This window comes from Arctopsyche grandis, chromosome 9, assembly GCF_051622035.1.
Source record: "Arctopsyche grandis isolate Sample6627 chromosome 9, ASM5162203v2, whole genome shotgun sequence".
NCBI classification, from domain to species: Eukaryota; Metazoa; Arthropoda; class Insecta; order Trichoptera; family Hydropsychidae; genus Arctopsyche; species Arctopsyche grandis.
In genome coordinates, this window is record NC_135363.1 from 23021148 (window position 1) to 23093236 (window position 72089).

General features: G+C 33.3%; 4 protein-coding genes across 6 annotated transcripts; 2 read left to right on the forward strand and 2 right to left on the reverse strand.

The window, feature by feature from the left end:
- Positions 1-219: 219 nt before the first annotated feature.
- Positions 220-44131, forward strand: stac (C2 and C2B_Munc13-like domain-containing protein staccato). Of its 3 annotated transcripts, XM_077437790.1 has the most exons (17): positions 220-542; positions 4695-5602; positions 29456-29762; positions 38092-38435; positions 38815-38862; positions 38937-39096; positions 39823-40002; positions 40089-40720; positions 40791-41045; positions 41116-41407; positions 41506-41738; positions 41827-41917; positions 41992-42201; positions 42282-42588; positions 42672-42795; positions 42878-43071; positions 43160-44131. In XM_077437790.1, the coding sequence occupies exons 2-17, from the start codon at positions 4881-4883 to the stop codon at positions 43255-43257; spliced, it is 4197 nt and encodes a 1398-aa protein (XP_077293916.1). In that variant the 5' UTR covers positions 220-542; positions 4695-4880; the 3' UTR covers positions 43258-44131. The 3 variants fall into 3 exon arrangements, with proteins under 3 accessions (XP_077293916.1, XP_077293917.1, XP_077293918.1); XM_077437791.1 differs by lacking the exons at positions 220-542; positions 4695-5602 and adding an exon at positions 14985-15229; XM_077437792.1 differs by lacking the exons at positions 220-542; positions 4695-5602 and adding an exon at positions 24547-24680.
- On the reverse strand, positions 22918-24588 carry Lamtor5 (Late endosomal/lysosomal adaptor, MAPK and MTOR activator 5). Its single transcript, XM_077437795.1, has 2 exons — positions 24461-24588; positions 22918-24290 (listed from the first exon to the last, which is right to left on the reverse strand). The coding sequence occupies exon 2, from the start codon at positions 24287-24289 to the stop codon at positions 24020-24022; it is 270 nt and encodes an 89-aa protein (XP_077293921.1). The 5' UTR covers position 24290; positions 24461-24588; the 3' UTR covers positions 22918-24019.
- Positions 26698-29194, forward strand: Ssadh (succinic semialdehyde dehydrogenase). The gene has a single exon (XM_077437793.1). It carries the CDS (start codon positions 26856-26858, stop codon positions 28365-28367), a length of 1512 nt encoding a protein of 503 aa, XP_077293919.1. The 5' UTR covers positions 26698-26855; the 3' UTR covers positions 28368-29194.
- Positions 44127-54403, reverse strand: LOC143916612 (uncharacterized). Its single transcript, XM_077437794.1, has 4 exons — positions 54315-54403; positions 45580-45634; positions 44565-45194; positions 44127-44479 (listed from the first exon to the last, which is right to left on the reverse strand). Exons 2-4 carry the CDS (start codon positions 45611-45613, stop codon positions 44427-44429), a joined length of 717 nt encoding a protein of 238 aa, XP_077293920.1. The 5' UTR covers positions 45614-45634; positions 54315-54403; the 3' UTR covers positions 44127-44426.
- Between the last annotated feature and the right edge of the window lie 17686 nt (positions 54404-72089).

Sequence of the window (72089 nt, forward strand, 5' to 3'; positions counted from 1 at the left end):
CCAACGCCAGCAATTCTCAAGACAAAACATTTGATAAAAATACTAAAACAAAAACAGATCGATTCAAGCCGATGAGTTCGCAGAGAGAGAGCATTTGTTAAGCAAGTTCCGGTAATGTTCCCCGTCTGTTCGTCCAACCATGTACTCAATATTGAATTAGCCATCACCCTGTAGTTACATACAAATTACAATTTTACCTCGCGGGTACAATGGTCTCGCAGTTTAGTAGCGACTAGCTGTCCTAACGACTCGGTTCAATCCCCAAGCAGGGGTTGTCAACAAAGCTCTATTTGTGCGAGAGCTTTGCACGTGAACATTGCATAATATGTGTATATCGTGATATAATAACCAGGAAGTGATTGTGTATACATGTCGAAAATAAACACAGTTCCTGTATAGTTTTACGTTTATACTAGTTTTGATGTGATCGTAATATTTGGAGTGGTCAGCTGTTCTTGGATTTAAATCGATGTGATATTTCTTGAAATAGAATATTTATTGTTTTCTATTTCTAATGAAGAACTTTGCTACATCTCGAAAAGGTGAATTTTTAAATATTCTGACATTTAAAAAATACTTTGGTATGTAGTTTTGAACAAAAGACATTTGTGCATATGTATGTCACAGTGAAATTATATTTCAAGTGAAAATATATAATATGGTTCACTGACGTTTCAATGAAATCATAACCAGTTACATGTTGAGGGTTGGTTTTATTAATTTAATATTAAATTGTTAGGGTTGGTATTATTTAAGGGTTAGGATAGGTTAGGTTAAGTAAGGGTTGGCCCTATTCATTTAAGATTGGGTTGTTTGGGTTAAATGTATAGAGTTAAACGTTGTAAATTCATTGTTTGATACATTTTCAATGCTTGAATTGGTAAAAATATATTTTTGTTCACTAGAGAAAATATATTTTCACTTGAAATATGCTTTCACTGTAACACGTACATTTGTATGTATGTACAGAGGAGGGTGATTAGGGAAATGTAGTTTTTTGGCGCTATGACTAGTCTTCGGCGTTGTCTGAGTGCTTTTCAAATAACAATAGACCGCTCCATTAGTGAACAAAGCAAGAGAGCAAAAAATAATGGTTGAAAATATGTAGAAATTGACAAACCATTTTTTTTTGGGAAAAGCATCGATCCGTTTGCCGATCTTTGAACTTTGTAGGAAAGCCTTTTTTTGCTCTCAATCTTTCAGCACTGTTGGAACGTGTATTGTTATCTGCCATTGCCCTAATGAGTATCCGTCTTTTAGTTTGTTTAGAAAAATCAATAACTTCCAGGATTCATTATTTAATCAGTTATAGATTTCATCTTCAAATGTACATATTTTTCATATTCAAATGTACAAATTTTCATAGTTATAAGTACACATGGTACTTTTAAACCTGATTTACTTCAAGTTGGGTCATATAAAATGTGACAGTTGACATGTTGACAATGTGTCATTTTTTCACGAATTCGATAATCTTCTACTTGTCAAAGCTTAAACAAAGTCGAATTTTATCAACATAACAAAACTTAATATATTGATTTTATGAATGTTTATAGATTTGACTTACATTACAAAAGTTTATAATATAATAATACGTCTTGAAAATGGACTAAATTGAAATGTCTTCTTTTACTTCTAAATTCTTATCCCTACGAAAAGTATCAAATAGTCAGTATCAAATAGTAAGTCGAGAATTACCTATATATTTTTGGTTAGATAAGTTTGGCCTATTTTTATTTATGACGTCATACTATAAAGATCTATAGAAATTTGAAGCAACACTATACATATGTACATAGGTGGTCTACAATGTTTTTCAAATCAGAAAAGAATAATATTATATGTAAAATGGCAATCATTATATTTCATGTATTCCAAATCAATTATCTCTAGACAGGTTGAATGAAATAGCTTACATTTATGAAATATAATATAAAAATATGCCCATTAATAATGCTATTGGCTCGAGTTGAAATTGAGAATTGACGTGTCGCGTCGACAAGTTACAATTGGCGGCAATCAAACCAATTTATAACAATATTTTTGCACAAAACCTTATTCTTCGACCGTACTTTGAACTGTGAACAACATGATTCTCAAACCTATCTTTTTTTGGGTCGTTAACCCTTTCTTCGACGGTAGATAGTGATAATTCAGCGGTGCGTGGAAAAGGAGTGATGATATGAGTCACAATGCGCGTTCTGTCAGAACGCACTCTTCTGGAACGGTTGGCCGATGGTGGAAAACGTGAACTTTTTCTGGTATGAATCATCAGGAATCATGTGGAAAGTGATGAGGGGAACTGTATATTCATATCACTGTGATACCTGTTCATTGTCAGACGCGTGGTATACAATCGTTTGTAAACAAATGGGGTTAAAGTGACCCCCTATCGGAGTTCATCGCTTGAAGTATAAAATCGATACGAGGATATCTAAATATTTCATCGAAGTTTATATTGATCGCATGCAAGTAAGATATTTTTATTATAACTGTCGTTGTGAAGCTCGTGTTATATTTGTGAATGCTTGAAATTCATAGTTCGTTTTTAAGGTTTTTGATGATGAATTCAGTATTGAATTGTTTACAAATCGACTGAAAATCATTCCAGATGAATTTCATCTTAACTAACTTCTAATAATAGTCAATTAAATAGGTGCCAAATTATAATTAGAATGAAGTTCGCTTGAAAGTTCAGTGATATTTCAGTATTTGGCATATGAATGATTTTGTAATCTGATGAATGTATGTATGTATCTATTTCTTTGAAAGGTCTTAGGAACTGAAATTCAATTTTTTTCTAGACATTTAACTCTTCTTTCGATTAAAAAATAAATAAATAGTTCTACTTGATTAGGAAAATATTTCTTTCGGCGAATATCCTAATAGAAACATATTTTATTATAATATATAGCCAGCAGTATGGCTCGGAGGTTGCGTTTATGTTTAGCACCGAGAGGTTACCGGGTTCGATCCCGAGCTCATCTTAATTGCTGCTGGTCAGACTTACATATTTGTGGCTCCAAGTCGATTGTTTCCTATCAGAGTCTGCCAATTTATCTGATTACAATGCTGAAACTGTTCCTCCATCAAATTGGACAAAAACCATCCTACCAGATATGTCACAAATATCTGAATTTGGTTTATTTATAATATGTAAAACTTTTTGTACAAATATAAATCCATAAATGTCTCAATGGATGTCTTAATGAATTAAATAATTAATTGTTAATTTAAATCGAAATACAGCGATTTATGTAATAAAAAATGCTGCAAATATTTGTAATTAATTGTCTATGAAGGCGCATTGGGGTTTACCTGTTAGGATTCCTGGTATACATACATATATCTATGTAAAAATAAAAATAAATAAATAAAGCATGTATATATGTATTTAATATTAACATGGTTCAAACAAAAGATAATATTTAAGTAAATGTTCCCGCTAGATACATATTATACATACGTGTAAATATTAATTGAATTGAATAGCATAAGGAATAAAGTGCATTTTTAACTATTCCTGCATTGGAATTTTATCACTATTTTTATTACATGATATTTGTGTTTTAATCGATAAATATGAAATTCCACGAAGCCAGAAATTTATAAAAAAATAATCGATACATCGTCGTTTGCTATAAAAAAAAACTACATATAACTATAACTGAGGGGTCACGAGTTTGAGCCCTGGCCCGGTGTTGTTGGCCAAACGTTGGATATGTGTATGTATGTATGTGACTCCAGATCAATCGTTTCCTATTAGAGTTTACCATAGTACATACATATGTACAACTTTGGTCGTAGGTGTCGTAGGTGTAACCTATTGTTACGGGGACGAGTAGGAGATGGTGTACAAATATTATAGTCACAGTTTTTTATTAAGATCTTCTTTAATAGTAGTAAGTATACACGAGATTAATGTACAAGTTTGTATTACACGTTACTAGTTAGTAGTTTACTAGTTAGGCAGTTTAATCACAAGTGCCTTGTAAGACTGCTTGATCGCAAGTAACTCGTTACACTGTTGAATCGCAAGTTATTAGTAAGAGTGTTTGATCACAAGTGATCTTCCATATGTTTAACATCAGTATATATTCAATAGGGGTAACAATTTGAACCAATCATAGCTCGTGAGAAAATAATATTTTAGGGGAGAACTCGAGTCGTTAATTAAAAACAACATTTTAAGACTTTAGTTACGCAGATTTAAAAGGGAGTCGAGTCGTGTGAAAAATGCTGGTAAAACAATAAAATCAATTAAAGATAATATTTTAGTGTTTGCATATGTATCCCTTGAGGGTAGATATACACAATTCGTCTCGCAGACTTGAGAAGGGTTTTGATTTTTTGTGAGAAACACAATTTGCAAAACGCAGATAGCATTGAGTCGTGAGAAAAATGCAACTAAAACAATAAAGATTTTGGAAGTCTCATAAATAACATTAAAGGAAAATATCAATTAAGCGTGCGTTCAAAGAATCAAAATAAGAAGCGGGAATAAAGAGTAATATAAGTAAATACATAGGTTGTAAGATATTCACAACATAACACTATAATGGCATCATGGTTCACCATTTCTTAGGAAGTTGTCTTCCGTCTTATGTATATTGTGATTTAATTAAGATCAAATGTATAGAAATTGTTGAAAATCCGAATATTATTAATAACATGTTTCTTTGTTTATAATATAGAGCAAGACAGATCCTGTCCATCTGTGAATCACGCATCGGGAAACAAAGGACAAGCATATCAGTTTTCACGGCGACACATTGGACCCAAGTCGTCACAGTCATGAAGCTTTTGTTTATGTGTCAGCATCCACTCTGATGATAGACACAGCACAGAATAATATGCAAAAGTAATAATCAAAAGTCAAGATGCAAGAGTTCACGGCAATGTTGAGGTCAATCGAGCTGCACAAGATAGTGTGGGACAGCAAGAATTCCAAAACCAAGAGCTCTAGAGACCAAAAACGACACTCGACCCCACCGATGATGCCAAAAACTAGCAACACCGACTTCAGTTACTTCAAACGAAGTTTCCAAAAACGAAGAAGAAACTCGGAAGTCGAAAAAATATTAGGAAAATATTCCCATTTGCGGGGGAAACGCTCGTCCCAGACGCACGCGAGCGATAACAATACCACATATCGGCGAAATTCTTATCAAGGCAAAACTACAAATCTTAATACCGCAGGAACTTCTGGTGGTGTCAGATGCAGTTGGCCTTCCAACAACGATAGACTTACAGAATCTGGAGCACAGGAGCTCACTGCTAAGTTTGCTGGTTGTGGGAGATTTACCAGACACACCATGGAAGTGAGTCACTCGGGAGATCCAAATAATAGAAGAGTACTCAGTTCTAACTTTGGGGAGGAGAGCATATTTGCTACAACGTCTATGGACTGTGCTCCGTCTGTGGAACGTTTTCAGACTTTTATAAGACGAACTTCGAATAATATAAGTGAAACACCCGTGACGGAAATTTTGCGTCCGGATGAAAGTGCAAAAAAATGGTGGAAGCCGAAGTTATACACAAAGGACATGTTCGCTTGTTGGGTGCATTGGAAGAAGAAGAGAGAACATCGTCAAAGTAAAAAGTGAGTATTTTGATTAATTTAATTGTATAAAGGTTTTATTCAAGTATATTTACTTTTATTTTCAACCAAAAAGGAAGATTTCTTCTCAAAAAGTCTCAACTTTTTGTGTTCCTTGCAATCGGAACAGTATATTTTTCAGGTCTATATATAATGGTACCCAGGAAATACATCTAATATATAATTTCGAAATAGACTTTGCATATATGTAACATTCATTGGTTGGGAACGACACATTCAATTTATTCTTTTTTCGATTCACAGTCCCCGGGGGCGAAGCCTCCGGGGGCAAATTCTCCGGTAGCAAACCCCTAGGGGGCGAAGGCTGCGGGGGCGCAGGCGGCGGGTTCTGGTATACATATAATTTCGAAAGAGACAGCATATATGTTTGTTTGTTCGTGATAGTCAATTTAATAAAAAAAAAACAAATAAAATTATTCAAATAAATTTAGATTAGTCATGTTAACGCGGTTTATATTACAAATACAGTGCGAAGCCGGGTAAAACCACTAGTATTCAATAATTAAAGTCTCCAAGTACTAACAATATGTCAATAAGTGAGTCTTTGTCATGTTATTAAATAATGTAATAGATAAATTGGAAAACTGAATGCCTCTATGCATAGTATATAAATAATTGATATGTCCGGCAGTAATGATGAAGAGATAAAGAGACGTATGAAATTAGGATGGAGTGCATTTGGACGAATGAATGTGGTTTTTAAACCAAAAATTCCCCTCTGTCTGAAGAAAAAGATCTTCGATCAATGCATTTTGCCAGTGATGGCGTATGGATGTGAAACTTGAACACTGAACGCCAATATGGAACGCTTTATGCTCGGCATAAGGAGGAAAGACAGGAAGCGGAACATGTGGGTGAGAAGTATGACAAGGGTAGTGGACATTTGTAGTAGATCTCTAGAGTAATGAGATTGAAATGGCATAATACATGAATTATTGAATTACAATTCATTTGTAAAATCATAAGAGCTGTAAAAACTCAACTGTTATATTACAACTGGCGCACATTGTTGAAAGTGTATTTGCGCTTGTAGATATATAATTTACTAGTAGTATTGTATTCGAATATGAATGACCTAAAACGCCAGTTGGGATATAAATATATTACAACTGAAAATACACTTCGACTATAGCTTATACATATACTAAAATGTATGTGATGAATATTCCGTTTTATTCAAGCTATTGAACAAAACTATTACGGTTAATTAGCTAAGGATTTTATTTAAAATAGGAAAATGTTGACAGATTAATGTTTACGATTAGAAAATTTGACTTTTAATACGATATTTAAAAAAACGAAAAATATTAGAATAATTTTATAAATATTCGGAGTTATGAATATTGAAAAAGGGGGGAATATTTTAGAATATTAGTTGTCATGTTAGCTTCATTTTTTAAAAACTACAGCATTTACTCAGTTTATAAAATCGATCCAAACCAGACCCCTTTTGCTAGCGAAAACGAGCTTCTGTATGAAACAGCAAGCGATCAATTTCTTTATCATTTTCAATGCAAATTTGTCCAAATAATCTCTCATTCGATTGATTATGATTTGGTTAATTTTTTCGAAAAATATATCGTAACGACCTACGTAGTCATTCACCGAGATTATTGGCAACTAAGTATTGGTGACGAATGACACAGTGTACATACAGCTAATTCGATTGATGGAGTTTTTGGGTGACAGATGTTCCGTGATCGAGCTTTTAGTGACGTGCGCGAGATTGCTTTTTGCGGAATAATCACCGTACCACAGCTAATACATTCGGCTCAGCTTCTATTAAATATGCCAGAAGCAACCCCTTGTAGCACCCTATCATTGCTGGAGCATGATCAATAGCAATTAGCAACTGACAAGATATTGTTGGGAATAAATTAAATCACTATGACTTTACATTATACAACAGATGAAATGGTGAAACAAGAACAAATAATATTTCATAATATTTTTTTCTTTCTTTTTCATGTTTCCACCAGTGGTGTAGTGGGGACGTTCCGGCACTTATTTTTTAGCACTACATCCTTGGTATTTAGCATCCACCCCCCACCTCACATTTGGGGGACATTAAAGTGTCCCCCAAATTCAACTCTGGGGGGCGGTAGCACCCATTTTGGAAATAACTATCAGATAAATAAAATCTCGCATATAAAGGCTAGGAATCAATGAAAAAATTATCGTTTATTTATATTTGATAAAAAAAGTAGATATATGTGCGTAGCTGAATATATAACTCCAAACATGCTTTCTATCTATGTACTTCTAAGAACTCTTTGACGTATGTACATAGATATATAGTTTTTTTATTGATTGCAGATTGTAGAACAAACTGAATACTTTATGTTGTATGTAGCAATTAAAGGTCTGTTGTAGTATTCGTATGCTCGTTCGAATTTAGAAAGCTTTCAATACATATTTAATTATTTGAATTTGATGTTTCATTCATCGTTAGCTGTTTCCTTTGCGATGCAAGTTTAAATTAGAACTCAATTCGCCTACTAAGAATAACTTTCATGTTGACCTGAAGAATTCGGCAACTTCCTTTCTAGCCTCGTCTGCTCAAATATATAGTTTTTAATATACATATGTGTAATGTTTTAAATATACTTGCATAAGAAATTGCAAGTGCACACAATATTCAATTTGTGCTTTGACCCGAAACAATGCAATGGTAAAGAAAGGACACGTTTGGTGACCACGACAAGTACAGGAAATTGCATTCGAAAACAAGTAACTTCAATTACGGAAATTACACATGTTTAAGCGTCGTCAATCCAGAGCTATTCAATGATAAAATTGTAGTATTAAATAATATAGATCACAAATTACATCTAATATATAATTTCGAAAGAGACTTTGTTTGTTTGGTTCGTAAAATCCGTGACGTCATCGAACAAATGAATATTAAAATAAAATAAAATATAATATAAAATTTCGAAAGAGACTTTGTATGTGCGTTTGTTTGTTTGGGTCGTAGATTCCGTGACGTTCAATTTAATAAAAAAAAACAAATAATTATTCAAATGAATTTAAATAAAATAAAACAAAATAAATTAATTTAATTAAATGTTTATTATTAGATTCGTCATGTTTAAGCTGTTTATATTATAAATACCGAGCGAAGCCGGGTAAAAACACTAGTATAATATATATGTAAAATAAAATATGTATCATTACGGATGTGGTGTATTAAAGATTAAAATTATTCATTTTTTATTTGTAGCTTGGTGCTTATTAATTATTTTATTATAAGTGTTTGATATTTAAAATTGAAAGCTAGTCATCATTGCATTATCTTACATTGATAAACTTTGTAAATATCAAAATGTTAGGACACATGAAATCCGCACAGAAATTACAATTAATTAAGCGGAATTAATATTTTCAATATACATACATATGTATTTGAATTTACATTTTCATTGCACTATCAAAGTTGCACACCGTAGTAGGAATAAATATAGCGAATAATAGTTTAATTTGTTGCACAAAGATGTCTACGTAATTATTATTTTATTTTTAAATGTTATCAGAAGATCTAAAATTTAAAAGAAAAGCCAATTTATTTACATAATACTGTACAATATATAGTTCTGATAGGGGATTCTAAAAATACCGAAATTTGTCACTAATGGTACTACCGAAAATAAAACTGTGATGCTGATAATACCGGTACTGTTTTATTTAATCAATAAGGGTAGTGAAATTTGATTAATTACCAATAACATATTAATTAATTAATTGTAGGCTAGTCAATAATTATTTTAACCAATTAAATACTTTAATTAATTACAAAATAATGTGGTGAGTCCTTTTATAAGAATTGACAATCAGCGAGTTTCAAAAAATTTAAAATTTTTGTTTTAGGTTTTTAATTTATTCAAGTATTCAAACAATTTTCAAGAGGATTCTCATTGTTAACAGTCTACATATTCGGAAATTGTCTCAGATAAAGTAATATAAGTACGATCTTTTCGACATATCTTAATCTTTGATTCTATATATATTCGGAAATTATACTATATTATGATTCTATATATATTCGGAAACAATATACCTATATATATATATATTTCGGAAATTGTCTCAGATAAAGTAATAAGTACCATCTTTTCGACATATCTTAATCTTTCATTCTAAATATATGATATACTTAGCGGCTCCTTTCCATAGCAACTCAAAAAGGATGTTGAATTTTGACTCATTTTTCAACCAATCTTTAGGTATTCAAACCAGCAGTTTTCTTCTAAATTTATAACATAGGAAGTAACATTAAATCGAAATTATTATATGTATATCGGTACTATCGGTAGTACAAAAGAGTAGGTCAAATTTTGACCAAAAACCACTCGAACCGGTGTCGGTAATACCGGTACTGGATTCTCAGATACCTTTCTTTAAGATTTACTTCATTTTAAGGAAGTTTTCATAAGATTGTAATATATCATTTAACCTTTTTAAAATGTTTTTGCTGGCATTAAGTTCGGTGTATACAAAGACTCAGGTGAATAAACTGTTATGCAATAGTTTGCCAAACATTGCCAATATACGTATGTATGTACATATGTATACTCCGACAGACTGACAGACGAGACTAGATCCTGTCTAGCACAAACAAACAATGAAAAGTAAAATACGCAGAATCGAAAACAGGATATTATTTTAAATAAATAAAACTTTCCATTCAAATAAATTCAATACCAAAAGTTTGATTCGAATGTAAATACGACACGAATTCAAAAACTGGTATTCCTATAAATACATACTTAATGATGTATAAATAATGTATGGGCATTATATGAATTTTCATTTTCAAATCTAATGAATATTTCATAGATATGTATTTAAAAATGGTTTTTTTCAATACCAGATTGTTTTTTCCGAGATAACATGTTTTTCCCGAGACACAAAATTACAAAAGACAAGTTATGCAATTTATATAATAAAGTTAAATCAACTACGCCGATGGATAATTCATTTTTTGCGTGATCGTCTGACCTTCAGCCTCGTTCGTTTTAATAACGTATGTACTGCATAATTCATATGAAGGAAAATAATACCACTTGGAAGAAGGAAAATGTCTGAATTTTCTAGAAACGATACTCTTTTTCCCGGTAATCATAATGTGATCCCTATTGTCAAACTTAATTATGAAGAGATGAATCAAATCTTTGCATTAAAGTTCAATCATAATTGCAATGCACTTATAAAGTTATAACTATGTATATAGCTAATGCGATTATGTACATACATATACACAATGTGAATTTACATAATACGATGGTGTAACATTTCCGCAAATGTTGTTAGATATACGTCGGTTAACTGCTGGATGTAATTTGCAATAAAATATATAAAATGTTTCAATATTTTTCATACAAAAAGATCACACAACGATCGTCGCATGCAATTTTCTGTGAAGACGTGGTCTCAATATAGAAATTCTGTTTCTTCATCTACATACATACAATGTATGGTCGTATGTATGTACATAACGCATACATATTTGCAGATCTCAAATATATGCGAGTACAAGCAAGGCTGTACTGAATGCAATATGGCTCATTTTTGCCGGTGTTTGAATTATTCAAATAATAAACTCACGCGTTATAAGAAAATGAGTCAGTAAATTTGTGACGTAAAAATAATGACGTATGTAGATTTCCATATCCAGTTTAGCGGATATTACTCGGTTTTTTATTTATTTATTTAATTTTGTTAGTAATTTAATTCCATATGAGTTTTCTACGCAATCAGCATGATTTCGAGGTGTGTGGATATACTACATATTTTAAAGTTTCCAGTTTTACAACGTCATCAGACACCGCTATGTGACCTTCTTGTGGGCGATCGTATGGATTTTAGTTTTCGTTGTTTGGTTTTGTAATAGTCGAAATATTTACTACAGCTTGAATAATTGAGGATGTCATTAAGTGTATGAACCGTAATTCAAGTTTTTATTGATTTATTATTTATATAAATCGAGCCTTTGAAGTTGATGAATTTTCAGCACGATTTTTATGTCAAAAGTAATGTATTTAGGTTTTTGATTTATAAAATTCTGTCAACTATTTTGATACAGATGTGTAAACTTAATGTGTGTAAAAAAATAAACAAATGATTTCATTAAAATTTTGCAAATAATCATCATATATGTATGTATGTAATATCGCTATTCCGTCTGTGTGTCTGTCCGTCTGAGATAACGCATGCTGCACTATAATAGTCGTTTTGATTCGACATACATACATATGTACGTCACAGCTAAACCACTGCCAAAACGTATGTACGAATACAATAACAAAAGGAAAAACACTTCTATATATACTGATCGCTCCTAATGTTTCCGCTTTGCAGAGAATGTACCGCCATATATTGAAAATTTATTGAATTAATTAATTAATTATTCTATTTGTGTTTTATTTTTTATTTTATTATTTTATTACACATCATCAATTATTCAAGCACATTCGTCTAACAGATTGCTCCAAAGCGACGAGTGTGCTAAAAAGATTAAGAAAGGACAAAAGGAAAAAAGTACATGAAATTTTACAGTTAAAAATACTTAAATATAGAAAAGACAAATAAATAAACATGACATAAAACAATTCTAAAAAAATTCTTAACAATTCTTAAAAAATAAAAAACTAAACAAACTAACTCAACCTTCCTAAATGGTCGCGACTTCCGTAACTTAGGAAGTGGTGCAGAGAATGACGAGAGATGTGACAAATGTCAATGGTTTATATTGTTTACGTGTAGGTAGGTAGGTGGGGATCGAACACATGACCGACTACACATTTCTTTTATTTATTTGATAACTTAATATGACCACCCATGCGATGATATGTCGTCGGGTACAACACTAGTAATAATATATATATATATATATATATATATATATATATATATATATATATATATATATATATATATATATATATATATATATATATATATATATATATATATATATATATATATATATATAAAAAGGACACGATGTATGTGGGTATGTGCCAGACCGTGGACACACAGCCAATCAGAGTCAAGTGGTTCAGGAGACGCGGGAGAGTGAGTTAGTCGGGAAGTGGGGGGGGGGGAGCGTCAGGTGACGTCAGTCTAAGCGACGACGGAGATGTGAGACGTCAGGCCGAGCGACGGGTGACACATAATTTGGAATGGGTTGGATTGGTGAGCGTGTAATGCGCGCACTTTTTATTACGATTAATATTACGTGCGCACGCGCGCTTATAAATTACCTTGTATTAATTAACATATAACTTCATTTTAATTCGAGTATTAATTCCTTTTCGAAATCAACGGGCACAGCTCTAGTATATGATATTTACCTACATATGTACATACTTCGTTGGAATTTATCTATTGAGCAGTATGGTAAATGTTTTTATCAATCGTATATGTACAATTATAAAAATAAAATTAATTATTTTGTATTAAAATGCCAACACCGAAAGCGCATGAACCCATTTCGGTCACGCCTCAATTTTAGATATATTGATTGTTTCAACTATGTATTTTTATAACACAGAAACATATTATTGAGCTAAAAAACTAGTTTTTCGGAAACAAAAATGAAAAATTATACCTAAAATTGGCAATTCATTTGAAATGAATGCACTTGAACTAAATGGAATACGCATTAGACTTTTTGAAATGTTCTGTTTCGGCAGACAATGAAGTCCATGGCCTTGTTGGAATTGCTCATGCTTGAAGTTACAACAATTAAATGATGTACAACTGGCGAAAATTTTGCCATTGATCATATTTTAAAACGATACTTGATCGATAGAATTTCTTAAATCTAAATCGGCATGGCCAATTTTAATATGCCCACACATGTGCTATTTTTAATTTGGAAGTAATATAAAACCATTAATAATTTTGCATTATGCTAATGAGTGAATTGGTAAATCATGGTGGTTTAGTGAAAGTTTTCTATGAGAACATAAAATAGAGTAGCATAAGTAGATAAAATGTAATAGTGAACTGAGCTAGCTAAGATAAAAAAAAATTAAACTTTTGAATGTCAAAAAATTACATATGTAAGCTAGTTTCAATAGACACTCATTTGAAGCTTTCATTGCGGTATTTATATATTTTTGATTCAGTTCTTAGTGCTAATATATAATTGGAATTTTAGAAATAATAATTATTTTATTAAAATATTGTAGTTTTCAAAACTAAATTAAAAAAAATTGTATAAATTTTTAAATATACATTTGTATCAAGACTTTAAGCTTTAAATTTCATGCACAAATTAAATATTTGATTTATCAAAATCACAAAATCGAAAAAACGGCTGATTAAATCGCACTAAAAATTTTCACATGTATTAGAAATTTTATTTAAATTTTTATATTTAAAATATTATTTTTACTGTAGAGAATCGAGGTTTTTTATGTTTCTCTCAGAAATATTTTTGTATATTGAACTGAAATTTCATATCTAGAAGTTTAAATTTAATACCAAGCTATGCATAAAATTTGGTAAGCATCAATCAACCGGAAGTGGCAGTTTACTCTTGTTCGAATTTTCTTCCACTATTTTTTTGACCCCTTAAACATATGTGCTCTTCACAAAAAAATTCAAGTATAATTCTTGTATCAATGTGATGAATATGAAAAAAAATCACAAAATTTATATTTGTATCCTTTATGTACTAACTTAGAGCTGATAAGGTTTTGGTCAGAATTCGTAAACCACAAGTAGTATTTTTTTTAAAACAATATTTCATTATTTTATTTGGAACTTTTAAATTATTTTTATTTTCTTGATATTTGATGTGTATGATAATTATAGTGATTTTAAGTAATAAAAAAATTTTGAACAAAATCCGTCAACCAGAAGTAGAACTTTTGCCTTGTGTAAGTTTCCCTACATTTGCGTTCAATTTGTATCGAAAATGTTCTCATAACCGGTAAGTGTGAACGTTTATGTATGATTAATTATCGTATTGTCTTTTGTGACTTTATATTCCTCAAATACATAGATAAAGTCATGGGTTAGTAACATCCGATTTTTTTTTACTGGAGTGGGGGCCTCAAATTTCAAATGCGCCTGGGGCCCACATTTATTTGATCCACCACTGAGAATGACATTTCGCTAAGCTATTCAGAATCGGAAAATTGCACAATTATTATGAAAATGAATAAATAAGCATTCCATTAGCATTATAAAACTATTCAGTTATATTATAAAGCAATATATGACAGCCTCATATGAACCATATTCCAACGGTTGCTCAACTCTGTCTGCGAATTTACGTTTTGCCAGACTTCTCGAACGATTCCTCGAATTCTGAAGATCAGATCTCATCCACTTTGACTGGGTTTTTTCTGATGAGAGAGCGTGGGCTACCACACCAAAGGCTGATCGTACACAGCAAGTGCAGTCGTACTCGTACGTTCACTGAAAGAGAACGCGTGTGACACCTAAAACTCAAATAATACATTTTACTCGGATCAAGTGAATAAAAACAGTGGTTTAGACTTGCGCACTCGCTATGGACGAGGAATCGATGTGGAAGGGCTTTTATGACAAGCTCAAAACGCAAAAATCCCAAGAGCAACAGAACCATGAAGCAAGGTACTATTTACTATATACATTTGGTTGGATTCGTGTATATACTTAATGTATTTATTTCGGATGATCTGAGTTTTGAGATCACTGTCTATTAATAGTGCACAACAATAACATTGAACATAACCCATGTCGCACCAGAATCAAAACTATTACTGCTCATTATACTTATGCATGTAAGTTATTAAATGTTAAAGGTGACGAAAATGTGAAAGTGCATTCATGGCTTAAAAATACTGCTGATGCATATTAAGTGATGACTTACTGTTGATGATGTGTGGTCATATATAAGAGTAGATCAACTTTCAAATTGTTCATATTCATGAAGGTGTATCTTATCGCTTTGTACTGTTCACAATGTACTGATGCAGGTTAAAGGTTATCGGTCAATATGATATTATATTTATGTAAATGTGTTGTCAAGGATGGTGTTATTTTAAATCAGTGGCAATTTAGCTCCTTTGTCGTTTCGGTTTATTGTGATCGGATTAGATATAATAATCTAATGTTAGATTAGTCTATTGAAAATTGTGTTGCAAAATGTTTATGGTGATATTCAATTGAGAGTTTTTGAATTTCTTCAAAATGTGAGACAATATTAAGTCGCACTGTAAAAGGCAAAATAAATAAAGACGTCGAATTTCGTCGGTTTTTTTTGGTCGTTTTCGTGCAAGAACTGGTTTTTGGCGAGGAAAAAAAATCAAGGTCAAGTGAGGAAGTTAACGAACGAAGTCAATCGTAGAATAAATACGACGTGAATTTGGCTGTTTATTTATGAATTAAATTTTTTGAATGACATATTTTATTAATAAATAAAAATAAATGATAAAAAATTAACTTCCAGTTCAAATTCTTTGTAACAATTTTTTTTAAAATATATTTTGTATCAAATTTTCATGCAACTTCATATCATCATCATCATTTACAGCCATTCGCCATCCACTGCTGGATGAAGGCCTCTCCAACACGCTTCCACTCGTCTCTGTTTTGCGCAACACTCATCCATCTCATTCCGCACATTTTCCTAATTTCGTTCACCCATCTTCCTTGCGGTCTTCCTTTTACTCTTTTGCCTTCTCTCGGGTACCATTCAAGCACTTCTTTTGTCCACCTTTCGTCCATCCTCCTAGCTACGTGACCCGCCCATTGCCATTTCAATCTCTTCACTCTATCCACTATGTCCACTACCCTTGTCATATTTCTCACCCACGTGTTCCGCTTCCTGTCTTTCCTCGTTATGCCAAGCATACAGCGTTCCATACTTCTTTGAGTGCATTGGATTTTATTTTGCATCTTGGCGTTCAGTGTCCAAGTTTCACATCCATACGTCATCACTGGCAAAACGCATTGATCAAAGATCCTTTTCTTCAGGCAGAGTGGCATTTTTGATTTAAAAACAGCATTCATCCGTCCAAATGCACTCCACCCCAGTTTCATACGTCTCTTTATCTCTTCATTTTTACTACCAGACATGTCAATTATTTGACCTAAATATAAATAATTATTTACTACTTCTACTGGTTTATCATCTAAGGGGATGCTATCAGGCATGCAATAACTATTGAACATTAGTTTAGTCTTATCTACGTTAATTTTTAATCCTACTTTTCTACTTTCCCTGTCCAGCTGTGTTAGTCTGATAAGTAGGTCAGCTGAATCACGAGCTACTAAAACTATATCGTCTGCGAACCGAAGGTGACTCAAAAAGCGACCATTGATGCTTACTCCGGCTGTATCCCAATCCAATTTCCTGAAAACTCCCTCAAGCACCGCATTGAATAACTTGGGCGAGATTGTATCTCCTTGTCTTACTCCTTTTCCTATGCTAAATCTATCTGTACCTGAAAAAATTTTAACTGAAGCTGTGGCATTCTTATATATTGTAGCTAACAGTCCCACATAGGGTTCCGGCACTCCCTGTGTTTTTAGAGCGTTAAGTACTGCATTATGACTAACTGTATCGAAGGCTTTCTCATAATCGACGAAACCTAGGCACAGTGGCCGTTGATATTCGTTGGCGCGCTCGATTAGTTCGCCAACTACTTGGAGGTGGTCCATTGTGCTGAAATTTGCCCTAAACCCTGCCTGCTCTATAGGTTGGTTCTCGTCGAGGATATTCTTCAGCCTTTCTGTAATAACCTTCGTGAAGAGCTTGTAGACCGCTGAAAGTAGACTAATGGGTCGGTAGTTCTTGATATCGCTTTTGTCGCCTTTTTTGTGTATTAAAATGATAGTTGCGTTATTCCATCCTTCTGGTATAGCTTGGTTCTGGATGCATTTGCTGAAAAGCCTAGCTAAGATATTAATTAGGGGGGGGCCGCCACATTTTAGTAAGTCGATGGGAATATTATCTTCCCCTGGGGTTTTACCATTCTTTGCAGTTTTTAGCGCGGCCTCTACTTCGCTAGGCAATACTGCAGGAACCCTTTGGCCGTGTGTCGATTCCAGAGTGGGGAATTGGCCGTTGTCGTTCTCGTATAGTTTTGCATAGAACGTGTAAACTCTGTCTATGATTTCTTCTCTATTCCTAATTATTACTCCGCTCTCTGATCTGATTGCGATCATTTGGTTTTTGCCTAAGAAAAGATCCTGTTTGCACTTTTTCAGGCTACGGTTATTCTTAATGGTATTTTCTATTAGCTTGCTGTTAAAATCCCTGACATCCCTGACTATTCTCTTCTTAATTTCCTTATTTACTAGATTGTATTCTTGCTTATTATTATCCCTATCTAAATTCCTTTTATGCTTAATTAGGTTTTTTGTTTCCGCTGAAATTTTGCTTAATTTAATCTGTTTCCTGAAACCACCTAATTTCTTACCTGTTGAGGTTAGAACCGAACTAATTACAGTGTTCAATTCCTCGATGTCTGCTTCTGGGTTTAATTTCCCGTATCGATTTCCAAGTTCGAGTTCGAATTCCTTTTTCCTAGACCTTAGTTGAGCGAAATCTGGAGAGTTACTGCATCCTTTTATTAATTTCCTACGTTCGCAATTTATATTAATGGCCATCTTGGCACGGACTAATCTGTGATCGCTGCCTATATCTACTTTACTTAGAACACTAACGTCTTTAACGGAGTGCAGGGCATTTGTTAGGATGAAATCGATCTCGTTTCTGTCTCCTTTAGGACTCTCCCAAGTCCACTTATTGTTGGTGTTTTTCCTGAAAAATGAATTAGTGATGAAGAGCCTGTTGTGTTCTGCGAATTCTATGAGGCGATCGCCTCTGTCGTTTCTTTGGCCGGTACCAAAATTGCCTACTGCTCTTTCTGTGTTTGCCTTTTGTCCTATTTTTGCGTTAAAGTCGCCCATGATTATTTTAAAGTGGTGGCGGCTATTATCGTATGCGCCCTGTAGTTTTTCGTAGAAGTCTTCTATTTCCTCGTCTGGGTGGCTAGATGTGGGGGCGTACACTTGGAAGATTTGACAAGTGTACCTGCTCGAGATTCTTAATACTACATAGCATATACGTTCCGATATGTCGTTTATTTCTATAATATTTCTTTCTATTCTCTTATTGATAAGAAACCCTACTCCTCCTATTCTACCATTTGGTAGCCCTCTCCAGTAGAGACAGTTACCACTTTTTAGGATTATTTGGTTTTCCTGTTTTCGTCTTACTTCGCTAAGTCCTACTAAATCCCATTTGATACTTTCTAGTTCATTCTCTAATGCAAGCACACTTCCTTCACTCGATAACGTTCTTACATTGTACGTGGCTAAATACAGGTTTCTATTAGCTAAGCTATCATCCATCGTCACTCTTACCTTGTTGGAGGTTTGGATATTATTTTTCTCGCATTTATCCAAGATGTGTTGAGAAAAAGGCGGTACTTGAGAGAGATTTCCATTCAAGGAGTGAGTTCTTACCGCCATAAACTCTTCTCTGTGGTCAGCTTTGACATATAGTCATCCTAGGTATCACTTGGATCACTTATGAGTTATTACATGCCATTTAACAGGGTTACTTTGTAAGTGAAAGTAGTTAGTTATGATAATAATAGATTAGCAATTGTTATACTACTTTTTTACAGATCTTTATCGTGAGACGCCTCTTTGGAGACAACGGATTTATATATGTGAGTGCGGTTTGCAATTTAATATTTTAATAATAACTTTAGTAAAGTATATAAAATTACACGAATTACTTTAATATAATTTAAATATGAAAAAGAACTGATAGACAGTTGGGAAACACCGTTTCTGTTTGCTATTAAGTAAAGTTCGTTAAAGATTTTTGGCTGGAAGCAATTATGTGGAAGATTTATTGCTTCTGTGGGACCGACTTGGCTGGCGAAGGACCCTTTTTTTGTATTCAGGTAGGGAGATGTATCTCGTTTGACACCGATTTGACACAAAAATTAGCACAATATTTTTCGAAATAACTGATATAAAACCGCTTTTTACGACCGATTTGCTGTTTATTTTTACACTTAAATTATACTAGGATGCAATTAGTAAAATAAGTGATTAGATGGTTAAGTTAAATTTCGTGCAATAGCCGGGTTTAAGCGAGTAATAGCGGGAGGAACGCAGAAGCACGTCCTCCTCACATGACACGAAAGACCGAACTCGCAACTTCATATAATGTGACGTAAAAGAAGATTTTTCTGTTGGCTAAGAAGAACTTCAAATAAATTAGCACAATAAGATAAGGTGTGAGATGTTGATTCATCTCGTGATTCTAAGACATTTGAATGACGTGTTCGCATACAATTTTTTTTTAAAATGTGAGTTAGTAAAAATCATGTAAAATTTTTCGTTATTACATTTTTGTCACAGTGTTCAGAAAGGTAAAAATAAAATTTTAATGTACAAAGTTATATATTTATGTAATTATACTAAAACTAGTGTTGTACCCGATGAAATATCATCGCATGGGTGTTGGCACAGAGAGATGTAATAAGAATAGAGGGGCCCTTATGAATAAATAATTGTTGTCAATTTTACGCGGTACGTCTCTATAAATACGCTACATCGCACGGAATAAAATCGGATCAATTTACTTATAAAAATGTATCCCATCTTGTTTATTATGTGTTTTTGAATGCATTGTGCAATTTTTACCGATGCTTGCCCATCTTGCGAGTAATATAAACAAACAGAGAAGTTTTTATCGGACATACGTCGAGCACCAAGCGTCAAATACGACCGATGCTAAAATTATTTAGATCTGTCCGTGGACAGAATGTCACTTGACAACAAAATAACACCTAATGCCACTTCTATTAATATTACATTTCTCTGTGTTGGCATATTAAGTTATTAAATAAAATAAAAAATAAAAGAAATGTGTCGGTCCTGTGTTAAATCCGCACGCGGTCGAATTTTTTTTTAATATCTTTTAAATATATTTATATTTAATTGCTTAATATGAAAAAATAAATGATAAAAACTACTTACCTACTTACATATAAACAATATGAAACACCAAAATAAAAATCAATTAATTAAATACTCAGAGATTTGCTTAGAGAAAACATTGGTAGTGAGCAGTATATATACATATTTACAAATAGTTCTTTATTTCGTTATTATATTTGTACATACATTTTTTGGCAGTGTTTTAGCTGTGGCTTACATACATATCTAGATATGTTGAATCGAAACGATTATTATAGTACGGCGAGCGTTATCGCAGATAAACACACAGACAAAATACCGATATTAACTATATGATTTCGGGAAATTTTGCGGTCTTCGACTCTTTGACCGATACTTTCCTGTGTGTATTTGCCTAGTACGCATTGACTCAAAGAACAATTAATCTTTACAATAACGCACATTCATGTTTAGTTTAAAAATTAATTGTTTACAGTTGAACAAATCCAGATCGTTTTCAAGGAAAACGCTGCTCACCGACATTCCTGACAAGTACTAATTTGATGATGTAATCAATTCCAAAAAAATAAAAACAACAATTCAATGTTAAATTTTGTACTGAAATTGTTCTAACTTGAAATCAAATATGTAAATATGTATGTGTATAAAAAAATGCTGAAACATTGAGAAATCAAAAAATAAAATCGGTTCCATTCTCAGGAGTTTCGTGATATTCAACAATACACGAAACAATGGTGCGAGTTTTCATTGTTCTATTAAAAAATTTGTTTTGATCGGGGACGGGTATCACAGTCGTTAATATGTAAACAGTATAGCTGGCATGGTCTCATGCCAAACGGTAAAAAAGGGTCGGCATATTTGTGCATCCTCGAGAAATAACGATTAGAATACCAAAGTACGCGAGATTATATATGTTTTTATACATAGCGGTGAAAATCTCCCTGTTTTTGTCACGCAGCCTTATTGACGTGTGCGCGAGCTGGATGCAAGGGGACTCGGTATGACGTCACCTAGTCCCCTTGTATCCTGCTCGCGCACACGTAAGTAAGGCTGTGTGACAATGAAACGTAAAGGAGGTATGTAAAAACGGGAGGATTTCACGGCACGCCACTGATACATATAGGTAGTAATATCATTACTAGAGACCGGAATCTGAAGGGGCTGTTTATTGTTCAAAGATTGTAAATGCATTGTTAAAGGTTTGCCGAACCTTTTTTACAAAGGATTTACAACAATGGAACAATAGGCGGCACGTTTCCGGCCCCTTCAGATTCCGATCACTAATCATTACTAATGATATTACTACCTATATGTATGTATGTATGTAATGATTCAAGTGTGCAACGACATATTTGGTGTTTGCCATTCTAAAACTGACAATTGAAAAATTGTTGTTGTAATTGACAATAACGAGAAGGTAGGAAATGACGTAAAAAGTATTTGTATGCGTTCTCTACATTACATATTTGTCTTTTTTTATTCTCATCGTGGTATAACTCTTTGAAATATATTTTAATGTCTATTTATACACGATTGGAATTACGTTTGTACGCTTGTCTGAGGTGAAATCTATTATCCATCATTTAAAACCTAAAATATTATGAATTATTCTTCTGGGATTCTTGATGGCCCTAGAAATTTTTACAAGGTTTATATTAGTTTCACTTGTATATATATAACAAAGTCATTAGTTAATAGATTTAAATTTGTTTGAATACATATACAATATATCGATGGCTTGTTGCACGTATATTGTATGTCCATTTTTGAATTTGTATCAAATTTTAAGTTTGTAGATGCTGGAATAATTCTGGTTTTACCTTTCAAGGCAATTTATGTGGAATGCATAAATTATCTTGAAAGGAAAAACCTGAATTATTTCAGCATCTACATACTTAAAATTGGATACAAACTTGAAATTTGATACAAATTCAAAAAATGGACACACAATATCTGTGCACCAAGCCCTTGATATGTATATATTTACAGTTTTGGTTAATAACCATTTATCTATGTATGTAAGAGTTTGTATGTATGTAAGTTTTGGTTCGTAGAATCCGTGACGTTAAATTTTATAAAAAAAGGGATATTCAAATAAATTTAATCAAATGTTTACTATTAGATTAGCCATGTTTAAGCGGTTTATATTACAAATACCGAGTGAAGCTGGGTAAAACCACTAGTATACAATAAGGTGACCTTTAGTACTGGTTTTTGGGTACCTGTTCTGACAGAATGCTTGGGATGAGCTTGCTTTTTTTAATTTACAGGAAAACATTTAGAAATGTAAAAATAGTAAAAAATATAATAGATAAAGGAAGAGGACATTGATAATATTCAAGGAAAATATTGAAATCAATTGTTTTTTATTTTCATAAATGTTCATTCATGACTTTCTAATATTCATTAACGTTTTTAATAATACAAGTATTTACAAATATTCTTTTGAAAAATGGTCATGGTTTCGTCACATATCCTAAACATATGTAAAATGTGTTATTTTTCTCGTCTTTGAACTTTGAATATATAAACAAAAAAAAACTGGTAACTTTACATGCCAGACTTAGGCTCGTTGATAAAGATTTTATTAAAAAATAAATAAACCAACAGTTTTTGTAAAACAAATTTTGCATACGACCATAGCACATGGTCTCAATTCTAATCTAAATTTATGTGATTTGAATATTGACATGTGTTGAATATGTGCGATAACGACAATAAAAGTTGTACATGCATTATACATTATGAAATTTAGTACGGCAGTATTCCGAGTTTAATAACAGTTTCAGATTGTATATGATGAATACCATCTAAAGCATTGTAGGAATATAAAGAATGTGGGATTAAGCTTTTATCATTTGTACTGTAGCTAATTTTGTCAATTCATGAATAATTTGAACAATAATGAACAATGTTTAATATGGCGTGTGTATGATGATCATACTATGATCACATAATGAGTAAGTCAATTGTTATTAGCGACGAATGCAAGTTCCATATATAAATGTAGTTTCCAAAACTACGTATGTATATTTGATGATATGAATAGACACTTTGCATATAATGTTTGTTTATTCTTTGTGTCTTAAGATCAGTTAAGGACTTAATTTCGCTTTTCGCTTTTATCATCAAAATATACAAGCTGCAGTTGCAAAATAGACAGCTCCGGTTTATGCAGTCGTTCTTATTTATATATATTATTTTATTAAATTATTCAAAATATGAAGTGGCATCTAAAAATATTTCGAACTAAAAAAAAAGATCAAGTAAAATATTATATATGTATTATTTAAAAAATGTATTACATGTAAACAATGATAGTACAGTATAAAAATATTTACAAAGCCTTATAAACTAAGTAAAAAAAAAAGATCTCATATAAAGAAAAAAAGAACAATAACTCATTACACTTTTACGTGTATAAAATTTGAAATTCAAATTAGTACATAAAATTTAAATTGATTTGAAAATAGCCGCTGTGATGGTTCCTTGTCGTTGAATTATGCATTGAGTATCGTCGCCAGACAGCGTTAGTACTGGAGGCCTCAAGTTTGGCTGCAAACGGCAAGCATGTTCGGCTAAAGCGACTAGAACTCCCGCAGCCGAGCCACTGACTGCTCCTTGAGATCCCACACACAATCCTTGGTGATCCGCTATGACGATCCCAGTCACACCGGGAGTTTCCATCGCCTCCTCCATCACTTTATCCAGCTCTTTTTCCATTCTGAAACATTTTAAACGTTCGACTTAACATAATATATGCATGTATGAAATGTGGACAAATGATAGCAGTGCTTGTTTAGTGTGGATAAATCACACACACAATAACAATACGTATAACCAGTTATGTTCTTTACTGCAGGAAAATATACCAGTTTAATTGATGCGGTATACCTGTTTTTGTTGGTTTGAGTAGCTATTAATGGAATTTCCGAATTTCCTCGAGCGGATCAACCACAAAGCAAAGCGAAGCTAGTCTCTGTCCGAACTGTCAGACGCGACTGACGTGCGGTTGTGGCCGGGGCTGCCAACAGCCGATATCCGTACTGCCAACATTGACGATAGAAATGTTTTTGCACAAAATCGGTTTCAAGCACCATTCATCAACGAAAAGGTTTCAAGTTATAAATTATTTTCTTTTCTTTCTTCCTCTATTTCTAAAGTGACGATACGCCCTGGGTTTTCCAGCAAAATGCTGATTTTTTCGACATTGGTCATTGATTTTTTCGACATTGGTAATCAAAATATCAAGTGCATCAATCTTTGATAAATCAATTTTATTAAATTATCCTATCAAATATTTGTTTTTGTCGCAATATTAATATTGTAATATTTGAAATATTTGAGGCGAAGTTCTGTTTAAATTTGTGTATGTCCTAACGATAAACACACCGGATCAGCCTTACCGACGGCTGAGGCTGTTCTTTGCTATTCGCTCTGTACAAAAGTGTTCAAAAGGTAGATTTTCAAGCGAGTGACAAATTATTTGGATCCCGAACTCACCCATACGTAGCACTATCATAATATTTCTCTCTCTGTTACTCGCATTGCGAGTGAGCACACTAGAAAGAGACGAAATATAAAAACCGCCTTAACAACAACCAATTGTCGCTACATACTTTGACACGCATTGGTACCACTATATCAATTTGAAATTAATATTGTTTCTATTAACATTTCAAAATGAAATTCTTGTCATATACAGCGAAAGGACCTCCTACTTTTTACCAAAATTCAATTACCTGAAACTTCAGAATTAGTAAAGTGACTATATTCTTCAAATTTAAAATCAGAACATTTTAAATACCTCAGCAGCATGATTTAAGGTCTGTTCATACCTATCCAGCACGACCCGTATCCGACAGGTGTCATGCAAGTGCGGATAGTATTCTTTGGTACATTATATGGACGTATTCATACTCCATTCGCGCATGCGCATTTACGCATTCATGCGCGTCCATATAGAATGTACCAAAGAATACTATCCGCACTTGCATGACACTTGCAGGATACGGGTCGTGCTGGATAGGTATGAACAGACCTTTACCCGGCTTCGCTCAGTATTTGTAATATAAACAGCTTAAACATGGCGAATCTAATAGTAAATATTCATTTGTTTTTTTTATTTAAATTTATTTGAATCGAAAAAAATATAATATTCAACCCATTGAATTGTCGTCATAGAAACTTTTGTATGTTTACGAAGTTCCCAACCAAAGATACTTACATATATACATACTTACATACAAAGTCTCTTTCGAAATTATATATTAGATAAATAAAAGAAGTATAGTTTATTTTATTCTTCCACGCAAGGAAAAAAAAAGATAAGAATATTCCACAATATTTTTCAAACTTATACCACGGCGGCGACTATAAAGGTACGATTATTTCTCTATCTGTTACTCGCATTGCGAGTGAGCGCACTAGAAAGAGACGAAATATAAAAACCGCCTTAACAACAACCAATTGTCGCTACATATTTTGACACGCATTGGTACCACTATATCAATTTGAAATTAATATTGTTTCTATTAACATTTCAAAATGCAATTTTTGTCATATGCAGTGAAAGGCCCTTCTACTTTTTACCAAAATTCAATTACCTGAAACTTCAGAATTAGTAAAGTGACTATATTCTTCAAATTTAAAATCAGGACATTTTAAATACCTCAGCAGCATGATTTAAGGTCTGTTCGTACCTCATGCGCATGAATGCGTAAATGCGCATCCGCAAATGGAGTATGAATACGTCCATATAATGTACCAAAGAATACTATCCGCACTTGCAGGACACATGCACGATACGGGTCGTGCTGGATAGGTACGAACAGACCTTAAATCATGCTGCTGAGGTATTTAAAATGTCCTGATTTTAAATTTGAAGAATATAGTCACTTTACTAATTCTGAAGTTTCAGGTAATTGAATTTTGGTAAAAAGTAGAAGGGCCTTTCACTGCATATGACAAAAATTGCATTTTGAAATGTTAATAGAAACAATATTAATTTCAAATTGATATAGTGGTACCAATGCGTGTCAAAATATGTAGCGACAATTGGTTGTTGTTAAGTCGATTTTTATATTTCGTCTCTTTCTAGTGCGCTCACTCGCAATGCGAGTAACAGAGAGAGAAATAATCGTACCACTGACTGACGTTTAGTTTTCTGCGGCCTTGACAGCTGATTTTTGTCGAATCGCTTCCGATCCTAATTGAACAATTTTATCACTGGAGTCTCATTCCTGTTGAAACACACGTGTTTCTATCTCTGTACCTCTACCTATTCAAGATGTTGAGTGCCTCGGCAGTGCGTGCTGCTATGCGCCCCCGTGACATAACCTCTCGCGGCCTACATTTGCTGAAACAGATGGCTTTAATCAATGGAGAATGGGTCGGAGCCGCTTCGGGCCGTACGTTCCAAGTGATGAATCCAGCCGAGAACTCGGTCGTCGCAACCGTGCCGGATATGAACGCCGAAGATACACAGAAAGCCATTCGAGCTGCTGCAGATGCTTTCACAACCTGGCAAGACGTCACAGCGAAAGATCGATCTATTCTTCTAAGAAAATGGTACAACTTATTAGTACAGAATCAAAATGAAATAGCGACCATAATGACGTCAGAGTCTGGAAAACCAATCAAGGAATCACTCGGCGAAGTTACATACGGAAATTCCTTTATAGAGTGGTTCTCGGAAGAAGCGAGACGAATCAACGGTGAAATTATCCCCAGTCCGCAACAGAGCAAACAGATCTTTCTCACTCGGCAACCCATCGGCCCCGTCGCCTTGATCACACCGTGGAATTTTCCCCATGCTATGATTGCTAGGAAAGCTGGAGCTTCACTAGCCGCCGGGTGCACCTGCGTGATAAAACCAGCTGAAGATACTCCACTCACAGCTTTAGCCATGGCTCAGTTGGCTCAAGATGCCGGCATACCAAAAGGAGTCATAAACGTAATAACAAGTGATAGAAAGAATGCCCCCGAAATTGGAAAACTCCTATGTCAAAGCCCGCTCATAGCAGGAGTATCGTTTACTGGGTCTACTGCTGTCGGTAAAATTTTATATGAGCAGTGTGCTGATGGGGTAAAAAGGATCGGACTAGAGCTCGGTGGAAATGCACCGTTTGTTGTATTTAACAACGCAGATTTAAATAAAGCTGTTCAAGGAGCAATGGTTTCCAAATTCCGCAACTGTGGACAGACTTGCGTGTCTGCTAATAGATTTTTGATACAAGATGAAGTATTTGACGAGTTTGTCAGTATGATCTGCGATACCATGAAAACAACGCTTGTAATCGGGAATGGAAAAGATGAACATGTAACTATAGGACCACTGATCAACGATAATCAAATGAGAACTGTAAAGAATCTCGTCGACGATGCCGTCGCTAAAGGCGCCAAAGTAATGGTCGGTGGAAAGACTGCTGAAAAGTACGGCGATAAGTTCTTCGAGCCGACGGTGCTTACAAATATAACCGAAGACATGGCAGTGTACGGTAAAGAAATATTTGGACCTGTAGTTGTCTGTATCAGATTCAAAGATGAGCAGGAGGCTTTGGACATAGCGAATTGCACCAGAAGTGGTCTCGCTGCTTACGTTTACAGCAACGATATTGCGCAAGTCTTCAGAGTCTCGAAGAAACTAGAGTTTGGAATGGTCGGAGTCAACGAAGGGCTTATTTCAACCACGGAAGCTGCCTTCGGTGGTGTCAAAGAATCTGGAATCGGTCGGGAAGGCAGCTCTCACGGCATCGATGATTACATTTATATCAAATATGTATGTTTGGGTAATTTGTGAATAGGGTCAAATGATAAATAATGATAAAAGTAACGTAGTCAGTATAGCGTATTGCTCAAGTAATATGTTTCTATACTAAAATAACCAAAGGCATGTCTTCCATTTTAAAATATTGCAAAACATACTGCTGTGTGTGTTTATTTTTTGATCAAAATTATCAGAATTTGAATTTTAAAATGTTAATAGATTTAATTTGTAGGTACATAGTGGATAGTGTTTATATTTTTTATAATTATTTAATAATAAGATGCCCATCATTGGAAATGTAATACCTCTTTGTTGACATTCAGTTCTGCCTATTGTTAATTTCACTAAAAATAAGTTGCCATTTTCATCACTGTGATAAATAAGATCTAATCTTTTCGTTTTAGTCTTTTAATAGAATTATTATAATTATGCATATTTATAGCCAGGAACATATCAAAGATATTTTCTTAGAGATACTACATATTCCCAAATTATTTTTCAAAAATTGTATGGGGCTAATAATTCTGTTTTAATTTTTCACTATAAATATTGTATTTATAAGTGAGTAAGACTAGAAATAGTAAAAATAAAATCTTTATCTTCCTAATTTTGGCCCCTGCTTGTATTTTACAATTTTATTTTTTGTTATTTTAATTAATGTGTTGTATTAAAAAAAAATTGTTTTCATTAATTAGAATTTTTACATTCAAATTCTACAAAGTTTTTCGTTATTAAAGTAATATATACCTAAAAGTTCGATAAAACAAAGATGTTGAACGATAAGAAATTATTCAATTTGTCTTCATCTAAACACACATGTATGTACATGTTTTATCAAATTACCGAAAATAAAGCATCGTAAATGAAACTGTTTGTTTTTTTTGTATCCTGGATTATATGATTATTTTTATCAGTAACATTTTGGCAGTGGTACATAGTAGACCATTCTTTAATTATTTTAAAATTAAAAGCTTGTAAAAAATACATACATGTCACTAGCAAAGAAAAAGCGACCTAGTATTTTTAAAAGGTAAATTAGCAATAAACAAAGTCCCTTCAAACTCAATGAATATTTAAGCAAATTCCGTTTAATATTGCCAATTTTCGTTTTATTATTTCAGAATACAAGAAGTCGACGACAGTTTCTTCGAAAAGTTTGGTTCGTTGCTGCGTCAACACTCGGTGAAAGCGGCCATAGCCGAATCGACACCTCTCGCTCCGCTTCACGAGGAGATTGTAAAAAGTGAAACTATCACCGAAGAAGCTGCCACACCTTCAGATGTCGACGTCTTGGAAGGCGGAGCTTCCATCGAGGCAAGATTCGGCTGCACCGACACCGACAGCGGCAATGAGACGCTCATTGATCCGGATTCCGAGACTGAGGAGTTTGGAAAGCTTGAATTATATGAAGAAGCAGTTGGATGGAATGTAAGTATTGTTTGAGTTTAACACTTTCGCAGACACGTCTGCAATTGCTGTCATTTTTACAAACCTCTTCTTATTTGTATGTTGCATAGGACACGTCTGCAAATGCAGACACGCATATAATACCCCTCAGTTGAAAGCACTACACGCTAAGCACTGAACTATGTTGCTGGTTAATATACATATGTTCATTGTAAATCGATGTTTTATTTTTTATTTTATCTTTAATTCATACCAGGAAGGCCTAACAGGCAACCCCAATGCGCCTTCCTGGCCAGGAACATTGTACATTTGATACAAATATTATTAATATTATACAAAGTACATAGATACATATCAATTAATATCCATAGAGACGTCTATGGAAAAAAATTGTAAATTTGCAGCATTTGATAAATTCGAGATTGCTGAAAACTCGAGATTTTGCGAGAAAATGGGTAACATTGCCAATTTGTTGGAACCGTTCCAATGAAAATCAGATAAATTGGCAAACTCTGATAGGAAACCATCGACCTGGCGTCACAAATCCAAGGTCTGGCCAGCAGAAACCAGTGGGATTTTAACTCGTGACCACTATGTTCAAAGCATTATATGCTCTCCACTAGTCTATTCTGCTGGTTGTTAATCTTAATTGTTATTCAAGTGTCAAGTGTGTATGTTAATTCAAGTGTCCAAAGAATATCGCATGGCTAATGAATAGTGTTTTCCCTACATTTTTGACATGGATCTTTGAAACATGTTAAAAAACCTACACACTGGAATCACTTAAGTCACTGATCTAGCGATAGTTATTGGCCACTTGTAACGAACGGATTTACGTGCGCTTATCTGATCTCGTGGTGGGAGTGCAGAGGGCGTTTACGTCGTTCTTCCAAGGGTCGGGTTCTATGGAAACGTGGACTAACCTTGGGATAGTGTTATGTATGTATATAGTCGGGGAGGTTCCTGACTGCAAATCGTTTCCGTTGATCACAGCTTCCTCGTGGTTGGGGAGCTGGCTCTGCGGTCGTCTTCTCGTTGAAGCACCGCTGGTCAGGTCACAGCAGCGGGAGGGGGAGGCAGGAGACAAACTCCGTACTGCCTCATGTGGACACAAGATGGCGATCTCTGGGCGTCTCTGAAGACGCTCGGCGGAGATGCTGGATAGGGAGGTCCTTCCCGGCTGCCGGCTGGCTGTAGAGAGGAGAGGTTCTGCGGTCCTCTGGTCGGGTCCTCTCACGGCTGAGGTTTCTCCGGAAACGGCGTGAGGAATGCAGGGGACGTGGTGCTGGAACTCAGGGGAGGGAGTGATGCTACACTCGACCTCAAAGCGGTTCCTCAGCACTGATGGTGGATCTCTGGGCCCCGTCTCCCCCTGGAGACGTGCACAGGAGAGATCTTTCTTCGACGGACGATCGCGGGTGAGAGAGCGCGCTCTACATGCGCGCGCGCCTATAAGGCTTTTCCCTGGGTGGCCACTCGAAATAAAGGGCGAGTGTTGCCCTATGGGACGATGGGAGAACGTCGCGTTACACACTTTTATTAAAATGATACATTTCCGTAAATTACATACCATAAACGGCTCCAGTACATAATACGAAACACGAGAGAGAATATCCGCTGTCTAAGTGCATTCGGGGGTTAACAATGGAGACCCCCAATTGGCCTAATGGGAGTAAGTGGCCGCTGAACCCGAGAACCCGAGAGCGTGAGAGTGCGAGACACTTAAAACTGTACGTGTCTAGACAATGGATAAATAAACGGATCACGGAAGCTGTGGTGAGCAACTTGTCCTTTATAAGGAGATACTTAGGCCATATCAGGGGATTCTGAAACGAGCGCTTGTTGCACGTGGACCTCCTGAATCATTCAATAAATGCTGTGAAGCGACTTTGGCTTTTCACTTGGCTCCTCAACCCACCCCTACGCAATAATACCTTATTGTGATGACTTTAAAATCCATGTGGCGAGCGACTTAAGCATGGCCAATGGCTGTATTGTATCTTCTATTACCGCTTTGATAATTTTCCAGTGGGCAACCCTGTGGAACGTCACGCGTTTCCCAGTACCACGCTTTAGCGCTCATTCATATATATGTACATACACCCAATACATATGTACATATATTGAAAATATTAGGTACAATTGTAACAAGAAATCGATTCCAATTTGGCACTATTATATAATGTAAACAAGAGTCTGCCCTTGGTATGAATATATTGATTTTTGCACACTAGTTATGTCTAACTATGCGATTTTTCGAATCGTCCATTAGTCAGTTGGTGGGTGGACGACTACCCCACGCGTCCTATAATCGTCAGAATGCGTCAAAAGTGGTTTCCACCGGAAATAATGTTCTTCGAATACGTGGGTTTGTGACAAGTGCGTATAAATATGCTTTTCTTTAGTTCTATCACATTTTTACGGATCAATATATTCAGTCAACTATTGCGATGCGCTGAATGTTTAACTGTGGCATTTGATTGAAAATAGTGCACGTATTTTTTAAGTGTAGTTGTTATCAATTTATATGTGAATTACCATTTTATAAATTTTAGTTGGTTTTTATAAATTTATGGCCTACCATAAAATATTTATAAATGATAAGATTATGCGATTAGATTATTATATATTGCATGCTTTTTTGATCATAATGAATTAGGTTTTTGTACTTTTATTTATGTACATACTAGGGTTTCTGATTTCCCGGACTGCCAATTCTCGAGATGGAGCTCGAGATCATTCCTGGGATTCCCGGGATACCGGAACAAACGATGTATTTTTTTTCAGTTTAATTCATTTTTTGTAAACATGAATATTAAAAATAAGTAAACAGTATATATATGTAGGCATATTAACAGGAAAAAATGTAATTATAAAAGTAAATTTATCTGAAATAGCTTCTTTAGAATATTTTTCGTATAAGATTTACGCTATTTATTTAAATTGTATTTAATTTAATTTAGCATGGAACTACCGAATGTAGTATTTTAAGCATTGATTTCTTCTAGATTTATGGGTGAGAAAGGAATGAAATGACGGCGTGATTTAATGCACGCTCTTTAATATGACGATCGGGAAGGAAGTAAAGTGGTAGCCACCAACAATTGGTCTCAACTCATAGAATGGCGACCCAAACTTGACCATGTCGTAGAGTCCCCACAGCTTTAATAATTCAGTTTGTCTATCTTTGGTTGTACAAAAGTTATTTCCAATAAAAATGCTAGAGGATTATTTTTATGCTAATAATATATGTAATTTATATTTAAATAATATGCATACCAGATATTGTAAAAATGTTTTATAACCTTTTTTATTTGATTATGAGAGTTATGCAAAATGATAAATTTAACTGAAACATTTTTTATTACCTCAAATCGTAAAAGATGTTAATAAAATTATTTATATATATGTATATATCTATATATAAACTAATATGAAGGTTAGCAGCTGTGTGTTGGTTTTCCCTTTTCACATCCAGAAATATATTGGGACAGTTATTTCGAAACAAGTCACGGCCGCAACACAAACACACAAACACTTGATAGTAAACTAGCTCGAAGTTAAAAAAACTTGAGTAGTTCTCAATGCTATAGTACCCATCTGCTTTCGAGTAGTGATTACGAAGATGATGATGATGATGTTCACAAGTGGCTATCGGTCTGCGTCATTCACTGATCCATTTCATCCATCAACCGCCCTCATCCAGAGGTCTGTGGAATGTTTAAGAAGGTATAAATTACGCGTTCGCTATATACATAAATCTGATAAAAGGCGAAACATGCCGTTTCAATTAGTGATGTTTTCAACGCTCCCATTAGCAGGCCATCCTATATAAATAATCCCTTTGTTTTTAAAATGGCCAATGACCACATTTGGAAACCGGACTGTGTGCTCATCGACTGAGAATTCACAATTGTCGTTTGAAAAATTGTATTCAGAGCATTTCCACTAATTCGGTGTATTGTATTCATACTGTCATACATATTTTAGATAATCTATAGCTACATGGTTTTTTTTTAATATTAGTTAATCTCTGTTCTTACCTATCGAGCACGAACCGGCAGTTGCAGGCAACCTGCAAGAACGGACAGTATTCTTTGGTATATCGTATATGGACGCGTATGAATGCGTGAATGCGCATGCGCGAATGGAGTATGAATTCGCCCATATGAATGTAACAAATAATACTGTCCGTACTTGCAGGATACCTGCTGCTGCCGGTTCGTGCTGGATAGGTATGAACAGAGCTTTAAGCTTGATTATGATTAGTAGAGCCCGGAATCTGAAGGGGCTGTTTATTGTTCAAAGATTGTAAATGCATTGTCAAAGGTTTGCCGAACCTTTTTTACAAAGGATTTACAACAATGGAACAATAGGCGGCACGTTTCCGGCCCCTTCAGATTCCGACCTCTAATGACACTGTTCGACAAATGACGACTTTTAAAATGTTTCAGAGACGGGATATGACTTTTCTTATAGATCTATGCCCAGTGAACACGAATCTGGTAATAAAAAGTGTTGATTGGCTCGAGATTCGGAGATATATGTGTTTTTTAAATCGCGTGATTTTTCTATATCTTGGTGTTGTTCGGTCAATTTCTCAAAATCTGTTAATTTTCTGTTCAAAATGAATATTGGAATCTAGAGTCGGGTATTTTATCTTTCATTTGTAGTACTTTTCAGCTTTCAAATCTCTCTAAGTAGTCGTCCAGTTCAAATCAAAAGTCAAAATTACGTAGTTTCACTTGTGATTTTTTCCCACTGTTAATACTATATTATATTGAGTATTTTCTATTGAAACATGTTTATTAGGATAGTGTTCTGGCCACACTATTTTTTGATTTCGTTTAAAAGGGTTAATTGGATGTGTGGTGAATTTTAAACCGGTAAAATTATGACCAAAAACTTCGTATTAGTAGAGCACAAATTTGTGTTGTGTGCGCTGCATCATTGAACGCTGCATCATGTGCGTCATTGTATACAACGATATCGTAGTAGATGAATCAATCAACAACGATATCGACATGCAGTATGATGAATCAATTGACGTTTCAATTTTCTACTCAAAATTTCATACATAGTTTCATAGCAAAATTTGTTCAATATTTTCATAGGCATTCCAATGTTAAGAACATACTCAAAAGTGTTTCACGTGGACTTTAGCGGTGAGAGGAGTATTCATGTCATTATTTATTCGTACAATCTTATTATTTCTTCAAATATTATTGTTGCATAGGGGTGGGTGGAGGATCCAAATAAAAGGCCAAAGTCGCTTCACAGCATTTATTGGGTGATTAAGGAGATCCACGCACTGCCAGTGCTCCGTCCAAAAATGTCTTGGTATGGCCTAAGTACCTGCTTATAAAGGGCAGGTCGCTCAGTGCATCTTCCTCGACACGTTTGTTTACCTATTGTTATAGTCACGTACCAGATATGCAGTCCCGCGATTTCGCGCTGTCAGTTCTGAGAACTCTAGCGGGAAGCGGCTGGGTGCCGTTACCGACCACTAAGTCCATTCGGGGGTCTCCATTGTTAGCCGATAGCACTTAAGCCTGGAGATAATCCTTGAAAACCCATTATAACGGCGGCTCTTTTTGGCATATGCTACATTATCGACCACTGTCAAACCTATGACAATACAAGGATAAAAACACTCCAGGGGGTGAGACTTGTGAGGGGACGCGACGATACTTGGCATATCAGCGCTTTGTTCAATTAAAAAAACCACGTGCTGAGTACTTCTCGGTGTCTTTACATTAAAGGTAAAAAGACCCACACAAACCTCGATATATTTTGTATTTAGTAAATATTTAAATTCTCCGCCCCACATTGGTTTTGATCTTGGAATTTGATTGACTGTATGCATCAATCGAAATTCTTTTCAATTCTCGAATATGTATGACTATTGCTGAATCATTGCAGCAGTTGTACCATTTTATATACATACATATCTTATTGTCGTTGATTATAATAGTGTTTATTAATACACTATTGTGTTCATTCAGTAACGGAACACGTGTAAACTAATATTTTATTGACCTCGACCAATCTGGAATGTAATAACAACTACCTTTAGACGTAAGGTAAACAATTATTAGATAAACAAGTGTTGGATCAATTTTTAAATTAATCGTTCTTTCATATTGTACATATATACTACTATAATCTATATTACTAATAATAAAACGTACAGTGATTTTGATAGATAGATATATATATGCAGATATGAACAGTGTTGTCTTTCAATATCCGTAACAACAGATATCCAACGGAAAATTCTTCCAATGCATATTGTATTAAAAAAAAAACTATTTTTTTAATCGTGCATACATACATTCATACATATCTACATATAAACTTGTAATCATCTTTTTTCAAAATTATTTCATTATCAGTTATTTAAAAATACATTTTTGGAAAGCAAAGGTTTATTTATAAATCCAATTAGTAACATATATATGAAAATTTCTGATTTTTAACAAAGGCTTTCCGGAAATCATTGAAAAATCACTAAAATACGGTACAACATTAGGGCTGCCATAATTGTCGAGATGACGACCGGGACATTTGGGAATTTAATGATAAATGGTAAAATTGAAATCCTGAGCTTGAACCATCGAATCATTGAAAATGTTTAGCAACTTTTGATTATTTTAAGATTACTAAAATATGTTTCTAATGCGGCGGTAACTGAAAAATTATTATTTTTAGTGTATATACTATTTTTTTTAAATTAAAAGAACTTCAAAATGTTTAATTTTTTCATTCAAAAAGGGGAAAGATATCTTAGTATTTATTATTTGTCTTAAAAATTCGAGATTTTGTCGCATCCATTTAAAATTTTCATTAAAAATTGAAATTTGTAACGACGATTGTTGCGCCCCCAGCTTTTGAGCCTGCGACCGTTGCTCCCTTCGCACCGCTCTGTATATACCATTAAGTAATAAATAATAACCAGGGACTCTAAATTCGTACTTTTTCTTGAATCCTTGCGGTCCGGTCGTTTCATCTTTCATTCTCACTTTTCTTTCTTAGTTTTTAGATAAATAGAATACCGGTTCAACTGACTCGTGTACTGGGATACAGGGACACAGATCTATAATCCGGGACATGTCAGCCATACATAGCCAGCAGCATGGCTTGGTGGTTGGGATTTTACCTAGCGCCGAGAGGTCGCCGGGTTCGATCCCGTGAGTTGACCTCGATTGAAAATAATTTATTCCGAATTATCCGTAATGCTGCTGGTCAAACTTAGATATTTGTGCCTCTACGTTGATCGTTTCCTATCAGAGTTTGCCAATTTTTCTGATTTCATTGTTGAAACGGTTCCTCCATTAAATGGGCTAAAAACCCATCCTACCCACTATGTCACCACTATTTGAGCATGATTTATGTACAATAAATAATATGTAGAAAATTCATAGATGTCTCGTTAATTTCGAGTTTTTTAGTGTCTCGTAATTCAGCGACTTGTGTAATTGGCAAGGAAGACGCATTGGGGTTTACCTGTTAGGCCTTCCTGGCACATATGTACATATATATGTATGTAAAATAAATAAATAAACATATGGCTCTATACTACATTGATGTGAAAACTTTGTATGTACCAAATGTATGCGCTGCGCTATCTGGTGGTATTTAAAGTGAACTTCGAAGATATAATCTAGTTAACATGGATGCACCCACTTATCACTGTCATTGTGAATCGGTTTTGTTAATTATGGTGTGTTTTTATTGCATAAAGCAAGCCATTTCAGTGTGCATTTTTCCTGTTGCACTTTAGATTGTTTTTTTTTATTTGTCGGAAAAGCCCGATCGTCTCCAAATAGCCGCTGGCCCATTCATGTTGGTGGTGCAATGGATGTAGGAGAGCTTTCCGTGCAACACCCCTGAGTGTTGTGCTGGTTAAAATAGATTTTGGCAACAGCAGCAAATCGCACGCTGGTCCTGTCCCGTTTTATAGTTATGCAGTCGCCTTCTGGTTGAGCACACCTTTCCATCAATCGCGATGAACTTCCGGTGAAAAAAGTTTTCCCCCGGAAAAGTTTTACATTCAAGTGTTGCAGGCGAGATATGCGTTCAAAATGAACGGCACTCTCAGGCGTAACAATTTCAGAGGTCTGAAAAAAGATGCTCTTCAGAGGCAGACCACACTGTTGATAGAATACATGACTGTGAGTTAAACAATCGTCGGAATTTAACCACTTCTACTGACAGTTATGGACCACTTGTTTATGCGTCGGACGTTGTGCAGATCATCGATAAATTAATGCATGCAGTGTTTTTTTTCCCACGTTTCAAAGTGTGTAAATTTCCTGTTAATTTGTATTATTATATTTATCTGTTTTAGATCGACGAACTGTACAAGGAGATCTTGTACGAGATAGTTCACAATGTTGGCTGTGATGTCAGTGTGGAAATCGGTCAGCTACCCCTCTTGGGATACGTGCAGGATGCCTTTAAAATTCCTAATGAAAAACATCATGAGCTGCTGGCCGAAGCCGAAGCTAAAGAACCACCGGATGTTATGCTCAACGTGGAAATCATCGAAGCTAAAGATCTTCAGCCGAAAGATCCTAATGGAATGAGCGATCCATTCGTCACCATGTACCTTATGTCGAATAAAACTCAACGGTACAACACTTCAGTAAAGACAGCAACGCTCGATCCCTCGTGGGAAGAACATTTTTCATTGTAAGTTATTTGTTTTGTATGTATATAAGTATAGTTGTTGATAATTTTAATACAGTTTGAATGTAGTGCAATTATTTTTTATAATTATATTACATAATGAAAAACATGGAAATGTATAATAGTACGGGGAGACATTTTTTTCATCAAACAGTTGAATTTTGAAGTAGAAAGTTAATTTTTTTGTAAAGCCAATGCTCTTGGCAAAGTTTCTTGGCAGTGAAATAATCAGGAAAAAATGTACACACATTATCCTAAATTAAATTCTGTACTCGTAGTCTGTAATGTATGTATGTAGGTGTAAACTATAATACAAATGCCATTAACATTCTGGTTCGATGTATCTTTAATTATATTTTTAATTATTTATTATATTTTACAGACCCGTTGTTGATAATCCAGCTGAGGATACTTTATGCATAGAAGTTTGGTACGAATTATTTTCAATATATAATTCAATTTTAAAATAAATATAATATTAACTGACTGTATTGTTCAAAATAGGGATTTCGATCCAGCGGAATCAGTGAAAGAAAAAATGTCTAAGATTTTAGACGTCAAAGGCGTGAAAGGGCTTAGAAAGTTAATGAAAGAAATTGCCGTGACAGCATCAACAGGCAAACACGATAATGAATTAATTGGAAAAGCTAATATACCTCTAAAGGTAAAGAATATAACATGTTATTTTTTGGCTACTAATATGTACGTAACTAAAGAAAAGCGTCAAGATTATTTTTAAAAGTGTGATTCACTGAAGTTGCCACTTTAAATGCGACATGACAAATGATACCTCGTTTTAGATAATTGTATCATTGTTTGTTGTTGTAGGTTTAATTTGACTGTAGAAGTTAACTTGTGCTTAGATGAATTCTAGTACATATTCTTTTATCTGAAGAATAGTTTTTTTTTTAGTTTATCTTTAAGTGATACCAGGAAGGCTTAACAGGTAATCCCAATGCGCCTTCCTGTCCAGAAACATTGTACATTTGATATAAATATTATTAGTAATATACAAAGTTGAAAATTTTCAGCATTTTAAACAATGCAGCAAAATACATATAAATTAACATCCACATAGACATGTATGGTCAAATTTGTAAATTTGCAGCATTTTATACAATTCCGCGAAATTCGAGATTGCTGAAAACTCGAGATTTTGCGAGAAAATGGGTAAGGTTGCCAATTTGTTGGGACCATTTCAATGAAAATCAGATAAATTGGCAAACTCTGTTAGGAAACGATCGATCTGGAGTCACAAATCCAAGGTCTGGCTAGCAGAAACCAGTGGGATTTGAACCCGTGACCACTCTGTTCAAAGCATTATATGCTAACCACTAGTATATTCTGCTGGTTGAAGAATAGCATCTAATAGGAATGTGTTTTATTTCAGAGTATCCCAACAACAGGCATGACGATGTGGTATAGTCTAGACAAGCCGAAAAAAGCAAAACGACAAGGTTTAATCAAAGCAAGATTGGTATTTACAGCGGAAAAGATTTCAGAAGTTGCCATACAAGAGCACCGACATCTACTGAGAATTTTACTTTTGCATGAGCTGGAACATTCAAAGGTATTTACACTCTAAAAATTTGAGCCTAAATGGTATTTATCGTTCATGAGATGTTCAGTAAATAATAAATTTGTATTTTTTTCTAGGTGGCACCTTACTGGTGGGCTGGTAACTATAGCGTCCATGCTGAAGCATTAATATCCCAACACAGTGCTCAAAGTGGACTCGGACTTAAGGAGAATAATATGGCTCAGTGGACAGTTTTCTGTGCAATACATGCAGACCATCCTCTGAGTTTTGCTTTGTTCAACACCATACTGAACAAACTTATGAAACCTTTAGAAACTAATCAATTGGGTGACGACGAAGTGAATTTATTCTGGGACGGCGTTAGGAAGATATTGCCGTCTTGTTACAGTATAATTAGAAAGCTAAGGAAGAAAACGACCGGCGATAAGAATGTTCTTAAAATTTTAAAAGATGTTTTGATACTATTGTGTATGTTGTCTGAGATGAAAGTTCCTGATGGTTTTGATTTGTTCCCTGAAAAACTGTACGGATGGTTAAAACAAGGTGAGGGTGTTAAGAATGACGTTCGAGAAGTGATGCTGCAGGCTATACATCAAGGTGCTACCGAGTGGTTCATGGAGATTACGGAAAATATTGAAGCTAATAGTGAGACTGAAGAAGGAAGGCTGCAAAACTTGATCAAAATCATCCAAATGGTCAGATCGGATTTGCAACGTGCCGTCGAGTATTATGACAAATGCTATGCACAGTGAGTTTGATATTTAAATGTGAATTCTGTTTTGTATTTACTATCAATTAATACGCATCCATTTCTATAGGACTGTTCGCTTCCCATATTCCAAAACTTTATATACGATCTTCGAGAAGAAGTTATCTGAAATAATAGAAGCAGAAGTAGTCGATGTCTGTAAGAGTTTGAAACGTCTCAGTTACAACAATAATGAAAACCAAGTTATGTTAGCTGATGAAAGCGGCGAAGGTACGAGATTAGGAGTACCGATGGTCAACGGAGAGCCACTGGCAATGGGGACGACATTGTTCGAGTTGTATTTAGTTTTGCAAAGATTTTTAGCGTAAGTTATCTATGAATTTATTTATGATTGAATTTGTATCTGTATGTATTTACATATAACAACATTTTAGGTTGGGTCAAGGATTGTTTCCAGCAGATTGGTCTTCACTGGCCATATCCAAGTTCCATTATTGGTTCCATGGCGGAGTTGCACAATGGTTAGATATTGCCGTATTCAAAGCTCACACACGTATAGAAAAAGCCGTAGCTCTAGATCAACTAACTCCGGTCGATACTTCTGTCAAATACAGCAGCTCGGCAGTTGATACTTTAGCGATATTTTATCAAATTAAAGTATTTTGGGATCAGCTAGCTTGGCCGGATGCTGAGGGTTCTTATGCATTCGTCGCCAAAATAATAGATGTTAGTTTGATTTATTACATACATAACTAATTCGAGTTAATAACTAGTATTATATAATTTGATAATTTTCTGACGTAATTTTATTATTGATTTTCTAGGATATTTGTTCATGTTGTGTTTATTATGCTGATAAAATGTCTGAAAAAGTCGAAGGAGTTGGTATGGTGACCACTGTTTATGAGACCAAGTTTCAAGTCACGAATGAATGGTGTCTTGCAATAAATAATATAGATTATGTCAAGTCAAATTTGAATTCATTCGTTGAAGAATTGGGAATGACTGACATACTTAGTAGGTTAAGTGATTTAAGATCTCCCATGGAAGCTGATAGGTCTGTATAATTTTACAATTTTCAATTTGCACTGTAAGCCTGCCTGTAAAACATATGTGTATTTATATTAATGATTAATTGATTACAGATGTAAGGAAACGTTACAAAACGTCATTGCAAACTCATTAGATACAATTACAAATAAAATCTTAGAATTAATTGAAATGGTTGTTAGGAAGGTAATTATTCAATCGAATGTGATATTATTGATAATACTGTAAAATATTGTATTCATATTTAATATTTATTATAGATGATGCCTTCGATTTCTCGATTCTTATTGGAAGGTGCTGAACTTCTACATCAAGATTGTTCCAGCATGGACCGCGTGATGATGTACTTGGAGGATAGTCTTTCAATTTTGCATGCAAATCTCAGCGAAGACAATTTCACCCGAACATTGGACGTTATTTGGGATCAACTTAGTGACTTATTATATAAATTAGTCGAAAGCAATTTAGAAGTGAGAATCGGCTTTTATATGAAATCACCAAATAATTTCAATTTAATTCAATAGTATTAATGTGCGATTTATCTTTACAGAAAAGAAGACCGCCTTCATTTTTTTCCAATCTTCACGAGTGCCTTAAATTGATGATAAATTCATTCAAGAAAGACAACACTGCATCGAGTTGCAACGACACTCTTCAACGAATAGAATATTTATTGAAACTTCACGGTTTTGAGACTTCGGAATTGATTCATCAATACTTCATTGAGCGATGGGAAGAGCAGAAGAAGTTGGGACAGTCGCAATTCGGTGTTTTGGCCGTTCGGGCCATGTTTTGCGATTCTGCTGTCAAAATTGAAGTTATCAATGCTAGAAATTTACTTCCTATGGATTCCAATGGTACCGTTTGATTAGCTATATAAGTATAATTTCATATGAATATATATATTGATCAACTTTTTGACGTTCATTATGCGTTTCAGGAAGCGTCGATTCTTTCATAAGGATCCATCTAATGCCGGAAGACCTTTTCGCCGGTACAATAAGACCGAAAACTCAAACCCACAACAAAAATTTGTTCCCTCTTTACGATGAAACGTTCACCATGTATGTACATATATTCAATATCAATTTGATCAAAATTTTGAAATTAAAATTGTATATTTATAAATTTGTTTATTTATTATAGTATTTTAACACCCGAGCAAAGAAATTGCAAAAATGGACTCATAGTGTTTAATGTCAAAGATAAAGACATGTTTGGCATGTCTAATCAATATTTGGCCGAGGCTTTCCTTCACTTTAGTGAAATTGCAGAGAACGTTGACGATATTAGAGGTTTACCTCAAGTTCATTTGATGTTATCGAGACCGACTAAACTAGGTAAGCATTAATGGTGTACTGTTGTGTATATGCATTTAGTTTATACTCAATGATTTTTATTTCATGTTTTTTAAATTATGTATTGTAGAGGGGGATGCTATAAAATCTCTGGAACATAGACAGGGTGATAAACAAGCTAAGGAATTTTTGAAGAAGCAAAAACAAAAAATTGGTTTACCGCACTGACTACTAATGAGGAATCGTTTGACGAAAATGTACCGGTAGATCTATGTAATGTGTTTAGATATTTTATTGCCATTTAAAATATGTGTACATGATATAATTTATGAATTTTAAAATGTGATATTTCACATGGTAGCGAAGTTTATGATGTATGTTTAGTTTCATTGCAATGTGAATGTATGTGATGTTAAGTTTAAGTTTTTGATTTTTTCGAGTACTTAGTAAATATGTAATGAACTTATGTTAATGTGTATAAAAACTATGCACATGTAAGTGTATGTGTCGTACTGTTAAATTCATTAATAAAAAATTCGCTTTTCAGATAGTACGTTATCTGAAATATTTGATTTTTATATACATATGTATGTGTACACACAGTGTGTAAAATTCCTTACTTCTAGTCTAAACAATTTTAAATTTGCATTTGTAAACCAAATTAAAAAATGATTGATAATTTTATCTAAAATTATTGTTTGAATGATTTTTTTACTTCGGTTTTGATTACTGGTTTTTTTAATGGACCAGTTTTATTTGTACAATACTTATGAAGTGCCTTTTTATTATCTTTGGAATAAATAAATAATGAAAAACGAACAAATTACCCTGAAGATTTTAACTTGAGCTTTGAGCGCATTTAGAATATTGTTAATAATTTGTACAATATTATAGTTTTAGTTTTATTTAACCCAATTATATATATATTATATATGTAAGACAGACATTATTGAGCCTAATAATACATAAATTGTACATACATGATTTGGAAATATTGAGTATACTTATTTTTTTCAATGTTTATATCGGAAAATTGTACAACAAAGCTCTATTATAATATGAACATACATACATATATATTATAATAAAAAAATAGTACTGTAAACATTATTTTTATTTAAAAAATTCTCAATAAATATTTATTTAATTTAAAATACACAAATTATTGGAAAAATAAATATATTGTAGTCATATTTGTAATTTATTCTTGTTCTCTGGAAGGTGTTTCAAATGTCTATGCAATTATAACAATTTGTTATTTAAAGTATATATGTACATATATACATGCACATATATGTGTATGATAATACATTATTAGCAAACCATTCATTAGATTCAAATAATAAAAAAAAAATTATATAACACTATTTCGTTTTGTTGTTTTTAACAAAAACTGGTTATACCACTGGCCTTCCAAAACCGCATGAAACATTCTGCCTACCTGTTATCTCTGCAAACACAAGACATACATATATTTATTAATCACAAATATTAACCCAGTAGATTTAAAATTAGGTAAAAAACTGGTCACTTACGTTTTCCACACTTTTGAGCGCATCTGAACTTTTCAAAGTTGGTGTATGTGACGTTGTCACTTCCGCAGACCGGAGTATATTGGCTGGTGACCCTTTTGTGACATTCTACTTGGCACGGATTGGGCTTTCCTGGTGGATCTTGAACAGTGTTACTATTCTGATTTTGGTTCACTATTCGCCCGTTTTGATTTTGCCAATTCGGTGGCAGATCGTTTGGAATTTGATTGATCCAATCTGGTGGAAGTCCTTGCGGATTGAACGTGTTGACCCAGTCGAAGTTTCGTTGAGTTGTGGTTGTGGTTTGAGGTTGTTCTGGAATATTGTACAATCCATATTTGGACGGTCTGAAGCTGTCGCCGTCGAATGCAAAATCAGCAGAACCAGAGTAAGCGGGAAATATATCAACTCCACCTCTATAAACAGTACCATCCTTAGTTCTCTTTGTTGCTACTTCTTGTGGAAAATTGTTAAAGCGTGTTTGTCTTCTGTGACGGTTTGACATTGGTGGATCGTCTTTTGGGATCTTTCTTCCGGATGACCGTCTCGTATTGTTTTCTGCTTTGGCTGATTCATTTTGATTGGTTTGGTTGGGTTTGGACTGGATTTCATCGATAATGATTAGGCTCACACCTATATTTAGACAGTGGACTTAATTATTACATCAAAATTAAATAAAATATGATAAATATGGATGTTTGGGTATGTAAATATTATGACAAAATACATACAAATCATGGTCTGCAATTGATTATAAAATTAATTAAATTCTATGAGAACTTATCTATAAGAATCAAGTTTTATTTAATTATTTAATACAATTAAAATTAAATTACTGATCACTTGTAAGGTTGGCTTTATTGTGTTGAAAATTTTACTTCTTATGAATGGATTTACAAAAAAATCATTCGCTATTTATTTGCTAGAACATTTCCATGAAATTTTATAATCACTAATATTTCTAATATTATATAATACATACTATGTAATTCTGAATTTTAAAATTACATATACTTACATATTAGCAATAGACAGCAACGCATTGATATCATCTTGAATAATCATAGAAATGTCTGAAACCAACAGAAACAAAAATATTATATGATATTATACCTATAAAAATGTATATCTAGAACAGAAACCGGTAACTATTTTCCTGCTAAATGAGAGGAAAATCGTAAAATCGGAAAATTTTATTATGTTTCTTTACTAAAGAGATATTCATTGATAAGAAAAAATAACTTTATTGATCCTGTTTTGTAATTCATTAGCCACTTTGAAGTTTCCCTTTATTTTTACTTTATCTACATACGTACATAGTTACAATAGATGATGTTTTGTGATCATGCGAAAGTTCGAACTCAAGATTTTGACTGATTAGAACCCAGAATTGATCACTGATCACGTATTCATGATCTAGAAAAAATGTGTTTGTGGCTGTGTGTCTGTGAATTTTGGGGATTTTTTGAACACCGTTAGTCCTATTGAACTGAAACATATTATCGGTTACTGAAATTCTTATCGATAGGATGTAAATTTTTAAGTTGACCGGAAATGGTACCTTCCCTTATATGTAACGTTGGGCTGAAAAGTCCATAGGCTAGCATAGAAAAAATCTTTCTTTTGTTAGAATTTGATTTTATTATTCAATATAGTTGCCTTCGAGGGCGATACAACGATTATAGCGGTCATACAATTTTTATAGTACGATTTGTCTATAGCCTCAAAATAGGCTTCAGTTTCGGCGATTACCTCTTCATCGGCGCAAAATTTCTGTCCAGCAAGCATCTGAGAACAGGAAAAAGTCGCTGGGGGACAGATCTGGAGAATATGGTGGATGCAGAAGCAATTCGAAGCCCAATTCATGCAATTTTGCCATCGTTTTCATTGATTTGTGACACGGTGCATTGTCTTGATGAAACAGCACTTTCTTCTTCTTCTTCAAATGGGGCCGTTTTTCCGCGATTTCGTCCTTCAAACGCTACGTAATATTCGCTGTTTATGGTTTTTCCCTTTTTAAGATAGTCGATGAATATTATACCATGCGTATCCCAAAATACTGTTGCCATAATCACTGCCATAAATACTGATATCACTTGCAGTCCACTCGGCTGACTGTCGATTGGACTCCGGTGTGAAATGATGGAGCCATGTTTCATCCATTGTCACATATCGACGCAAAAATTCGAGTTTATTACGATTGAACAGCTCCAAACACTGCTCAGAATCATCAATTCGTTGTTGTTTTTGGTCGATTGTGAGCTCGCGCGGCTCGAGCTTTGAACAGAGCTTTCGCATACCCAAATATTCATTCACGATATGTCCAACACGTTCCTTTGATATCTTTAGGGTCTCAGCTATCTCAATCAATTTCACTTTAAGGTTATCCAAAATTATTTTGTGGACTTTTTTGATGTTTTCGTCGGTAACAGCCTCTTTAGGGAGTCCACTTCGTGCATTGTTTAAACTTAGCAAACCACTTCTCAACGGTTGATTTTCCTGGTGCAAAGTCAGAATAATGTTTATCAAGCCAAGCCTTGGCTTCAATAGTATTTTTTTTTCGCCAAAAAGCAATGCTTTATTAACACACGAAATTTCTTTTTATCCATTTTTTCAAACTAATAAAAGTTGCTTCACTCAAAATGCTATAACTCACAAACTAATAGTACGACAGCTATCAAATTTATACAAGTGTCTTTTGAAGATTAGGGCTAACTAAAAATCATATGGATTTAATACTAGTAGCGCCATCTGTGTCAGCCTACGAACTTTTCAGCCCACCTAATGTGTCCTCTTTTTTTCAATTTTTTGAATTCAATTATCTCCCAAAGCCGCTCAACGAATCAGACTAAAATAATTTTATATGCAGTAGAAATTATAAATTGTATACCCTAATATTTTAAAAATATTTTTACCTCAACCGGAAGTAGTAGTTTTACTCTAGAGGATCGAGGTATTTTATATTTTTCTCGGAAACCTTTCGGCGTATTCAACTGATATTTCATATACGGAAGTTTAAGCGTAATAAAAAGTTATATTTAAAATTTGGTGAGCATACGTCAATCGAAAGTGACAGTTTACTCTTATTCGATTTTTTTTACAGAATTTTTTTCGACCTCTTAAGCATGTGTGCTCTTCACGAGAAAATTCAAGTATAATCCTTCTATCAATGTGAGGAAAAAAAATCTAATTTAATAAGCCGAAAGTGGGATTTTTTCCTTTTAGAAAATTCAAAAATGTTGTGACCATACAATTTTCCACACCTCTGAACGTATCAAACTGAATATTTATATTTGTATTCTTTATGTAGTAACTTAGAGCTGATAATTTTTTGGTCAGAATTCGTAAACCGGAAATGGTATTTTTTTTTAAAACAATATTTCATTATTTTATTTCGACCTTTTAAATAATTTTTATCTTCTTGATATTTAATGTGTATAATATTTACAGTGATTTTAAGTAATAAAAAAAATTGGAACAAAATCCGACAACCGGAAGTAGAATTTTTGCCTTGTGTGAGATTCCTTATTTTTGCACTCAACTTGTATGGACAATGTTCTCATAGCCGATATGTGTGAACGTATACATATGTATGTTGCATTATCGAATTTTGCTTTATATCCTTCTTATATTCCTTAAATACATAGACAGTCGTGGGTAGGTCGCATCCGAATTTCTTATAAATTTCTTGTAAATCGAAATTTCTATATTTCTTTACATTATTATGAATACATTTTTTTTGTTTCTTTCTTTCGTGTACTTTCAAATAATCCATATCTATATTCATTTAAGTTGAACAAAAATTATATTTGTAATAAATCAAAGAGAACCACACTCAAATAAAGATCCTAAGGTTCCTAACCACTGTTAAAGACTATGGATATAATGATTTAATATGCGAATTCTTGACAATCCTGTTTTACTTGATTTGAAATTACGCACTACGAAAACGTATGTATTTAGTTGGCAGATTGATTTGAAGATATTAACTAACCTCACCGTTCATTCACGCAATACTGCATTGCAGTAACTAATATCTCAACTGCAAGTGTAATTCTATCGACAAGTCGATTTAAAGCTTAAAATCATTTCAACTTCTATTTTAAAATTGGAACTACATAAATATGTATGCTAAGTGAGTAATAAAATTTTAATTGTTATTAAACATTTCTAATACATGTAATTATACAGTATTGTATATAAATCTTTGGTTTACAGCAATGATTATTAAACTCAAGGTTTCATTAATATGTAAATACATATGTGTATAATAATGGATAGTCTATTCTTCGAATTCGTGGTGGATCATCTTCAACCGGATTAAATACAATACAACATGTAATATATGGAAATGCATACAAGGTTTTTTTTTATGGAAACCATTAAACTTGACCGCTTGGTATATAATGATAGATTCTGTATAATACGATGATCTTCCGCGAACATTGACCGGGAATTTTACCTTCCCCAATTTCGTTACGGACTCGAAAGTTTCGCCAAAAACCGCATGTCATCAATATAAATAGCGGTCTGCTATTTTTTTTTTATTTAATTCGAAAATTCCACCGTATTAACAAATCCGGCTATCGAATGGTGATTTTTTTGTAATTTACCTATACGGGTGATGGTTCTAGAGTGCTGAACTTGACCGCGAAATATTTTCTAAGCAATTCTATGGTACATACACCGTATAATTTGCATGCAATCATTTTACGTGACTGGTTCGGAGGAAAATGATTAGGTTGGGTGAATGAGCGTGGGTCACCTTAACCTCTTGACTTGTTTATTTTGGGAAATTTTGCAGTTTGATGGTTCTTTTGGTCTGATATTTGATAAGAGAAAAATTTAGACATACATAGGTACATACATACGTAATGTATATATGTATATGTGTATGTATTTACATTCAAATTCATCATAAAATAAAAATATGTAAGTGGGTATTCAAAAACTTCGAAAATAGTTTATTCAATGTTTTAGAATGGCATCCACTGATATGGGATGTGAAAATTTTAATCAAAATATTTGTAATGCAAATATGTTGTTCAATCATTTTTGCATGAGTTTTTATATGTAAAATATTTACATACATACATACAGGGCCGCGCCTAGGAGTTCGGCCGCCCTTTAATTTAATCAGTATTTATATAAATAATATTAATGAAAAAAATGCGAGTAGTGTAAAAATCTTACCTTGTAATAAAGATTGTGTGGGAAATATAGTGTTGAATATTTTAATCACAATAAAAATTAACCAGAAAAATAGACGGAAAACCAATACGTTTAGTTCTGAAAATGACCAGACGACAAGAGAGACGAAACATAGTGTTTTCCCCCAATCCCACATCTAGGACTTACGATGACTAACCAATACTCAAAATCCTTGAAGAAATACATCTGGCAGTCGCAAAGATAATAGAACATAAAGACCTAGCTCTATGCGGACCGAAGCTATACCTGCAATCCCGTTATTTCTTCGAATATGTATGTTCGGGTATGTTACAAGTTGTAACTTACAACAGCAATCCACAAGTATACAACAAGAAAACCTAAATGCATTTTAGAAAGTACGTATTTTTTAAGTAATATAATTTTTTCGACTCTCATTTCTTTCGGCCGCCTTTATATTTCGACCGCCTGTGTGCGTTGCACAAATTTGTACAAGGATTATTACTGCATACATACATACATATATATGTACATAAAGACTGGAAATATTCAGAAGTTGTCCATTTCTTGTAATATTTATATATGTATTTTGACAATAATTCATGTATAATCGTTGATTTTTTATATTAAAATCAATTCACTTCACTTCAATTTATCAATCCTTTGGAATTTTTATCATTTCCTTAATAATTTTAGTACTTTAAAAAATACGCGCATAGTTGCACAGAAAATATCTTTCTCATACCGATGATGAAATTTTTTTAAAAATTGGTCCAGTTTTGGAGGAGAAAATAGGAGAATACGAAACCTCGATTTTGTCGATTTAAAATACGTATTATCTGGTCGAAGCGCAACTGTCGCATTCAATCAATATATATATTGATATATATATATATATATATATATATATATATATATATATATATATATATATATATATATATATATATATATATATATATATATATATATATATATATATATATATATTAATATATATATATATATATTGATTGAATGCTTCGTTTGCGCTTCGACCAGATAATACGTATTTTAAATCGACAAAATCGAGGTTTCGTATTCTCCTATTTTCTCCTATGTATATATATATATATATATTTTATTTTATTTTATTATTTTATTTTTATTTTACATATATACCAGGAAGGCCTTACAGGTAAATCCCAATGCGCCTTCCTGGCCAATTACAAATACAAATGCAGCATTTTTTTATTATAAGTCGTTGAATTGCGAGACACTGAAAAAACTCGCAAATTAACGAGACATCTATGAATTGTACATAAATTTTTATTGTACATCCATCAAATTTCAAATAGTGGTGACATAGTAGGTAGGAAGGATTTTTAGCCAATTTTTTTTTTCCGGGAACCGTTTCAACAATGAAATCAGAGAAAATTGGCAAACTCTGATAGGAAACGATCAACCTGGAGTCACAAATCCAGGTCTGACCAACAGCATACTCTGAAAAATTCATTTTCATTCAGGGATAGAACCCGGCACCTTCTTGACGGTAAGCAGAAGCTTAACGTCCGAGCTATGCTGCTGGCTATATATATATATATATATATATATATATATATATATATATATATATATATATATATATATATATATATATATATATTGTCGCATTCACTAAATATATACATACATTCACTCAATATATATATCGAAGAAAGGAACGGCAACAAAATTAAGATTTCAGGTGTACAGCCCTCTTAATGAACAGGGCTCAAATTGAGGAAAAATAATGAAAAGCTCATATATTTTTTTTAGATTTTTTCTGCATACAAAATAAACAAGTTCAATATTTAAGTGAGCACGATTTGCCAAACAAGCGAAATAGTTTTCATTCGTATGCAAACATCTTGAACAAGTGTATTGAAATTTGAATACGCTTAAAATAAAAACAACAACAATGACTGTGAATGTCTATCAAATTATATACATAAATTTGAATCAGGAAGTAAAATTGTTCATTTTTTTTGCCAACTGTAACATAATTTTATACGTTCATAGATACACAATATGTACATATATTAATGGCGATAAAAGAACTACATAATTCAATTGAGACAAATATTATTATAAATTATTTCATACGACATTGTGTATTGCAAAAATTAACTTTACTTTGTAGGTATGTAAATATATACATAGATATATTTTCAATTAAAACATATTGTAATTAAACAAAAGAAGCACATTTCTAAGACTTCAAAAACAGAAAATTTAATATAATATTATCTTGGCAGGTTTTCATTATTATTTTTCCTTTTCATTAGTAGAAGGTGTTAAATGAAAATATTATTTTGTTCAATATGACTAAGAGATTTATTTCTTGACAAGTCTATACATGGACATGAATATGTACATACATATATGTTGTAATCTATCAATATCTGAGCTGATTACTATCTACATGAATTTGCACATATATATAACAAAGAATACCTTTAGCCAGTATATACATATATGATTAATTTTTGCTGTTATTATTTGTAATAATATTTATAACTTATATTATACTTTTGTTACTGAGCGGGTTTCAAAGAGTTTATAAAAAATCCTCTATTCAAAATTAAAATTAATGGTAATTTATTGTCAAATGATTTCAAAAATAAACTTTCACTTTCTAGCAATGTATAATATTTTTGAATTATTGGTATTGTAATATGTGTGTTCATCATTTATGTAATTGATTGAATTGACGCAACGAGATTTTTTTTGAGCAAAGATATTTCCAAAAATATTGACATTTGTCATCATCGGTACTAAAAGAATAAAAAAAATACGCTATAATATTGATTTATTTAAGCAATTTGTGTAATACAACTGAATCAACTACCAATATAATATTAAACAATTGATTTTATGTAGGTTAATTGTCAGTAATTTAATCAATAATAAATTACTTTCTTAGTTATAAAAGAGTCCTTTTACACTATCACCGAGTATCAAAATAAGTCAATAAATTTTTGCATGCTCCCTGCTATGAAGATTTTTTATGTAGAACGGATGTTTTTAGCTTTTAAATATTGTTTGTACATATTATATGTATTCAAATAACTTTTAATTGAAATAAATACGTTTTAAATTTATGATACAGCGGCTCCTTTGAATGGCAGGTCAAAGCGGATGTTGATTATAATCGACTAATCCATACAAATAGGCGATATAACGTTTTCTTTTAACTTTAAAACAATTCAAATAACATTAAAATTAAATTATTATATTTCGGTACTGCCGGTAGTCTAATTTGTACTATCGATAGTACCGAAGGACGTATTTTGACCAACAATCGAACGGTTTGGGTAGTACCGGTATTGAGATCCCTAATTGAGCATCATTCGTAAAAACATCAGGCTGCCAAGGATATACAATTTGTCATTTGGTTTTAGCTTTTAAATATTGTAGGTACATAATATATGTATTCAAATAACTCAAATGAAATAAATACGTTTTAAATTTATGATACAACGGCTCCTTTGATGTTGAGTGTAATCGAATAGTCCCTACAAATAGCCGATATAAAATTTTCTTTTAAATTTAAAACAATTAAAATAACATAAAAATGAAATTATTATATTTCGGTACTACCGATAGTACAAAATATACTAGAAGGACGAATTTTGACCAACAATCAATATAACCAGCTTAGGTAGTACCGGTATTGAGATGCCTAATTGAGCATCATTCGCAAAAACATCAGACTGTCGAGGATATTCAGATATTATAATTCAATTCAATTCAATTTAAAAATATATGATATACAATTTTTCATTTAATATGATGTTTCATGTATGCTTGCTCATTGTATCAGGATTATTGAAATATAACTATATAACTTATAGCTTATTACTTTTTATGGTTATGTTAAATGTGTTGTTTGTGTATATGTATGGTTTGTTTTTGTCATGTCTAATTTCTATATTTATTATTTTGTTTCTTTTATGTTACATTTTTGACCATTGTGGCGCATTAAGAATTCCTGTAATGCTACAAATGTCCTTTAAATAAATAAATAATTATTGATCGGTGCATAAATTTTAAATATATACATATGTAGAGTAATAGTTTATTCACGGATATATTAATAGCTAATATTAATAGCATATATAGATAAAAAATTGGTGTTTGTAACTACAATATATATTGGAAGATTTTTTTTTTGGAAATTTGTTACTATGAAAATTAGAAGGCAACTATTAATATGGCTTACAAATCGTTAATTGCATCGACTTTTTATTTCATACAAGACAAAAAGGACAAAAGTGTCACACGTCACTATAATACATAGATAGATAATAGCCCTATTTATATATTAAATTAATTAGTTCTTTAAAATTTTCGTACAAAAAATGCTGTTTTATACAAAAATGTGGGTTTCTACTCGCGATTTATTACACAAAATTTTCTCTAGCACTTTTATTACGCATTAGAGTGAACTAGCAATTTGAAGTGTTTTGGAATCTGGTTTTTAAGGCTAAACTACTTTTGAAGAACGTGACCTTCGTAGTTCAGCGGGTATGTATGTGACACTGAATGTGAACGTTCACCGACCTGATGCCGTGGAAGCGACCCGATCTTGAAGATGGAGCCGATCAGCAACCGACGTCGTCTCACTACAGCTGTTCTGGCGTCTTTGAAGCTGACTTTATCGATGTTGCTGTTTATGTCCGGGGGGAGTGCGTCATTTTCATCGAGGAAAATACGTTAGATTTGCGGTTTAATATCGAATCTAATTGACATCGGTCGTGATTGAAGGTCTCTACCTTCATATCATATTTTGGGATTAGCATTGTTAGTGCTCTATACTCGTACATGAGTAAATTTCTATATCCTATGTCACATTGTTAAGTATTGCCCAATATCTGCTTGGAGGAAATTGCTTACGAATTCAAGGCTCGTATTGAGTCGTAAGACTATCACTACAATATGTACTGCATTTAAATTTATCCGATTTATTTTAAAAGTTTGGAAAGTGGCTTTAAAATAAATTTTATTTTTTATTTATACCAGGAAGGCCTAACACGTAGCCCCAATGCGCTTTTCTGGTCAAAAAAATTGTACATTTTATACAAATATTATTAGTATTATATAAAAAGTACATAAATACGGATCTACATACATACATCATGGCATCGAAAGTCGAAGGATCGAAAAAGCAAATATCGGAAAGCAAAGATCGAAAATCAAAAGATCTTAATTCGAAAGATCGAAAAGAATGTATGCATGGTAAACGGTACTATGTATGTATATATAATATATGTATATCAGTGGCATGCGGTGAAATTATCTCTCTTTTTGTCGTAAAGCCTTGCTTAATGTGCGCGGGCAGGATACGGGAGGAAAAGCCTGTTCCAAATTAAGTGAGGCTGTATGACGGGGGGAGAGAGAGTTTTACCGCACGCCACTGGTATATATATACATATATACTACTCGCTTTTCATATAGCGAGTAGTTTTTTAGACTTTTCATAGCCAGCAGTTTGGCTTAGTGGTAGCGTATATATTTAGCACCACTGAGGTCAAAGGTTCGAGTACTCGCCATCTGCTGGTTAGATTTGGGGGTTTTGTGACTCCAAATCGATCGTTTCTCTATCAGAGTTTGCCAATTTTATCTGATCATTGCTGAAACGGTTCCTGAAAATTGGTATAAGATATAATCCTGTTGTCACAAAATCTGCCTGTACATATATATGTATTACTGTATTTCTGATTTCTGATTGTTTATGTATTCTGTATTTCGTTAACGTACACCCGTCGCTGGAGCAAAACTGTAATTCTGCAAATCTGCAAACCTGTAATTGGAGCAAATCTGTAATGACGAGTGTATATTGATTTGTAACAATAAAAATAAAATAAAATAAAAATATGTATTCATGGTAAAAGAACATTTTCGATTTTTCGACTTTTCGATGCGGTGACGGTCATCGCATATATACATATCAATTAATATCCTCAGAGACATTATGGTCAAATTTGTAAATTTTCAGCATTTTAAACAATTCAGAGAAATTCATTAAATACATATTGTGACTCCAGGTCGATCGTTTCCTATCAGAGTTTGTCAATTTTCTCTGATTTCATTGTTGAAACGGTTCCCGATTAAAATTTTGCTAAACACCTTCCTACCTACTATGTCACCACTATTTGAGTATGATTAATGTACAATAAAATTTATATACAATTCATAGATGTCTCGTTAATTTGCGATTTTTCAGTGTCTCGTAATTCAACGACTTGTATAATAAAAATGCTGTGTTGTTTGTAATTGGCCAAGAAGGCGCAATGGGGTTTACCTGTAAGGCCTTCCTGGTATAAAATGTAATAAAATATCAATTTTTACATTTTATGGTAATTTTTTTGTAAATTTGCAGCATTCTATACACTTCAACGAAATTCGAGATTGCTGAAAACTCGAGATTTTGCAAGAAAATGGGAAGGGTTGCCAATTCGTTGGAACCGTTTCAATGAAAATCAGATAAATTGGCAAACACTGATAGGAAACGATCGACCTGTAGTCACAAATCCGAGGTCTGGCCAAGCAGAAACCAGAGAGATTTGAACCCGTGACCACTCTGTTCAAAGCATTATATGCTAACCAATAGTCTATTCTTCTGGTAAAATGACGTTAAGAGGCGGATTGGGTTTACATATTATATATTGGTTGCCAAGAGATAAAGGGGAACAGGTTTATATTTGGGGGGGAGGAAAGTTTGAACGGAAATATTTTTTTGCAAATTATTATGTAAATTTATTTAAACAAAAAAAATTCAGCTTTCTTTTTTTCTTAAAAATATCTTGAACCACTTAAATTGTGGTTTTTGGAGAAATTTTCTTTGGTTTCGGGTGGGGAGGAATGATGATTTGTCAATAATTTCTTTTGAATCTAATTCATCTAATAGTTTCTTTTAAATTGGTAGCAATATGTATGTATGATGCCGAGTTCTAGTCAAACGGTGAATTTTTTGGCTTTGTCTTTAGGTACATACATACATATACACAATAAAAAATCTATCTATCTAAGTTTTTATTAAGTAAGTGTTATTGTATACGAAGTTTATCATGAACTATGAAGGTCTTATTGCAGGTATATTGAATTCGTTTGGAAGCCCTGCTGGGATTTCCATCAAAGGTTCATTGCGCTGTTTCAATAGTAAAGTCGCGGTAAGAATACACTTAAAAGTGCAGCACGGGATGCGTAGATGGACTCCAGGTGCGAGAGGTGTATCTTCATGTCATTCTTAATTCGTATGATCTTATTATTTCGACAAGTTTCTCTCACATTTATACAAATATGGGAATCATTAAAATCATAAAGATAAAATATCACCGAAAACACTCCAAGGTGTGAGGCTGGCAAAGGGATGTGACGGAACAGATTTGGCCTACCAGCGTTTTTTTTTTCATGTGCAAAACTGTCTAAAAAAAAAAACACGTGTTTATATACATATGTAGTTATTATAGCACGTGTTAAAATAGTTTTTGTGTCTTTTGTATGTGATTTTATGGGCCTTTATAAATACATATGTATAACGTATTTTATTACCTGTGTTAGAAATGTTTTTCAAAGTTATTTATTTATTAAAATATATTACATATCATTTGAAAAATTATTTAATTTTTTTTTATTAAGAAATTAGTTCAGTTTATTTGCATGCAGTAATAACATTACAACATTTTTTAGATTTTGAAGTAACTAAAAGGACATTAGCATTTTTTTAGCATATCGTGTAATGTTTAGGGGGGTCTACTGGGTTCACTTGCCGTTGAATGGACTTATGTACATATATCCTGGCCAGTCCATCCCTTATATTTAAAATTTACAAAAATGTTTTAAAAAAATTTCAGATTAATTTGGTTTTTTTTAAACAAATATGGATAATACATAGATTGATATATGTATATATGATATTTATGTATGATACTGTGTGTTTTCCAATTCAATGATATCATCTTCATAAAAAAGGTAACTGAGTTTTTTTGTAGTTTTTATTGCTGTCATTTATTTATTTAAGAGGAAAAAGTCTTTCAGATTTGAACAGGATAATATGGGCAAATGATAGATGCATAGAAATTTTTTATATAATATGAAAATAAAAACAAAATTTCGGTGTTGAAATATAAATGTATTTATATATAATTATTATTTTGCAGTATGTTTGATGGAATTCTTTATTCAATAATGTATTTAACACCGCAACCATCAGTGGAAATTTTCTTGAAAACCGCAATAGAAATCCTGTCATTTATATTGATTTTCGATTATACTGATGTCGGGTTCGCGACCAAAATCCTCCCGGATTTGAAGTGAAAAAATGACGTTTTTTCCGAAATGAATAGAATTATTTATTTTTATTTTAAAAACAATGAATAAAATACTCACATAATATAATGACACGAAATGTGTGAAGGAAAATATAATATGTTTTTATTTTTATTTTTCCTATGAAGACATACAATTACGTCAATAAAGAGGAGATAAAAAATATAAATATTCATGATTCAGAATGCGGATAATAAAATAGTATTCCAAATAAATTAAAAAATGTAGACACATATAAAAGTAAGTAAAATAATAACATCGAATTTTGTATGTAACTTAAAAAAAAATTATATACATAAACACGTATAATTATTTAAAAATGTAAATATACAAATAGTATTTTAATTTATTCAAATAATATAATATATAAAATAACATGCTGAGCTTTTATATTTATTATTATACAATGAAATTTTCGATCATGTGAAAGTTCTTCGAAGAAAATTGAAAAGCTTTGTAATTGAATGCATAGATGTCACTAAAAAGTTTTCCACTTTTCTTCTTAATTGTAAATTATTATTCAGTAGTGTTATGTGCATATTAATTTTAAAAGTTTAGATATGTAAAATGATTCGGAATTTCTAAATATATGTATGACAGAAAAGTTTTTAGACTCACATTTTTTTTTAATAATTTTAAAAATGAACATTATATTATATATTAATTTTATCACGAAAAAAATAGCATTCTTTCAAGACAATAAATTTTAAGATACATAAAAAAATACAAACGAATGAACTAGGAACCATTCACATCTAAACATCAACCTGACAGTAGTTTGATACGTAACCTGTCAATCTTTTCAAACGCACTTGTATAAAAACCGAATTAATTATAGAAGCGTTGACGTTCTATCGAGCCCTGGCAAAAAAAAATCATATCATGACGTGACGATGTGTACGCATAATATTTTTGTTTATACATACATTTTTTTCACAACAGCCATAAAAAAAAAAACAAGTAAAAGATTTAGTAGGAGCTTTCAGAGTTGACGTTCATATTTCGTAGTCGCTTGTGCCGTTTTGTAACTGCTTGAGCAGATGAAAGAGATTAGATCTCGAGACGTTGTAATCTCGCCTCGTAAGCCTGTTGGATTTCTTACATAGCAGACGTTTATCTGTAATTTCCCTTCTGTCACTGTCTCGCCTTTTCTAATCCCCCCCCCCCCCTCTTTTCTTTTTCTTTTTCGTCATCGGACGCTTTGTTCGCTTTATACCTTCATTGTTTAATCGACGTCCAAAATCTTTGATAAACAGACGTCTTCGTAGACGACGGGAGATTTACACCCCCCCCCTTTAACTTCGCACCTTATTGTTTGCTCCTCGTTGCTCATTCATGCGAAATCTCTCGAGTAAATGGGATTAAGTACGTTTTGCGATATAAATAAACAATTGTGTCCCGCTTCTGATGTTCTTAGCGGTGGGATAAATCCACGATTTAATACTGAACCAATTGGATTATACAAAGATACTTTTAAATACATGTAAAGAACAAACGTGTATATGCACGTGGTTGTTGAAAGTTAATACTAGTTTAATTGATGACCAGCGTCACTAGGGTCAAACTGACTAGAAAATATTCAAAATAAGTGTATGCTCAGCATAACGAGGAAAGACAGGAAGCGGAATACGTGGGTGAGAAGTATGACAAGGGTAGTGGACATAGTGGATAGAGTCAAGAGATTGAAATGGTAATGAGCGGGCCACGTGGCTAGAAAAGAAGTGCTAGAATGGTACCCGAGAGAATGCAAAGGGGTAAAAGGAAGACCGCAGGGAAGATGGGTAGGTGAAATTAGGAAAATGGATTAGAGGTTGAGATGGATGAGAGTTGCCTTCATCTAGCAGTGGATGGTGAGTGGCTGTAGGTGATGATTTATTTATTTATTTAAAGTTTGGACCGTTGTAGCATTACAGGAATTCCTAATGCGCCACAATGGTCAAAAATATAACAGAAAAGACAAGAAACAAAATAATAAATTAGACATAACAAAAACAAAATATATATATACACAAACAACTAAAAATAATAATAATTATTATTATATATCGTTTATCGTCTTGAATTCATTCTATGTTTACAAGGTTTTTGTATTTCGTAATATTCTTTCTCGATTATGATTTTCAAGTTATGAATTCCATAAGTCCTCGCCAGATAGAGTTTCAAAATTTGTCATCCGGACTGACCGAAACCAATCACGACAAGCAAATAATACACCACCACCACGTCGATCTACTCTATCGCGACGATGCAGCCTCCAGGAAGAATCAAAAAGTTCAGCATCAAAAAATGATGAAGTCAACCATGTTTCCGTTAGTGCTACCATATCATCACAAATATGTAGTAGAAACGGCTGAATTAAACGCAGCCAGCTTTGTCCTGAGACCTCGTGCATTTTGGTAATAAATTACCAATTTTCGGTCTCCCAGTTTGGCGCGTGACTTTCTTTGAGACAAGAAATGGCAGTTTTGATTGAGCCAACGGAGGTTGAGCCAATGGAGACGAAACGGAAGAGGAAGCAGAAGAAGAAGCCAACACAGTCACAACAGAATCACGACTATCAGGACCATTTGAGCAGGCAGATGTAGGAGAAGAGGCAAACATCGACGTCACTGCGACCGTTTCCATAGAAGATTCACTAATACTTGCAGACGTAGTTTTAATATCAGGCTTCAAACATCTAGCAGCTCCCGTACAAACATCAGCAAATGAAACACTTGGGCGCAGCTCTAATGATGAAACAACGTCAGTGGCAGACATAGAAGTAGTATTAGTATTCGATTTTTTATTCTTAATGCTCATTCCCCAATCTTTAAATCTACCAATGATGATGATGAAGAAGATAAGTCATTTAATTATTAAGTGAAGAAATTTAATTACATTTTTGAATATATTTAAAAAAAAATGAGTCAAAAATCTCAGGTAAATCTGCAGGCATTTATAAACTTGAAAAACCCGGAACATTTTTTTACAAATGTGTCATTTCACGGATTATGACTTCAATTACATGGAAATCTTGTAAAGCGGACATAATTGAGGCGAGTATAGATTTTACACACACATCCTAAAATGAATCATCAGTAGTCGTTAAAAACGCGTATGAGTAACTCTTGACATTCACAACTTAATGATTTTTACTTTATATGGATATACGTACATACATATTAAGTATTGCGATCGTAAGATTTTGAACGATCTGTACCCAGTACGTCTTCAACACTAACAATAAGATATTATCATTAATGTAATAATAATAAAACAATATTATAAATATAATACTAACAGGAAAAAATAATGTGTAGACAGTGATCACAGGATCAGTAACTATTAAAATATACCCTAAAGACGTGCTGTGAACATAATATCGTCATTTACGGCCATTCACCATCCACTGCTGGATGAAGGCCTCTCCAACACGCTTCCATTCGTCTCCGCTTAGAGCAACTCTCATCCATCTCATTCCATGCTTTTTTCTTATTTTATCCACACATTTCCCTTGTGGCCTTTCTTGCGCTCTTTTGGGTATCATTCGAGCACTTCTTTCGTCCATTTATCATACCATACATGACCCGTTTATTGTATTTTTTTTAATCTATACCAGGAGTGCCTGACAGGTAACCCCAATTAGGCTTCCTGGCTAGAAACATTGTACATTTGATACAAAGTTAATACATATCAATTAACACCCACAGACACATATATTGTCAAATTTGTAAATATGCAGCATTTTTACCCAATTCAGTAAATATAATTATAATAAACATTAATGGCCAGATTTGTAAATTTGCAGTATTTTATACAATTTAGCGAAATTCGAGATAGCTGACAACTCAAGATTTTCGAGCAAATGGGTAACATTGAAAAATTTGATGGAACCGTTTCAATGAAAATCAGATTAATTGGTAAATTCTGATAGAAAACGATCGATCTGGAGTCATAAATCCAAGGTCTAGCCAGCAGAAACCAGTGGGATTTGAACCCGCGACTACTCTGTTCAAAATATTATATGCTAACCACTAGGCTATTCTGCTGGTTAATTCAAGATCTTTTTTCTTTTCATTATTTCAACTATTCATGTCACACTTCTCACCCACGTATTCCGTTTCTTATATCTCCTAGTTATGTCAAGCATACAGCGTTTCATACTTATTTGAGTGAATTGGACTTTATGCAACATTATGTTTTTCAATGCCAAAGTTTCGCATCCATACGTTACCATTGACACAAATCGAAGTTTTTTTTCTTCAGGCTAAGTGGCATTTAGGAATATCATTTTTAAACTTTAAATACATTTCCTATACATATGTATATATACTACTATTTTTTTTTAAATAAAACTCATACTGCATTATTAACCATAATCAGTAAAGAGCGGACCAACTTTGCACCGTTCTTTGTTCATTGTTCGCTGTGCATTATTCATTGCTTTGTAGTTTGGCCTTTTTCCTGGAAAATAGACCCAAAACGCCATGTTTCCTGGAAAAAGCACGTTTCCGGTCCTACTAGACTGCGGATAGAGACCTGCTTTTTGCTGTGCTTTTTCCAGGAATCGGGGCGGTTTGGCTCTATTTACAAAGCTAGAGTACAAAAAAAAAGGTTGGGCGAACCTTTTACAACAATTGAACAATAGCATTTACAACAATTGAACACTAAACGGCACGCTGTGGATCCGGCTACTAGGTCCTACCTCTAATAACACTGTTCGACACGAAAAATGGTTCAGAGACGAGATATGACTTTTCTTATAGATCTATGCCCAGTAAACACGAATCTGGTAATAAAAAGTGTTGATTGGCTCGAGGTTCGGAGATACATATACATACATATGTGTTTTTTAAATCGCGCGATTTTTCTATATCTTGGTGTTGTTCGGTCGATTTCTCAAAATCTGTTTATTTCCTGTTCAAAATGAATATTGGAATCTATAGTCGGGTATTTTATCTTTCATTTGTAGTACTTTTTAGCTTTCAAATCTCTCTAAGTAGTCGTCCAGTTCAAATCAAAAGTCAAAATTACGTATTTTCACTTGGGATTTTTTCCCACTGTTAATACTATATTATATTTAGTATTCTCTATTGAAACATGTTTATTGGGATAGTGTTCTGGCCACACTATTTTTTTTTTGTTTTCGTTTAAAAGGGTTAATTGGATGTGTGCTGAATTTTAAATCGGCAAATTTACGAGCAAAAAATTCGTATTAGTAGAGCACGGAAATAACTCAATATAATATAGTATTAACAGTGGGAAAAAATCCCAAGTGAAAATACGTAATTTTGACTTTTGATTTGAACTGGACGACTATTTAGAGAGATTTGAATGCTGAAAAGTACTACAAATGAAAGATAAAATACCCGACTATAGATTCCAATATTCATTTTGAACAGAAAATTAACAAATTTTGATAAATCGACCGAACAACACCAAGATATAGAAAAATCGTGCGATTAAAAAAACACATATCTCCGAATCTCGAGCCTATCAACACTTTTAAGTACCAGATTTGTGTTCACTGGGCATAGATCTATAAGAGAAGTTATATCTCGTCTCTGAACCAAAAAAAAAAGTCGTCATTTGTCGAACTGTGTAATCAGTGGTGTCACCCTAATGGTTTCCATGGATTTCCGGAACCAGTTGTTAAAAATCAAAAGTTTCCGGAATCCCGTTATTTAATTTAAACATGCATATAATTTTTGTTAAAAATTATACAAATCTTGAAAATTTAATGAACTATCAAGCAATAGTGCCTTAAACGAAAAAAATGTATATATGTATGTATAATATGCATATAGATTTCCGGTGCTAAAGAGTTACTAAAAAATCATACTTAGCAATTTATTGTAAATATATATATGTATATCAAAAATTAATATGAAGCTTTCAAAAGCTCGTTTTTTTTGATTTTTAAATGCTTTTTTATTATTACGAAATTATGTTCACAATACATCTTATATCTATTTTAATAGCTACTGATCTACTGATCATTTTCTATTTTACAATTTAATTTAATTTGGTTATTAATCACAGTATTATATTATTCTAATGTTAATCTAAAGCATAATAGGAAAAAGAGCTCGAAAACCTATTTACAATCCTTATAAATGTTCATAATACATCTAATACATAATATTAATTAAAGACTCTCTAAAGTCGATGACCTAAAGCAGATTGTGTTTAGGTAATCTGTGTGTTATACCTGAAGGGTATAGACATTTTGTTGTAATCACCGAGACTCTTCACAAGTGTGTTAGTATGGTTATTAGTGATTCTGTCATAGAATCTACTGGTTAGTTTGTTAGTAATGTCTGTAACAAACGGAATATTATATATAGCATGCAGTTTTTTCAGGTTAGTATATATGGGTGTATTATAAATTATTTTTAGGGATAAAAGCTCGTTTGGAATTATTGTACATTTACTATTTGTATTGCAAAATTAATCCTGTAAACATGCCATATTGTATTGGATAGTAGCAACAGTTTACGATCCCTGTATTGGCAGTAGTGGTCGGGATGCTTCAAGGCCGACGAGCAAACTTGTCGGTTCGCACGCAGACTAGCTGACAGACTATTGTCGTCTCTTTCTACGGCTAGCTTCAGAGCGAGACAGAAGATAGTTGGCTAGGCACCGCCTAGTCAACATATCCGGAGCACTTTCTGCTCTCCTGGTAATAATAGTTACGAATAGGAGACTACCATGCTCTACCATCTTCTTTCTCCTACTATCCGGCTAAAATTATATACAGAATAGTTGCGTTTTGATACTAGAAAATAGTTTCTATGAAAAATAAAAAACAAATGATAACTTAACTTTTGCATAAAAAAATCTTTTGTTATTGTTTTGCTACTGAAAATTTTTCGTATGTGTATTTTCCGATGTAATTATTCGATTTGAATCTTAACTTTAGTATATTTTTCGCTTGAATGAACGCGAATGAGAATATATGGCAGGGGTGTCAAACTTTACGACTGCTCGAGTCGATAACATTACTGTTGAATTTAAGCCCTTTTAGTATTGTTTGGAGATTTGTAAGACGACGTGCTGCAGATTATGATGTACCGAAGATTGGTGTTGATATGTAATTATTTATGTACATACAATTTTTGTTTTTAGTTTGATTTGATTTTTAAATGCTTTTTATTATTACGAAATTATGTTCACAATACATCTTATATCTATTTTAATAGCTATTGATCTACTGATAATTTTCTATTTTACAATTTACTTTAATTTGGTTAGTAATCATTAGAGGTAGGACCGGAAGCGTGCCGTTTATTGTTCAATTGTTGTAAATCCTTTGTAAAAAAAGGTTCGCAAACCTTTAACAATGCATTTACAACATTTGAACAATATACAGCCCCCTCAGGGTCCGGGCTTTAGTAATCATAGTATTATATTATTCTAATGTTAATGTACAGCATAATGGGAAAAAGAGATCAAAAATCCATTTACAATTCTTATACATAAATGCTCATAATAGATCTTATATATAATATTAATTAAAGAATCTCTAAAGTCGATGACCTAAAGCAGATTGTGTTTAGGTAATCTGTGTAATTTTTTTTAGTTTAAATAGTCTGTGTATATTGAAATTTTCCGTTTGTGGTTGATTTTCAATTAATCTGTGTAATTTGATTTTAAATGCTTTTCATTGTTCATGAATTATATTGATAATATATTTTAGGCCTATTTCTTATACGTACTGATCCAGTTATCATTTTCTATTGTTCAAATACTATTCACCTGAAAACTACAGTCCCAAATAGCATTCCGCTAATAAACTAACCAGGAGATTCTATGACAGAATCACCAACAACCATATACTTGCTAAGAGTCTCGGTGATTGCAAGAAGATGTCTATTTATTATTTCCTTCATGTATAAACACAGATTGCCCAAACACAATTTACTTGAAGGAGTATTTTTTTTTTTGGTATATATAAGTTACTAATTAATTGAACTTTTATTTTATGATATTAACTTTCATAAAAAAATGTACACTCATAACAAATATATCACACGAAAAACATTCAACTTATTTTTTAACATTCAAATTATTCAACTTTGATGAAATTTATTCAGCATTAAATATATTAAAACGAATAGTTTGCACTTTAAAATCTAAAGCATACGGAGTTTTTTGTTGTTTACTTCAGTTACCTTTACTCTTTAGGTCGCATTGATATCATACCGACATTTGCAAATCATTTAAACAGTGGTATAACAGACTTAACATATACATACATATATTGTGAATATATCTCAAGAAAATTATTAAAAAAACGTTTACATATGTATAATATCATGATAATATAATTCTAGTACTACTTTGTCTCCTTATTCCACAGTCAGTAACATATCGCACACAGGTGCATATAAAAGTGCACGACCGTAATTTGACCTTTTTAATGTCGAGACGTCCTTTAGGCAAACTGCCATTTGAACCAGGAAAGCCATAAAACCAACCCTCGCCTAGCAGATAGATAGATCTAGCCAACGCTGGAAAGCCATTCGGGAACACCATAGAATTACAATACACGCTCGCCAGCGGCCAATCAACGATTCGATTCAATCACAATCGAATCGTCAACCCCTCTACGATGCACACACAATCGAATTTCTCAGACATGATTTTATATTTTTCGATACTACTGAATGTTAGGAGGTGGTTGAGGTGGGAGGGGTGGGGGGGGTGGGTTAACTTGGCCGCTCGTGTCTGGGTTTTAATCCGGGTACGTTGAGGCTTGGCTCGGCACCAAAACACTTCGCTCGGTCGCTTTTATTGGATAATGGCACACAGACCTGTATATCAAAACGGCATATAACCTTTTTAGTGCTGGCTGCTGCTCGTACATCAGCTTAGGCGAAGTGTTCAACCCGTTCAACCCTTAATTGTACTTAATTCAAAAACAGGAAATAATCATATTGTTAGAAATGATGGATTTTGTCATTTGCTAGTGATTAAATTTATATTCATATGAACAAACTTATTAAAACTTCATTCGAAAAATGTTTTACTAATATATGATATATGAACATAAAAGTATGAAAACAACATTTATTTATTCATTTATAGTTTTAGACCATTGTGGCATTACAGGAAGAACCTAATGCGCCACAATGGCCTACATTCATTGAAGTATAATGTATAGAATAGTCATTCCTAACAAAAGTATCGCTTAAAAGCGAGCCATCGAAGAGAGAGACGGAAAGTCAGAAGAGAGACAAAAGAGTGAGGAAAAAAAATTCGTGGAAGTGATCGTCCCTTATCGTCCCTTGACGTTCAGGGACGCACGGGCACATACAGATGTTCGGACTTTGTCGAACTAATACTACCACACAATTTCACTAGTAGAGCCTATTTCAAAGAGATCCTACTGCTACAGAGATTAACAATCAACTGAGAAAAACAGCCGAAATCTCCGTTTGAACGGAGTTTTTGTAGCAAAATTTTTGTAAGCTAAGAGCGCTTCTACCCATTCTACTTCAATGCCTACATTTGATAAAGAAGAAAAAAAATAATAAAAAAAAAAAGCAAAAGCAGAAAAACATGATAAAATAAATAAAAAAAATAACAAAAGAAAAATAATACATAATACAATCATACAATGAATAAAGGTGTAAAAATCAAAAATAAAACCCTCAAATCCTATTCTTAGTTTCACATTGAACAAAAGAAAAATACATGTACATAAGGAGAAAGAAACATATATTATTAATTAAAAATCTGTGTTTAATTTATCGATAACGCGTTCAAGTTATCGGAAGGAGGCTCACAGGTTCGAGACCCACCCAGGGACATTTTTACTTTATTTGTTTTTTATTTAGTTTTTAGATCGTATGCCATATTACTTATCTAATAGCGTTTACTAAAACAAAAAAAAAACAGATGGAATTGAGCTATTGTATATGTATATGTACAATATTATTGGAGTTTACAAAAAATTTCAACTGTAGAACTGTTTTTTGTAAAAAAAAATGTTTTTAGTGATACTTTTTGGGCTGCTTATAATTTTTTTTAAACAAAAACTGGTTTTGTTGGGGTACTGCAGTACCGCTAATACTATGGATGAGTCGCACTTGCCCTATATATATGTACATACATGTATTTGAGCTATTTATTGAGGTGATATATGTACATACATATTAGGTCAAGTATTTAAAATAATATATTAAACAACGTATTTAATGGTCAATTATGAATATACAATTATATATAGTCATTAGGGCAATATGCTTTTGACTATTGTTAGCTTTGTAGAAAACATTTTTTTTTAGTACCTTGCATTCAGCACTGTTGAAACGTGTATTGTTATTTGGGATTGCCCTATAATTATGAATCTTTTATGAAATATAGTCTATTATAGATTTATGTCAATAAGGTTGTATTGAACAAAGGCAATTTTTTGTGATGAAAAATTCTTAGAAGCGTATAAAGGTGCGGACACACAGAGTGCACAAAAACTATATAATCTATACCGTCACGATCCTTGGAAAAACTCACCCCTTAGAGTGTTTTCGGTGATATTTTATCAGTGATCCGCATATTTGAAAAAATGTAGGAGAAATGATAAGATTGTACGAATTAGCAATTACATCAAGATACGCCCATCACAACTGGAAACCACGAGCACATTCCGTGCCATACTTTTAACTGAATATCTGTGACAGATAAACCGCTTCAATTGCTGTATCCTATGTATTATATTTATTTGGTCGATAAGTTATATTATCGGTCACTGTCTGCTTGAATATTGTCTGTTGATCAAAAAAAGTGATGTAATGACTGTTCATTCTTATCTATGTATGTGCATGTAGTACACTATTATCATAAATTTTCGTAAAAGTTACTGAGCATTTATTGAAATAACGACCATTTTAATTGCTACCCTTAATTTACTAATGTATATTTTAAATAAATATATTAAAAATGCAAGAAGAAAAAAAATCACTTTCAAGTTCACGTTAAAATACAAATGCACATATGTGTGTAAAAACAGTCGAACGGCAAGTCTATCAAGTGAATTGTGAAGTAAATGTACATTTAATATTGAATCTATATTATCTTCCGTTATAATTTTCTTAATTCCATGGATCAGTTTTACAACGGATCATGAAAATCGTATATACATACATACGATCGTTTTATGTGTTGTGAATAAATTTTGAGAAACGCTGAACGTGCGGCTGCACTACTGCGCAGCGGCCCAGTGGTGTAATGTCGCCATTAAGATTAAGAAAAGCGTATTTTCCGGGAGAGCTTTTCCATAAAACACTACTGCTGTTGTTTCGCAACGGTGCACTTTTGGACGCATCGCATTGCACAAACTGCCCTCATTACCAGAACAACTCGAAACCTCCATCTTCAGACTCGATATCATTTTTATGACTATTATGACCGAAGCGGACGTGTCTCAAGTGCTTAATGTATATTTTATATCAGACCATATCCGTCTTCTGATCTGGTCTGTGGACAACTGAATTTTCGAATACAGTCTTTCAGGACCGTCTATAGCGTGGAAATCTTAAAAATTTTCCACCAAAGATTAAAGATTTATCTGTCTGGCTGCTGCGAATCCCCCACGCGACGGTATTAAATGGCAATGAATTTTAATGTGAGCCTCCTCACTGCCTTTCAGACCGTTTCGCCTACAGTGAAAGGGTTAAAACTCCTAGCATTTTCCGGGCTTTCCCTCGAGCGGGGCCCATTCTTTCACCTGACGCCGAGTAATAATTGCGACGCGGGAAAATCTTTCGAGATTTTCGGTAGGAAAAAAATATTGTGGTAAAAGCACGCTCTTACCCACCTCTTGCATTGTTCGTTCGCGTAATTAAACGTCTGTGGACCATAAAATAAATATATAAACTATAAATAACGGTTTGACGCAGTCTTACGGTGGTTCACTCGTGCTGAGATAAAATCTCATCCGCCTGTGTTCGCTTTACGAGCGATCTTTATAGCTGTGAGAGCTCAGAGTATACCTCGACGTTGAAGGGGTTAGTTTATTAACGGGGACTTTCTCGATGATCACTATTTAAAATGAAAAAGTAAACAAATCAAACTCATGCATTGAACTAATGTAGTGTAATATAATCAACGTTAAAATGTACGCATCTCGTTATTTATATTCGCATTCTCGTTATATATGTACCTATACAAAGTGTATCAGATGCTGTATCGTAATATGGAATTGTGGAATGATATCGCTTCTACAGGGTGTTTCGAAAGCGATGATCGCCGTTAAACTGCTAAATAATAGGCGAGGAGCGCGCAAACACGCGCGAAAGCGTTTCGATAATCGCGTCGCGCCGCTCCGTTACGACGAAATTACGATTACCAAAGAGTATAACAATCAATTTTGTTCTGTATAATGAGAGCGTTTTGCGTCGAAATTACAACGAGCTCGTTCAAACTGGAAAATGCGTTGCAATCGTCGTAAAATACATATGTAAGAGGAATTTCATTATCATTTTGAATGTGTTTACGAATTACCATTGAAAATTTTGGGAGTCGATTTCGTTAAATGCTGATTTATTAAGCAGTTTATGAAAGTGTCGAGTATTTTGATATTAATTTTAATAAATACAATAGAATTCAATATTGATAGAACCATTAAGAGGGCTGGACAGCAGCGCTTTGTCCATACAAACGTACTATACTTCTCCCTACCTCAATTATGGCACTAGAGAAATTATTTTATATTTATATTTTATATAATATGATATGGATATCCACCATTGGGGTGCATCTATCGTTTTATTTTTTTGATTAATTATTTTTTATAGGAGCTAGGAGCCGCCAAACATCTATAAAATCGCCTCTTTTTTACACCCACGAAAAGAGTCTAGTGTGCTTATTTAACGGTCGATTTTAAAAAAAATACGCCGATAGATGCACAGAAAATATCTTTTTCATACCGATGATGAAATTTTTTTAAAAATTGGTCCAGTTTTGGAGAATTAAATAGTAGAATACGAAACCTCGATTTTGTCAATTTAAAACACGTTTTATCTGGTCGAAGCGCAACTGTCGCATTCACTCAATATATATATATTGATATATATTGTCGCATTCACTCAATATATACATACACTCAATATATATATCGAAGAAAGGAACGGTAACAAAATTAAGGTTTCGGGTGTACAGCCCTCTTAAGGCGCAGACACGTGGAATGGTACATGGCATGCATTTTTTAAAATTAAATTTAATACTTGGGAAAGGCGATGGATCAAATTTTATATTTTTCCCTGAGCAACATACATACTGTCACGTTTCAATGAAAGATCAAAAAAAAAATTTTTTTAAAACTACTTGGTTAACTAACCAAGATTTCTTTATTGTTATTATTAGGTTACATTTATATTATTAGTAGAATTTAATTATGGAACAGAGAGCTTAAATGAGATACGTAGAACTGTTTCACTTTAACTTTGTTCTGCTGCTGATGTGTTGACTGCTACTCTCGGAGTCTTGATGGTATCGACTACCACTCTCGGAGTCTCGATGTTGATGACTGGCACTCTTGGAGTATATGGTGATGACTGTCTGTCACTTGGGTGTGCCACAAATCAATGGCGTGTCTTATCCCTACTGGTTACTCAACTACGTTGATAAGCGAGGTACATAACACTGGGTTGGGCAAAGTCCGGCACTCCTGTCATTGATAAGTGAGGTACATATATATATATATATATATATATATATATATATATATATATATATATATATATATATATATATATATATATATATATATATATATATCATCATCATCATCATTTACAGCCATTCGCCATCCACTGCTGGATGAAGGCCTCTCCAACACGCTTCCACTCGTCTCTGTTTTGCGCAACACTCATCCATCTCATTCCGCACATTTTCCTAATTTCGTTCACCCATCTTCCTTGCGGTCTTCCTTTTACTCTTTTGCCTTCTCTCGGGTACCATTCAAGCACTTCTTTTGTCCACCTTTCGTCCATCCTCCTAGCTACGTGACCCGCCCATTGCCAT

Excerpts from the sequence above, each read along its gene's own strand:
- stac (XM_077437790.1), top strand. The coding sequence starts at position 4,881 with ATGCAAGAGTTCACGGCAATGTTGAGGTCAATCGAGCTGCACAAGATA. Across the intron at positions 38,863-38,936 it reads ACTTTATGCATAGAAGTTTG|GGATTTCGATCCAGCGGAAT; the intron begins GTACGAATTATT and ends TGTTCAAAATAG. Across the intron at positions 42,589-42,671 it reads ACTTCCTATGGATTCCAATG|GAAGCGTCGATTCTTTCATA; the intron begins GTACCGTTTGAT and ends TATGCGTTTCAG.
- Lamtor5 (XM_077437795.1), bottom strand. The coding sequence starts at position 24,289 with ATGGAAAAAGAGCTGGATAAAGTGATGGAGGAGGCGATGGAAACTCCC.
- Ssadh (XM_077437793.1), top strand. The coding sequence starts at position 26,856 with ATGTTGAGTGCCTCGGCAGTGCGTGCTGCTATGCGCCCCCGTGACATA.
- LOC143916612 (XM_077437794.1), bottom strand. The coding sequence starts at position 45,613 with ATGATATCAATGCGTTGCTGTCTATTGCTAATAT. Across the intron at positions 45,195-45,579 it reads TTGCTGTCTATTGCTAATAT|GTGTGAGCCTAATCATTATC; the intron begins GTAAGTATATGT and ends GTCTAAATATAG. Across the intron at positions 44,480-44,564 it reads CGCTCAAAAGTGTGGAAAAC|AGATAACAGGTAGGCAGAAT; the intron begins GTAAGTGACCAG and ends TTGTGTTTGCAG.